We start from the raw sequence: 72,089 nt of genomic DNA on the forward strand, positions 1-72,089 counted from the left end.
GAAATCCTTGGTCACAGTAAAACAAGAAAACAAGTAATTCGTGCTCCAAGTTTGAAGATTATTTCTCCTAAAAGCCACCACATGCACCAGGCTGACAATGCAGAGTATATGTTTTCAACAAAAATACAGAAATGTTTCTATCAAGGGAGAGCACCGCCAATGTGTACTCACTATTCACATCCTTTATTTTCCATCTAAATATTTTAAAATCCTCTCAGGCACCTCAGTGTGAACACACTTCTCTGGCTGTGAGACTTTAAACCAATATTCAACAAATGCTCGCTTACATTTTCAGCTACAAAGTCAAACCTGGAAACATTTAGGCGGTGGAATTGAAGCACACCTTTGACTATCGGAAGAGATGGATATTGCACTTCACCAAAATAAAAAAAAACATCCATTTTAGGTCCACACTGAAAGTCTCAGAGCTCAGATTTAATATAATGACTGCATATCTTCTGGTATTCTCCTCACTTTTATTTGGATCAGAAAACCTTGGGCACAGAAAATCAAGTTTCAATAATATTCCTAAACTATTTGCAGTTGGTAAGTCCCAGTAACACAAATAATTTTACACCCTGACAAATACAATTAGCATTTTCTTGCTTTAAATTAGGAAAGATTACATTCCAGATAATAACATAACCCATTATCATTTTTTAAACAGTTGTCATCCAGTGATTATAATGCAAAATGGTTTGGTTTTAAAATAATGATAAAATGGGTTACAAATGGGTTCTTCAACATCTTCCAAATCCATGCAAAAAATAAGAAACGTTTTACTTTTAAAGAACTTTATTTACATGTCCATAAAGCAAAGTCAAAGTCCATGGTTTAATCATGTAAATCCCTGTTTATGTGCCATAACAAAGACAATAAAACACATTTAATATTGAAGGTGAAGATGATTGGAGGCCACATCCCCAAACCCCAAAAAGTCTGATTTGTCCTCTTCAATGTGGATTTTCTGTCGATAAACATCTCATAAGTCACTTTTAAAGTAACACTGACAGCAGAGTACAGTCATTTTGCATCATTTGGACCAAAGCAACATGTCCGCACTGGGAGCTCTACAGCACAGAACATAATAGTGGTTATCCAGCAGGAGTTTAGCAATGCTCCAACATATTCAGTCTCTGTCATCTTATGTTTATCTCTTCATTCAAAGTGGTCCGATCATTTGAAGAAAAACAAAAGTTTAAAAAAATATTTCTTTTGCTAATTTCATCATCACTACAGAGGTTTTATTTTGTAAAAAAACCAAACAAAAACAAAACAAAAAAAGGAACAAAAATTTAAGTTCTTTGGAGGAATCCCACAGTCCCACAGCTACAGTGAGCCATGTAGAGCAATGTTTTTCTTTTCAGAGGGATGTCACTTGATGTTCCTGTCTGTCTTTCACAAAACAAAAGTTCAGTGTCTCTTGCTTTGATGCCATATTTTGCCCTTTACAGTCATTGGTGCAGATAGGCTTAGGTCCCGCCCCTGATATATTAGTAGCTGTTCAGTAGATGACTTCATACACTGTTGCCTTCTTGTCTCCCGAGCCAGTGACAATAAACTGGTCATCAGGAGAAATGTCACAACTGAGGACCGATGAAGACTCCTTTGACTGAGCACAAGCAGAAAGATATGAGCACACAAAAGAAGATTCATTATTATTTCAACAAACAAACAAAATGGATACACAATACAACAAAAAGAGCACACAATATACAACTTATCTGCTTCCTACCTGGAATATACTGGAGCCGTATGGGGTCCGCCATGCATTCAAGAGGTTATCTTTGCCCGTGCTCACAAACCATTTACCTACAGGACAAAACACACAGCTATTAAGCGATAAAGCTGCAGGAGCTGTGATACAAAGACAGAGAGGAAACACAACAAGAGAGAAAAGTGTGTCTGAATAATGAGAGGAGAGACATTTGTTCTGCTCTTTGTGATTAAATACCCCTGGGAACGTGATACAACAGAACAGGATGTGTGTACGTACCACAGTAGGCGAACTTTAGAGAGAGGACACAGCTCTCGTGGAGGTGCAGCTGGTACTTGTCAGGTTTGGAGACATGAAGGACTTCCACATTACTGCTCTCCATTCCCACAGCCAGCCACTCACCCGTGGGACAGTAGCCCAGGGAGAAGATCTGCACAAGCAAAGCAGGCCAAAAGGGGGCGTGAGATAAGAATAACAACAAAGACAACCACAACAGGAAAAGAAGAAGGGAGAGTCAATGATCAAGTGAAGAGATAGAAGTGAAAACAAAAACGCAATAGTGGAGGAAGGAGCAGAGGGGATAGTGGTGATGACAGAGGGAGGTGCGCTTAACAGGGCTAGAGGAAATATCAAGATTAAAAGAGAGGGAAAGAATGAAAAAAAGATATAAAGAAGCGGACGGGTCGGTACAAGGTGAACTATGTAAAGCACTATTTCTAGACAATTTAAGTGTAAAAAATGCATTAGTTTTGCTGCTGGTTGGTGAGTGCACACCTGTGAGGTGAAGTCGTGCTGCTGGAGCTGGCGTCCCTCTCGGAGGTCCCAGCAGCGGACAGTGTTGTCCAGTCCGCCCGTCCACAGTTTGGTGCCGTCATTAGAGATATCAATGCAGCTCGCTCCATCTGTGTGGCCCTGGAACTGTCTGTGGGAAGAGACATAGAAATACTTTTGGTGACACACAAATATCTCCACATGCTTGACTTTGTTATTCCCTCCTTTCTTATCTAAAATCCTCCCCTGACTTTTCCCTTTGTCTTTTTGCTGCTTATTAAATGCATCTCTAACCTGCCACCATTCTACCTCCCTTTTTAGTAGAGCCAGAACCAGTATCTTTTCTATAAATAGTTTGAGTTTGTCCTCTCCTGTCTCACCTGACGAGAGTCTGGTTGTGCAGGTCCCAGACCACGATGTTGCCGTCACTGCAGCAGGAGAAGCACACTTTGTTGTCAGGGGAGATGGCCAGAGCGTAGCAGGCAGGAGCAGATGACGTAAGCTCCGCCTTGATGCGAGGAGTGGGTGTGGCCAGATCCCAGATGGACAGTGTACTGGCCTCACCACCAACTATTAAAGTTCGCCCGTCAGAAAGAAGTTTGCAGGATCTGATGTAGTTATCCCGATTCTGAATGGATAAAATAAAAAGATAAAAAAGGGACATTTTCCTATTGATGATGATATACAGTTCACTGTGGAGGCTTGTAATGGTGACAAGGAGGGAAATGTTTCAGCAGACCCAATGTCATAAATAAAGAAGTTACAAGCTTTGGCAGGAGGACAACAACATTAAGGTTATTTGTCATATTAAGTATGCGAATAACTGCACCTTCTTCTGGGCATAAAGCATTTATTACAGGACATCAGGACCCAGCCTTCCCATTTCAGCCACAAATGTCAATCTAACTCACCAAGCAGTCGAGCTGTGCCATGGGGCTCTTGCTGCCCGGTTGGCTGATGTCCCACACCTTGACGCAGCCCTTGCCTCCAGTGTAGACATGGCGGGTGGAGGTGCTGATGGTGACCGCACACACCACCTCTCCGTGACTCAGGGTGTGGATCTGCCGCGCATGTCGAGGGATCCCCGGACCCAGCAGGGCGTCAGGGGGGAAGGGCACAGGCTGCATCTGCCCATCCGCACTCACATGGAACGAGTATGCTCTGGAAAGGTACAAAGAATATGTAATTTTTTTTATTTTTTAAACATTTTATACTTTACCGCGCATGCATTTTATAGCATTAAAAGAAACAAAAGAGATTTTCAACCATTATAACCATCATTCTCCCGAGTGTTGTAGTCTGAATTTATTTACAGCTGTGCTCATTAATAAGATAACCAACAGAGGAGATAACATACGGTTTTCCAGAGGCAGACTGCAGGCTGGCAGGAAGCCCAGGGACTCTCATGTGTGGGTGTGGGGACTCATAGCCCACCTGCAAAACATTGAAATAAGCAATCAGACCATCAACCAAGAATATCTTGTATTAGACCTATGTGAGAAAAAAGTTATGAAGGATCAGGAGTAAAGTTTTTACTAAAAAGGCTAATTGAAACTGTATTAGTGCAGAAAACTGTACAATACTGTAGAAAAAAAGCACAGAGCCAAGGTCACTGATTCAGAGTAAATGATGTTACTGGCGCTTCCACAGACACACTCACTGGAGCTGCATGCTTGTATATGCTGAGCTATTGCACATGACAGTAACACTGAGAAGACAAAGTCCTCTAACATACCACAGGGGAGCGGCCATAGCCTGCGGCAGCAGCTGCTGCTGCTGCTGCTCCGTTCATCTGGGGGGAGACCAGGTGAAGCCCTGCGCCGTAGCCCGCCGCCCCGGGCAGATCTCCATTCACCCCTGGAGGAGGCAGGCCAAATGCCCCAGGGGGGTACGCTCCCTGAACCGCCAGAGGGTTCCTCAGGCCAAGAGCTGCAGCAAGGTGACAAAGAGAAAGCACAATGTGAATCATTTAAATGAACAAATTAAAGCAGAAAAGTGAAGAGTGGACTCTGCAAGTCTGCTTTTCCCCAGAAAAATAACCTATATGGTATAACTTGCACATACCAAACCGTCTCCAAATATAAATGCTTCCAGAATGACATGTTATTGTGACTGACTAACTCAAAAAGCTGAAGCAAACAGAAAACACGGCACACTCCCAGTGCAACCTGGACCAACACTGACCCCTGCTGGTCAAAGTGCGGTCCTGCAGTGAGAGCAATGTGCACTCTTGTGAATCTCTATTTGCACTGTCTTATGTGTATGCCCGGCTGTATACGCCACACAGTTCTAACAGGTGATGTGAGGAGTATACAGTGGAATAAATGGAGGCTCATTATGAAACAGCTCACAGTCACAGTCCATCACCTCTCCTAATCTTTCCATTTAAAACGTGAGGCGCGCTGAATATTTTTGCCCACAGCTGCTTATTATGTCCAGATGGTGGTCGGCATTGGGAGCTGGCTGACACCCATAACAACTACTGTGGCCCAGTGCTGATACAATCTCTTCATGTTACAAAGCCACTGAATAACTGTCGTCCCAGCAAACACACATTCAGAGTTATAATTGATCCCCTGTGGGCTGTGAAAACCTCAGCCTGGGGTACAACGTTTCAGACATGGTGGACATAATAGCATATGAAAATACCATTACTGCTTTTTCTATTCGAGTCACAAAGTTTGGCTATCATTTCAAACTTACCAAGGGGGTCAACTCCAGGTTTACCCGGGACCGGCCTGAACTGAGGTGGTCCACTTGGCCCGGGGGTGTTCGACTCTTGAGACATGGGTGTTCCTGGCTTCATACCTGGGGTGCTAGACTTCTCCCTCTGCCAAAGCAAAGACACATTAGCACAAAAGGGAGGTAAATCAAGTGTGAACAGAAAATAAACAGTCTGTCTTTAGGAGTAGATGGATGTGGCCAAGGCAATCAGCAGTGAGGGATGGAGCAAGCCACAGGAGAAGAAGAATGGCAACTAAAAGCACAGGAACAAAACAGGAATGACAATGACAGGGTCCCAATGGGGCATCAAGACACCAGAGGAAGATTTTATGTGTGTGGAATGTTAAATAAACCCCAGTTGAATGGGGCCAAAGGATGAAATATGTTAAAGTATTGAAAGCTGCATGTTAAATAAAATATTTGTTTACCTGTGGGGGTTCTTTGCCGCGTGATGGGGAGGTGGCACTGCTGGAAGAAGCGAGAGATGTGGGGCTGGCTTGCGGAGGGCCTTCTTTACGAGACGGTGGCATTTTGTCCAATCCATTCTCCCTGGATGAATATGACTGCACACTGCGAGGAGATGAGGGGTCCTGAAATTACAAAAACATTTTCAATATAATATAGTTGTAAGATTCAAAAATATGTCTCATAACCCATGCACAAATTCTACTAATTATACTCATGTGAATAGGTTTGGATTTTCTGTAGGGGGCACTATAGTGCAAGCATGCCATCATTACTTTTAACTGCTGCTGCCAACCATCCAAGCTCTTCCTATTGATTCCTAGCTTGCAGCAGAACACATAAAAGCTAGAAGTTTCTGGCAGCAAAGTTTTCCCATAAAGACCCACCCAACAAGGAAATTTAAACCTTTCATCACAACGGCACAATTGCCATAATCCATGGCACAACTGACACTTTTACTATATTCTCCTATGGCAGCCAAAATGTCAACACAAAATAACTTCGAAAAGTATTTACAAGTTAAAATGATTTCAGCAGTTCTTCTCCCATCATGCATGCAGTCATATTGTTTTGTATTTTCACAAGTGTAGGTCACTAGGGCTGTAGTTGAAAATATCTTGGTTGATTAAAGATATGTCTTGCTGATCAATTAGTCGACTAAAATGGGGGTGTGGCAAAAACTCTCAAAAGACTATGTATCTGACCCAAAGTGCACCAAGGACTTTAGCCCTATTGTGCATGCTGGATATAAGGCTCTTATTACTCAGACGGTCCTGCTGGGTGTGTTTATGATTTATGCAGGTGAAAGCCATCAGGTGAGTCCTGCTCACCTCATCCACAACCAAATTATCATCACTTTTATCTGCATCGCTGCCCTGAAAAGACAAAAGAAAACAGAACAGACATTACCCATCTGACTCTGATGTATGCAAAAATATACATTCTCATGGATCTTGTTTGTGGATAGTTTTTATTTTATTTGATCAAAGTTGGCCCTACCAAAACAATCTCCTCCCGAATACTATTACATAACAATACATACAATTTGGATCAAATTTTCAGTAGTTAATTCTAAGTATACCATTAGAGTTACCAAGAGGACACAAATCTTCAGAAGATCCTTACTTTGTTTTGAGTGAAACATCAAATATGTGTTACTCACATAGTCCGTCATGAACTCCTTCTCGTCAGCTTTCCTCTTCTTGCCATTGCTGAGGTAGTCCGAAGGCCGACCCTTATCCCCATTGGACAGAGAGCTCTGTGCAAAGAAAAAGGCCAAGTCAGGCAAGTAGTAAATGGTGGGTGCTGTGAGAAGGGGGAAAGGAGAGAGGTAAAGGAGTAAAGAAGGAGGGATGAGGGCAGAGGAGGGAGGGGGGTGATAATGAGGTGAGAGCGACTGCATAAATCATGTCATAGCACTGGTGATGAATGTGATGAAATATGAGGCACAATCGATTGCCCGACTCACTGAGGAGAGAGAACTAGAAGGGCAATTCATGAGGGGGGATCCTGGGATACATTCTAAACTGCTGTTTTTACGAATATAATGGCTTTAACGAATGTTATGTATTTACATTATTATGACAACAAAATTAAAACTGTACTTACTGGCCCTGCTTCACGGTCTTCTCATTTCAGGAGGCAGTTTCCAAGCAAACGGGTACCAAGGCGCAGACACACATACAGAGACACAGAGACACACACACACACACACAGAGACACACAGAGAGACACACACAGAGACATGATTAGCTGCCATCAGTCTACCTCACTCGAACACTGATGAGTCAGTGGAACAAACTCCTAGAGGAGTGTTATTATCAGAAACACTACATTGCTCTGCCAAAAAACCTAGTGCAAAGCCAATCAAAGAAAACACCAGGTCAAAATTGTCAATTTACTTTCCCCACATCAGAAAGACTTTTGGACTGATCACTTATCCACTTCGTTCAAAGTTTATGCTTCTATAATAAATATTTTTAGAAAAAATGTTTTATTATGATTTGTGTCATACCTCTGTGGTGCTCTGCTGCAGCAGCAGCGGCTGCAGCTGCCTCCAGGTGTGCTCGCTCATCTTTGGCAGCAAGCTGTGCCCCCAGGGCTCCAGACAGAGCCAGCAGGCCAGAGCCCCCGCCCAGAGCCAGGCCGGGGTGGGGCAGGCCTGAGGGGTGTGGGCCCACAGGCAAACCCCCTGCATGTTGGGAGAGGTGCTGCGCCTGGAGCTGCTGCTGTGCACACAAACAACAAACAACAAACAGACAGAGAGACAGAGAGACAGAGAGACAGAGAGAGAGAGAGAGAGAGACAGAGAGAGACAGAGAGAGACAGAGAGACAGTTCTGGGTGACTTTTTAAATGACTGAAGCAAAGTATCAAGGTGTTGAAAAGAAGTAGGAAATCCTAAAAGGTGCAGGACAAAAGGCTCACTAGAGTCAAACCAACTCTCTAAAATCTGGTTTGGCTCCCCAAAATATTTACTTTTTAAATGCAAAAAAATATTTTAACAGGATGAATACTGTCTAAAGAAAAAAGGAGGAACGGGAGAAAAAAAATATGGGAGGTAAGGTACACACGCTATGAGGCAGAGGGGGGAGCCCACGTACCCCTATCGAAGCATTTAACTCCCCCATGGTCACCTGTTTGGCGCGCTCCATAGCCTGGACCACCTGCTGTTGATGCTGTGGGGAAAAATAAAGTCAGAATTTTTCAATATTTAGGCTCATCAACATTTTCATGGTCATCATATAAATATTTTTATATTGTATGGAGTATTTATATATTGAGTGGAATCACTAAAAGATTGAATGGTGGAATGGTGTAAGCATATTTTGGTGATAAAGGGGGAAAGAAATCACTGTCATTTGCAGGTATGTGGCTTTGTGTCTTTGATGCATGTCCTGTACATGAGGTGTGTGTTGGACAGGTCTGTGCCCGTGGTGTGTGTGAGTCTGTGACCATGGTGAGTTTCGTACCTCCTGCGACAGGAATGGGATGAGCTGTGCACAGATCACGTTGAGCCGTTTGGCGATCTCCGTCTGAAACAAAGAGCGGTGCTGTCACTGGTGATGAATAAACACAAACACAGATTCTGCTCAGACTGGAGCAGCACAGGTAACACACACAACTGGCTGTGGCCTGCTTCTCCCAGGGCCAGTACGGTAAATATTTCAGCTGCTTACATCTGGTCCATGCAAATGGAAACTCTGCCAGGGAGCGGGGCTAAAATATTCATGGGCAGCATCTGCTGTGGCCACAGCCAGCCCACACAGAGCGTGTGTATGTGAAAGAGAAAACAAGAGTCGCCATCCTCAGCCTGGAAAATGTGTGTGTGTGTGTCAGAAGGGTGAGTCTAGGTTAGTGCGTGTGATAGGACAGTACTGTGTGTGTCAGGGTGCTGTGTGTATGGTAGGGCTGTGCGTATGGTGGGGTTGGGATCCTGCTGTGAGTGTCTGTCTGCCTCAGACTGCTCCAATACCCAGCCAAACCTTCTATGCCATTTTATTAAGGCTCTTTCTATTCTTCCAGATCCTTTTCCATCAAACAGAAAAATATATCAGTCTTTCCATCCCTCCATCTCTCCATATTTGCTCAGCCATTGTAACACGTTCTGCCATGAGAAAATACACAAACATGTAGGATCCATGGAGGCACTCCTGAGCCGGTAATAATATGCACGCAGAGATCATGACAACATCATTACAGCCGCGGGCTGTTTGTCTTGCTGACAGCTCGACTCTGCTGTGTGTGTGCACGCTCACATAGACACTCTCACAGCTCTGCTCTAAAGTGATTTATTGATGCCTTTTTCTCACTCTTCCTCTTCTATAGTCTTCTCTCTCTCTTGCTCTCTCCTCCCCTCTCACCTGGACCTCTCCTCCTCTTTCACCCGCTTTCCATTTGCAGCTAAGCATCATGACCCCCCCCTCACTTTCCTCCAGCCTGGAATCCCTCTGCAACCTCCACCCCAGGGACACACAATGATTTCTTGTTAGAGAACTCCAACTACTAAATGACATCTTCAAGAGAGGCAGCAAGAGAGAAAGCAAGAGAGGAGTTAGGAGAAAGGGCAAGAGAGCAAGAAGATGGGGTGAGAGAGACCAAGGGAGAGAAGAGAGAGACAGAGAGAGAGAACGTAAAAGTAAAGGGCAGTGGGTGAGGACAAGGGCAGATTGGCTTCAGAAAATGACAGTCAATGAGCACAGACCATTTGAGGGGGAGCAGATAGGAGGAGGAACCAAGAGACACAGGAGAATGAGTGTAAGGTGTAAACTGAGCGTTTATATGATTTAACATAGAATTCAACTTATATCTGGGGTTTGGAAAGGTGCTCTGTATGAGCGGTCAGTCATGTTTCATACATACAAGTAGTAATAAAGAAGTAGGTAAGAGTGTAAAACAATAATAGTAAAATACTCACCTGTTTGTGCATTTCGATGTTAAGGCCATATGACATCTCATAATACTGCAAAAGAGAAAGAGAAGAGTTAAACTATGCATAATGAAAATGTATAAACGATTATTTAAAATCTCACAATCCTCACTTATAATCTCACTGTTCTATTAAACTCTCCAGCTGTTCTTTTCTAAATGCTCTCAAAGCAGCAGCATTTGCCTCTATGATGAGCCAGAGGCATGTGTCCAGAATGAGGTAGAGAAGGTGACACACTCCGCTAAAACCAGCTCCAATGTAAAGCATCATTTGACCCAGGCTTTTATGCTTTCTAATGTAAGTCATTTGACCCAGGCTTTTATGTGAGAGTGCAGAGAGCAGCAGAACACAGAGGAGGAAGAGCCTCAGAGACAGGTGAGGCTAGCCTCTCAGATGGACCAAAGGGGAGCATTTTAAAGTCAGATTGCAGGAAAAGTGACAGGCTGACATTTGCTTTTCAGCGTGGCTGCTTGTGGAGAGGAGATTGGCAGTTGGGCAGTGGAGCTGGCTGGCAGGATGGAGAGGGGATGGCAGATAGCACAGTGGAAGTGTGTAGGTGTGTGTATCTATGTGCTTTGTGTGTGCTCACTCCTCTTTCTGTGTGCCTCCATAAAAGACGCCTTTGCTGGCAGCTGGCAGCTTTGCTTTGCAGTTGGCGTGCCAAGTTTTGCCTGTTGCCTAGCAACATCCAAACTCCCCCAAATCAGCCGCCAGCAAAGGAGACCTGGCCTGCGCCGATGCCAGCTTGCCCCTTCCCTCCAGCTCTAAAACTTCAATCCCCCACAAGTCCAACTCTGTGCCAGCATCACCACACCACTCTGTGCTGGCTCTGCTCTGCACAGACACACACTCTACTGGGCCACAGGAGCTCCTCAATACAGTTACATCAACAAGAGCCCAAAACAAACCATTTTCTTACACCTGTCAGATTTACAGTCATTGGCTGTTTACAACCAAGCAGTTTAATCGCAATTTAGAGATTCAAAGTGCAGCGCATTTCTATCATAAAACAGATGTTCAAACAGGTTTATCTTAGACACTTCAATGCTTCTAAGAAAGCCTGTACAAAATATGGTTCATTCTAAAGTGTGTCAATGAGTGGGCAAAGTCTAGTCCGGCAACTATCTCCAGGAACAGAGACGGCCAGATACACTGCACTGAACAGAAATTGGTCTGCATATAGAGGTCTAGAACAGCACATTCAGTCAACAGCCATGAAAAGCCCTTGATTTCTACAAACTAATTTAATCCAAACTAGTTTGCAGCGTATGATATTTAATTCACAGTTTGGGCTGAATACGTCAGCCCAGCAGGATGTGCTCTCTCAAACATGAAAAGAAAGGCAAACAAACAGACAGAAGGCTGCACGCCCATGTAAACGCTGTTTATTCTGCTCCCTCTAATATCTGTGTGCCCGTGTGTGTGGTCTGCTGCCTGGGTTTTGGTGGGTGTTGTTTGGCAGCTGTAAGCAGATGAAAGGGATTCAGAGGCTTGGCAACACACTTGTTGAGAGTGAATGCTGTGACTGTGTGTATCTCACCATAACATAGTGTCTCTGGATCTCAGTCTTCTCTGTGGCCAATTTCTCACATTCCAGCTTTAAACTGCAAAAGAGGAAGAGAAACAGTTACCATTGGCATGCCACTGCAAACACAAATGCATAATAATATTACAGTGTGCAGCATGAGCACTAATAGCTCTGCTCCTCGCACAGAGCCGAGGGGGGAGAGGGGGAACTTGGTGCTGACAGCCCATTATCACCTCAGAGCAGAGCAGAAATAGACAAAGTCACGCTCACAGCCTGAAATGCAGCCAACACTGTGAGCGGGCACATCCAAAGTGCCTCTGCTCTTGCATGGGCACACGCTGGACAATTTTAAACCCACCTCTGTGTCCTCCACTCCTTAGTGTGGCCTCCCTAACTATTAATCAGCCATTTCACCTTGTGAGAAAAAAAGCTTCACAGTTTAAGTTACACAGCAGAATTAATTTATCCCAAAAGGCAATGATTAAAAAGATGGCTAATCCTGAATTATTATTCCAACATCTTTTTGATTACTGGCATTGACCACATAGTCTTTGAGGGACTCTTTTGTACTTCTAATGGAAGCACCCCACTTCCCACAGCATCCTAAATTGGCAGGATTAACAAACACACACCTCCATACAGGGTTTCTCAAAGCTCATAGTCCCTTGCTTGTTATCTCGACTGCTCCCCCCTCCCCCGGTGAGGAGGAATATTTGACCAGAACTTGTTTGTGGCTAGCCGTAGATTGATTGAGGAATGGTGGTGGGGAGGGGGGGGCGTGTGGTCATTTGGTGGAGGAAAATTAGAATAAGATTAATACTGCAACATTAGCCTCGACCGCAACAGGTAATAACAGCCCCCTCCTGCTCCTCCACACACACAAACCAATAATTGACTCATTTATCATTGCCAGTCGGTTGAAGAGGAGAGAGAAGAGAGGGAGAGGGGTGGGTTATGGCCCCTGCCTTATAGATTTTATTACAGTGGAATTGCCTCTTGGGGCCAAGTCACTCACTGCTGGGGTGAGGACTAATGTGACCATCGCCACGGAAGGTTTGTCAAGCAGCCATCACATAACCGGGGAAAAATAATAAAAATATGAACACAAAAATAACTATTGACAGCACAGAGTAATGAAAATGATTGCTGTTTGATTTTTGCATGTAAACCGCTTCTGGCTCCAAACGAGACACTTTTACCAGCCATATAATTGACTGATTTTGTTTTGATTGATGAATTGCGTGCATGTACTGCCAAACCTGTAACATGACAATCACAATTATTCAGAGAAAATTGCAAGAAAAGACCCAGGAAAGAAGAACAAGGATAATTTAGGTATTTTTATTCCTAAATGTCAAGCATCAGTAACAAGTCAATGTTGTTATATATGGTAATTTTCTTTTCCTGGTAATTCTCTTTAAATGACAAGGGAATTTTTCAGACAAGTTTACTTTTTTCATTGCCCATTCTTGTACCAAATTATTGATATCCAACATATCTACAAAGTATCATTATCCTTTAATTGCTCTCCAGTAACTTTGTATGAGGTACCAGACATATTTACTCACTCATTAAAAGAAGAAAAGAACACCTACTGTTGTTTGAAATAACAAAATTTAGTTTGCAGTCTCAAAGAGGCTCCTTTTTCTTGGTAGCCAGAACACTATGTCTTGCTAGGACAAGAGGGCTATGAAGTGTAAAAACTGACAAATTATTACATAATTACTGCAATGGAAAAGTCTCAACATACTTGTGGTTTATTAAATAGGTGAAACTGATATAAGAATGACCGTTTTTGTGGACCATTTGCCACGCTATACACGTTGCACAACATCACTACATAGTTGCTTCGAAGATGGACACTTCTTGTGCTTACAGCAAAGACCCCAAGGTCGCACTCAGAAAGCAATAACCGCTCCCTGCAAAATGGACTTCAAGGAATGAAATTACTGTGTGTGTGTGCCATTATGTGACTGTAGGAGCATAAAAGAGTTGGAGGGGGAGACGAGGGAGGGAGTGGGGAAGAGAGCGGCGAGCAGGAAGTGGGTATTTCATGTCGAAATGATTGCCTGTAATAATTAGTCTTTGGCTCGGCACCATTTACTGAGAGAAATGGAGGGGAGGGGGAGCGACTCAGAGGAGAAAACAAGAGTGAGTGGCAAAAAGGAGAGAGAGGGAAGATGAGATGCAGAGAGTGTGTGTGCGCGCAACCATGGGCTCGCTTCCTCCAATCTTTCACTGGCGCTGACAGGAGATAAGATGATCAGCCCAATGCGCTACAAATCTGCAGTCTGCCAGCCCTGAGACAGCTCTGTCAGTGCAGCACTAGCACACAGCAATGCTTAGGTGTGGGGACATACATATACACAGAACCAGGCTGCACTTTGGCATGCTAATGAGATGCACATGAATGCACACACTTACATGAGTCTACAGACAGTGAAGCAGCTAATTAAGACTCCACACTTTGCATATGTGCAGTGTTGTACCTGGGCAAGCTTTGAGAAGTAAGAAAATAGCAATGACTTTCACAGTTCAATTTACTTCATTAGTGCTGTTGCCGAGTTGGTACAGTCAAAGGAAAATAGCTGTAAGATTGCAGTGAGGAGGATAAAAGTGTGTTGAATTTTAAGGAACTCACTAAAAATGTTGGGTTTCATTAAAGTCACATTTGTTTTAATATCATCTAAAGCACAATGTGTTTATTTATACTTTATAACTCACATGTTAAGAATTCTGTTAGCTAGAGGCTATATGGGAAAGTAACAAATATAGTGTACATCCTGAACCAATACAGGGCAATGAAGCCAAAAAAATGCACCACTTTTTTTTTTCTTGAACTGAATAAATATGGTGTTCCATCCCAATTTCAAGAACATAAACACACATTTTTAAAAATAATTTATTCCTCCAAAGTCTGAACTCTGCTCCAAACAAGATGCTTTTAATGCCACAGGACCGGCTGTTAACTTGTCCATTAAAAAGCCCCAAGCAAATGTAACAACCATTTAATTTAAACCAACGCTTCTTGATTCAATCATATTCAAATTGATTATTTGCACATCTCTATCCTGAACAGTTACACAAGCCCGTTTTGAAATCAGATCTTCATATTGAAAAATTAGGAGTATGCAAAATAAAAAGGGTTTCAAGTCCAATAGCAGGCCAGTTATAATTTGACATATTATGTATTATTCATTATTTTCTTTTACAATAGACCAGACAAAATGCATTTCATACTCAAAATACTTTAGTCTCTGCAGAGTGACCATGCATTAGAGGACAAGAGCTGCTCACAGATGCATACAGGACATGAGAACCCTTCAGCAGCCTCATTCAGAGACAGATGGAGCCTCGTAGAGAGAGTGCCAGCATTGGAGCCTTTACAGTGTCAGGACCGTTTAGCCCCCAACCTCCAGGTACGCCACTGTTCACTTTACATCTCATTAACTATTGATCAGCCCTTCCCTCTTCCCTCCGCTCCACTGGAAAAAAAAAAAAAAAAAAAAAAAAACTAACTGCATCTTCGGTCTGCAAACACACACAAGAAAACACACAGGGGACTCACCCAACTGGCCTGTGTACTCTTTCATCAGCTCTCAAGGGCGGAGAAGGCAGCGCAGACCAAACAAAGCCAGGATTCAGTCACTAAATAGCAGAGTGTCCACAGGGTGCTCTGCTGCCACTTACCACACATACAAGACACAAGGGAGAGGCTGGCTCACACACACACACACACAAACACACAAACACAGCTAACCACAAAGTCAAGTGCCGCCAGAAAACAAATAGAAACTAAGGGTAGCTAGTTGTCATTGGCAATTACCTAAATCATTTAATTATAGGTGTGCCAAACAAACCAAATTATGTGCATGCCGAAATACTTGTTATGTAAATACACTTTTGGGTAATGGGGTACCTTAGGGATGTCACACTATCATATTCTGTTGTTGGAGCTAAGATATGTTCAGTGACAAAGTGAAACATTCCAGGCCAAGTAATAACAGCTTCCATAAAAAAGTCCAACCAAACCTTGCCAGTTCTACCAAAATATACCATCTTGAAGAAAACAGCTTGCTAAATATGACAAGTATATATAGTATTGAGTTTTTCCCTTAATATTGAAATAGACAGCATTACGACCAATTCTGTATGTTCGGTCAATTAATTAAAACCACATTAATTGTATTTTGAGTGACTCCCGACTGCAATCTCAACAGTTTGGCTTCCCTGAGAGAGCCACTCCTGTTGTGCTGCGGTGTAGTTAGCCACAGACGAGAGGCAGAGCTCTTGAGCGTTGAGTGGCAGTGTACAAGAGGCTCAAAACCTATTTGACTCGGCAGACCACACACACACACACGTTATGTTTCCATGCTTTGTGGGAACATTAAATTGACTTGCATTCACTCCCTGGAGGCTGGAGCTTAACGATAATTACTAGTTGTCTAACTTTAACACAAATGAACCCATACCTTAACTTAAAACCGTAATGTTGAGCTAATATTGAAGTATTTACTTACGGGGGATCTGTTTTTTGGGTCCGCACAAAAGCAAAGGTCCCCATAAAGTGACTATATACAAATTTAGGTCCCCATAATGTGATGGATACTCACCCACACATACTGCACACATACAACCGCCTGCACTCACCACAAAGCTGTATATGTTTGTAAGAATTACAATAATGACAGTTCTGTCAGCAGCTCCCTCTGTCTCTCTTCACTGATTACAGGCTAGGTACACGGGTAACACACACATTCAACCAACTACCCTAACAACGCAATTTAAATCATGTCTACTGAGATGATGAATTTTATAAAACTTTTTGTACACTCACCTGCACAAAATTATCAGACCACTTTTGGGGTATTAATGAAGTGAAGCCTATATTCACATGGGATTTAATTAAATGTTTTAGTCTGGAATAGTACCACCAAGATTAGTGGTCAATGTTTATATTCACTTCAAAATTGAGACAAATAGTAAACAGAAACATAACAATACCTAAGTATTCACACAGGACACAAGGTTTTCCTAAAATAAATAACCAGCCACATAGCATGACTGGGGTAGGCATTAAACAATGTAGGTGAAGCGTGCCCCATAGTAGATACTGGGTTCAAATATGAACTGAACAGTCAACTCTCTGGGTCACTACCCCTGAATCCTGTATCACCAATAATAATAATAATAATAATAATAATAATAGTTATAATGACAGTTAATACAATTTTAAACACCTATTTATATTAATTAACCCCCAGAGTCTTTGTGGCATATACTTGTTGCTCTATATACCAGTCACATATGGCACATAACACCCACAGAATTAGTAAGGAACTCCTCCACACATGCACACATGCACACACATGCACACATGCACGCGCACACACAGTTGCAGCTCATGAGCACTAATCCCTTCCCTCCATCTCATTCCTGGCATCTAATCCAACATCTATCAGAACCAGCCACCTCCTCAGCAGTCAAAATACACTGCTAATCCAGGCTATATCCAGACATTATTGTGTGCAGATAATTGGGGAGGCCGGTACTCATGTCTTGAATCTGCCACACTATGGTCCATCCATTGGCTCTCCTGGCTTTGGGGGTACAAGAGGCTCTGATTAGGTGAGGTGTGTGGATACAAGAGTTTGACCTGTCTGCTGCTGGACTAAACAAAGACACTTCTAATCCTGGTGATTGGGAGCTGTCTGGACCTGTACCAACTGGTTAAATTCACTTATTTTGGGGATTCCCATGGTGTTTGGTTGCCTATACTTCAACTCATTAAGAATAACTATGAATAAAGATGACCTATAATCAAATATCCAATGTTTTGTAGGAGGCAAAGTTTTAATATGCTTCACCAGTTCCCTTTTTAAAACAACACACAAACACTGATAACATTATTTTATAAATTGTTGAGGAATGGGATCATGGCAACAAAGTGTCTGGGGTGAGAACAACTGCCTCAAAGAGTAAGTGGTAGAAGATGAGACATTTATAAGCTTAAAAATGAGAAGAATCTGACATTTTGCAGTAGGAAATGTACAACTCTATATTCTTTCTCACAGTGTATTAGCAACAAATACCACGACTGCTTGTGTAGAAATAAGAGCACCAACTCATTTCAATGTGCAAGTTGAGAGTCACATGTCTAGTAAACAACTGACACCACAATTTCCTCCACATTGCTGTTTGTCCATGTTTCCTAGTTATAATAATAGATTTGGGATATTTTTTCTTGGTGCACCTTGGGGCTGTGCGTCAAGGTTAGACTGGCCTAGAAACATGAGCCAGAGTTGCTCACACAGCACTGAGAAACTGCAACCACAAGCTCGCCATTGTCCCCAATCACTTCCCTACATTGGCCTTTCATTCATTCATTGTTTATTCTTCTTGAAATAGTTCATTGTGGTGTGGAGAGGGCACCAGTCCAGGTGTTTTGTAACATGAGGTGTGCCACTGAACTGCTGCCAGAAGAGCAGATAAAACTGTCCTGATCACAAGAGCTGTGAACGGCTCATGTTCCCTTATAGTTCTGTTACGATCAATCTCAGTAAATCAAAAGGTATGTGTTTTTTACATTTAATAATTGATCAAAATAGGTATACCAAGCAATACAGATACTTAATACTAATGCTGTAAGAGCAACAATGCACAGTTCTAAAAGGGAAGTTAGGCTGTGCAATTAATCAAATCAAAGGCCAAAATTAAGTCTATACTAATCATCAATGATGAATTTTTAATTCAGAGGTCCAAGGACAATCCTGTGTCAGTAAAAGCACGTGGTTTGGAGTGCAGACTTTTGTATTGTTAAATTTCAGAAATTTATATTGAGAACTAGTTTTATTTATTTGCAATAAGAATTATGATCAATCAGTATGAGGGAAAATCGGTTTCTGTGTGTTATTATTACTCCAGACTCCTCTCCTCCCACAAATAAAGACATGCATGTGTGCAAGGCATGCAACTGAAGAAAGGTTTTCTGTCCATGTCCTGTAACTAACTAGGCTGATGTGTACCCAACCTGAGGCACCATGGTTACCAAGATGCACACATGAACCTGCGGCCCATCTTGACCACCACGCAGAACGCCTTCATCACGCATGAGTCTCTAACAAAATCTCGTAAAATATGCATATTGGATTTGAGCACAAGTGCAACCTGCAAATACAATCATCCTTCTGTTTGCATGCGTTTGAAAAGCCAACAGACTGAATTAGATAAAAGGTGGTCATAAAAGTCTAATACATGGGATTATTCTGCAGTGTTTGTTCAAAGCTTGGCCAAACAGAATAAAAGAGGACACACACAGTAGCCCAGAGGTTCGAGGGGATGTGGACTGAGAAGGGCTTATAAAAGAAGTTTGAAGTTGGATGGCGGCGAGGGAGGGGAGACTGCAGCCAGCTAAAATCAAAGCCGAATGAGAGCAGAGCATCCACGGGAGGGGGCAGAGGACCCTGTGAAGGTGTGCCAAGAGATGAAGAGGAGGGGAGCAGAGAGTGGGAAAGGCTGGGACTCCAGATCCAACACAAATCCCACATTCAAAGACTTTGAGGCCACTCATTCCTGCACATGAGGAATGCAGAGGAGGAGCCTGCATACGCACTACGCACTCATTTGTGGAGGCTGCTGGCCAAAGACAACATTTGCAGAGTACCTGCTGGATGTGGGCCAAGAGAGTTAGTCAAAACATTGCATATGTTTGGCTCACATTATCACAGGCAGAAATTTGGAGGCTGTGTGAATAAGTGGACATCAGCACAAAGGAAAACCTGGAGCGGATTTAAAGAACCGATGGAAAAATACATAACACCTTTATGCACAACCACTGAGCCAATCAACAGCCTGATTCAACAAAGGCCCCTACACTGTGATAATACGAACATCAATTAGAGTGTCACACCTGTGGTACTGGGTCTGAAGGAATTGGAACTCCTCCTTGATGCGGTCCAGTGTCTCTGGGTAGGTGAGTTTCAGGGACTGAGGTGTACCTGATGCTGCGGCCGCTGCAGCAGCTGCTGCCACTACAGAGGCTGAAGACCCCGGGGGTGGCTGTAGAGGTGCCTGAGGAGAGAGGAAAACAATCAATCAAACGTACTAAAGTAGTTGTTCAGTAAAACATCAGGCCCAATTTATAAATGCAAGGAGAACATATTTATAATTCCAGCACTTGAAATTGCCTACAAGTTAGTTTTCAGCGCCATAAAAAAGTGATAAAAATACCATATAGTAATAAAACTGAATGAAATGAAGTAGTAAGTATTCAAAAAATTTGTTGTCTGTGGGCCCCTCCCTAACACTGTGCTTAGTCGCCCCTCTCTGCAGGGTCCAGAGCAATTAGGAGGCTACAACCATAGGGGTAATGCTGCAGGACAGGCTCACAAAGGGGGCTGAGAGCAGGGCTGGTGGGGCAGTCAGGAGCTGTACGTCTCCCTGTCTATTTGGCTCAGTGTCAAAATAACAGGCTGAAGAATCTGCCGGGGCCTGGGAGCTGCTTCAAGGGCCAGCAGCCTGTGGTCAACAGAGACACTGAAGTTCAGTGACAGGCATTAATGAGCGTCTCTGCGGAGAATGCTCTGTTAGCAGGTTAATCTGATACAAATATCCAACCTGTGAGGCTTGCCCACTGCTATAAACTGTCTCGCCAATGTCAGTTAGGCACAGTTTTTCCTCCCACAGACAGTAATGGAAAATGAAAGAGGCATTTGTTTTCTTGTTGTGCGCATTCTTTACCTGTAGTCTCGGAGCGCTGTCTGGCTCCCCAGTGATTGATAATAATGTAGCCTGCTTCCTTGGGCTATTTGCAGGCATTTGCATTTAAAGAAAAAGACGTGTGTGCGTTTTTGTATTCCAGTGTGCAGCCTCAAATCACGCAGTGAAGGCTTAAACCAGACTGAAAGGAAACTTGGTCCATCCCCCCTTTACACTTATGCAATTCTAGATTCTGTGCACAATAAATATTATGACCAACAATTACAGTAGATTTAAATAAAACTGTAAAGAATTTGAGAAAAGAAGGTTTAAATTATGACTAATATTTAAAATCAATGAAAACTGAATTGATACCATTACTATGATATTAAGAAATATGGCTGAAATTGTCTTGCAAACCACTTTCATTTTTGGATTGAAAATGGTGAAGCCACAATAATACACTAGTTACTAAATACTGGAGGTGTGAGATGAAAAGCTGATTATAAAAATAGAAAGGAATAGAAAATGGCACTTGTTTAATTGAATGTTAAAAAGATTTGTGGCTGTTTTACAGTCCATTCACTATTTGTGTAATACTTGAACATCAGACACGGCATTTGAAGATCATCACCAGGATGATGATATATATACGTATACACATATACACATATACACACATACACACACACATATACATCTCAGGTGTTGCTTGTTGTAATTCATACAATTGTAATGTAACTGTGTATATACCCAATTGTTGTCTTGTTATTGTGTCGATGATGTATTCTCCAGTAAAGAGCCATCTTAATAAACCCATTCACTACAACTGTAATAATTAATTTGGTTTAAGAAAGGAGTGCACTTCTCCGTGTTCTACACTGATGTCTGTCACACACTAATGGCGCTTAATTAGACACTTATAATCACAACAAGTCGGGCTCCAAGGAGAGTGGCAGCACTACTGTTCAGCTGAGGGATAGAGGCGATGCGATGAGACAGGGAAATAAGGACTAAGAAAGGCAAAAGACCATAGGAGCGTGCTGTGGCCTCATTGTTCCTCTTTCTAACAAGCTGCTCTCAATCTGTCGGCCAGATCCCCCTCCTGGAGCACACACCAACATCACATGCGCGCACACACACACGCGCACACACAGACACACACGCGCACACCACAATGCTCCCACAAACCTCTGATTAAACACACAGCCCCTCTCTCCTCACACACCAATTACTCTTCACAGCAGAGGAAAAGAGCACCAAGGCCATTTTATACAAGATAGAACATGGAAGAAAGGGAAGATTCTCCATCACTTTAGTTTTTCTAAATTACATCCTTCTTTCTTAAACCACAGTGTTATCTATGGAGTCTCAGGTGAGAAGAGAGGTAGTGCCCACTGCCCAGAATACAAAATGAGAATAAAAATAGGTTTGAATGAATGCCATGAACAGGGATATTGCACTCTTCAAATGAAAAAGGAAATCAATTGTGGTTCAGTAGGTTAATGATATGAGAAAGGCGAACAGGCAACAGTGTGATGATAAATATGTCTGACACTTCAGTTCATTTTTACATCTAATACAAAAGTAAGTCAACGGGACAACAGCACACTCCCTGTGACTAATTCACAAAAACATCATACCACTTTATAACTGCAGTAACAAAACCACACCAGGCCTGTCACGGTAATTAATATAATCGACTTATCATTCAGTATATAAAAGCTGGAACAACATATTTTTGGGCTCAATATTTATTGTGTGTGCTTTTTCTTTGCACTACTGGGAAATCTTGGGTAATTTTCTGCCTATATGATAAGATTTAGGACGTAAAAGGTTGAATTAATAACTTCGTTGACTCATTACAGATGCAACCTAAGTACTTAAAAAAAAATAATTGCAGAATGAAACACTTAATTGCAACTCATATTTTTTATTGTACCTTTAGAATAGTTTATTTGTAAGTAAGTAAATCTTTAATTTATATAGTCTTCATTTGGTTGAAATCTGCTCTAGGGTTATTGTGTCAGTGCATAAATTTGTTTTTTAAACATCTATATTTACTTCCGCAATATATTGTACTTCAAAATTTGTTATCACGACAGTCCTAAACCACACCACTCATATCCTGCTGCTAGCCAAGCTGCTCAGTGACCAAACAGCTGATCAGTCTTTAATGGCAAAGGCCAACCATCAGTCTGACCCTATGACCCTCAGCAATGGATCCAGTTCCACCGAATCACCCGATAATCCCAGTCATGTCTTTGCTCCAAACAGAGACAAGGCATCTGCCCTTGAACAAAGCTTACATAGACGGAAATCTCTTTTACACAATTACACACAAGATCTTTTTGAAGTCAATCTGTGTGTGTGGTAATATGAAGAGAAGACTGAGATGGGCCCATGTGGACAGGACAAGCTTTACTCTGATATGATTAAGGATCATCTGATTACTCAACTGTTTAGACAAATCAGAGGAGGTGTTGGGATCATTGCCATTGCACAATGCAGGCAGGGAAAGCCTAAGCTAAAGTTAGTAAAGAAGTATCCCAGTAGAAAGAGGGAAGCCTGTCACATTCGATGTCCAGGCACGCGCACACACTAATCTGCTTTAACCCATGAAAGCCTAAGTCTATTGCAATGATTAAATGAGGACCTGATGATGAAGGGATGAGAGTGGAAACACAATGAGTTGTCTATGGGGATTTTAAGCACATGCCTTCAGTGAGAGGCAGGGAGCAAAAATCCAATCAGGAACTTCACACATATTGTGTACACATACAAACATCTCAGCAACCCACGCAAGCGTGTGTAGGCCAGCCACAATAATTACTATATCAACTTATCATTCAATACCAACATCATCGATTTAACAATATATTTTGGAGCTCAATATTTATTGTGTGTACATTTTCTTTGCATGGATGTTAATATTTTTGTAAAATGTTTAAGTTTTAGTAATACAATATGATTTGAGCTGTAGAGAGTTCAAGAAAGTAACTTCAGTGGCATAAAGTGCCAGTGGCATAAAGTAGTTTCAATATTACCATTTATTGCAATATATCATGCTTCAAAATGTGTTATTGTGACAGGCCTAGTTATATGGTACACTGGTTTACACTTACCAAGAAGACACAATACCACATATTTTAGGTGGTATCTCTTGATTGATAAAACAGTACAATCCCCTTAAAACCTTGCAGTAATCAAAAAGGGTTTTAACACACAGTCCCATGACCTCACATCCTCCCTCACTTGCTTGTTGAATCACACAGCCTCAGGAGCATACTTGCCCCCACAGGTCTGCTCTAGCTCTAAAAGGATGTGTGCACTCCAGACTTCCTCAAGTATTTACAAGTACATATGCACTTTATGCTGTTCATGAGGGAAACAGCAGTACCAATGAGAAACCACAGGATGCTGCTGCCCACACTGATGGATAATTTGCTAATGGCTGTAGCTGTTTAATGTCGCTTTACAAAATCCCTTCATTCAGTCTTCCTCTTCATGAAATGTCTCTGAGAAAAGTTGTTCTGGATAATCACTGATAAATTCCATTTGGAGGGGACACAGGGACACTGGCTAGCATCCTGGTCTTTCACAGGATAATGCAACATAAGTTACATTGCAAATTTCATGAATGTAGTTTGGATGGTTGTCAATATGTGCATTCTTCAGTTACAGTGAGGTGAACTGTGCATTCTCCCACCATGGCCCTCAAGTGTGGAATATATTACAGCCCTTGCAACTTTCAGGTCAAGCAGAAAACAATAAACAAAAGAAGAGTAAGAATCGGTTTGCACCAGTCTATTGTCTATGAGATGTTTACTCTTTGCTAAAAGTGTCATACATTACAGCTTCAGGTAGAGGAGGGCATATTTTAGAAATAATGATAATAATGTGAAGGTTTGTGAAGGTTATTAAGATATGAACATTTTGAATATGTAATAAAAAGATTACAAAAAATATACAGATCAACGTACATGGACAGATTTTTGTACATTTCTGTTTGACATAATATCAGGATAATAAAAAGATTTTCATTTTTGTCAATATCGCCCACCCTTAACTTCAAGCAAAAAGTGGTTACCATTATTGAACATTTGCACAAATGCAATGTAGAACATATAATTTTGTGTGTTGTTTACAGCCAGAGGACCCCCCACCGTTTCCAGAGCTGGATGTTAACACTGCTGTTTCCAGCTTTAAATTTGTCCGTCCTTCAGAAGAGAAGATGCCATCTTTGCTGCCTGCTCGATGTAGCATTGCCCATTAGACTGGCCACTAATTACACTGCTTATACCCAGAGCCTCACATCACAGTAAACACCCACCCAGCTCTGCCTCGTTCCCTCTCATCTTGCTACCTCCGGGAAGGCACATACTATTTACAGCACCTTTAACAAGGCCTAGACAGAAGCGCTAATGACATTGTTAGCCAAATTAACGTAGATACCTTTAAGGATCATAACGGCTAATAAGCTTTCTTTTTTGTATAGGTGAAGTTGGCATCACTCAAAATATTTCTAAATGTTTCCTGGAGCTAAATTTTGGTTTTTACTCAAAGTAAATATTTTCTCCATTATTTTCCAATACATAGTCACCTCCAATCACACAGTATTAGACAGTTGGAAGAGGACTGCTGATGTGGCAAGGTGATTTGCATTGTTCCAGAGGCATGCGGTGAGGAATAATGACACAGCTCTGTCGCCCCTGCTGCTAATCTCCCAGTGATTCCTGCACTTAGAGGGGAGGGGTCTGCCAGGCACCTGTTTTCATTAGCAACCACACATCTTTCTTTACCGCCTCATTCCTCTCTCCCTCTCCTCTTTCTCTCACCCTCTCTCTCTATCCCTCTCCTCTCTTCCAACCCACAAGCCTCGTTATTCAAATTTCCCCGCTGTCACCCCACATTAGCAGCGTGCCACAGTTTGCCTGTCAGCTGGCTTAATTGCTGGAGGTGCTTTCCTTTTATTAGGTAAATCCCACATACACACATACACCCTACTGTTAGCTTGTTCTCTCCATCACCATGCACATCTGCTAAACCAGAATTTCCTTCAGCCTATTCACTCTCCATGTGCTCAGCTGATCAATGGTCATTCACAAAACAATGACCAATGTTGATAATGTGGCCGTGGGTGGAAAAGCATGCATTAGTATTTACAAAAATGAAAAAAGCAGAAAATTAACTTCATGAAGAGATTTTGCATGCTGTCAGTGTGGGTTTTTAGACAAGCTTGAATATCTGAGTACATGTGCTGTGCAGCTGTACAATGGATTTCTAAAACAAAATCTACTTTGAAAATATTTTGGCCATTTGTGGTCATGTTGATGGTTGATAATTGGCCATTTCAATACGTTTTCCCTTGTAAACATCTATTATCTTTTTTGTCCTGGATGAATGCGGATCATAAAATGTGGGTCACACGCCTGTATAAAATATGGGTCATCCCCTTTACAACACCTCTGTATCCAGTGATGACAGCTCCCTGCCAGTGTAGCATTTCAGAGATGTAGCAGCTCGCCTTAGCTGAGTGGCACTGGCAGGAGGTGCAAACAAGAGCATGGTGCTGTGTGGAGATGTGGTCCAGGGTTAAAACAGGGCCACCGCACACCACATTCCAGTCCGGACCGCCACCGTCTGCCCCCCTACGCCCCAGGACGCCTGACCATACATTAAGATGTGGTTTGGAGCTCGCACAGGGAACACAGGCTAGATGAGAGGGATTGGGTTTACAGTGCAAAACCTCAAAGCCACAGTCTGCCTCCTCTTGCCCTGCTGCCTCCTTGCACTCCACTACATACACTGAAAAACATGTGGAAAGAACAAGCTATCACAGGGAAGTATAGAATGGAAATCTGGCTCAATTGTAATGGAATCTGAGTATGCAGCCAACAGTCTATAAAACCTTTAATTTCTGTGAGGAATTGATTAAAATGCCATCTACTTCACACTAATCTGGTTTCTTTGTGCGACATGAATGTCAAAACACCATCAGGGGTGGAGGGTGGGAGAGAAGGGGTGCCAGAGGGATGGAGATGAGGGTTAGGCAAATGAGGAGGTCTTAATTGATACTTCATACAGCTGGAGGATCAGTGTTTATGTATTTTGAACAGCTCAAAAGAATCTCCGCAAAAACAAATGAAAAGAACATTTAAATGCTTTATATTAATAGTATATAAGGACGGGTAAACAGAGAAGTTATACTTCTACTGGCCAATTGCTGCATGCTGCTAATATTAGATTAAATAACTATGAGAGCCACTTGTCTTCAGATGGGCATTGAGTGAAAGTGTCAACAAGCTCGTCTCACTTTTCTGCTCTCAGTCTGAAAATAAACGTGAGAAATACACTCTTTATCAAATGGGTCAACTTCACAATCGCTTAAATGAAGATACGATGATCATATGGCTACGGTGGCCATCAAGGACTGGAGAATTGCGCACAAAACACAAAAGGAAAGTTGTAAGAGAGGCTAAACTGTAACTGTGTCTGAACTAAAAACGATTACAACATAAGTTAGACAAAGAAAAGTGAAGTGATATATTGTTACATTGTTTACAGGAGCGGTCTTTTTTCTTTCTACAAATGTACTTGCCTAAAATGATGTGCGTAAAATGGCATTCATTTACTTGTGACAAATAATAAGAGCAGTTAACTACTTACCGGTGGTCGGTTTTGAGGAAACATTTTAGCAGCCGATGTGTGTGCCTCCCTGTGTGTTTTTTTTTTGTCCTTCTTCTTGCCCTCCTTTGCTTCGTCGAGAAATGCGAGCTGTGGAATCACTATTGTTGCCTTCAGAGAGGCATTTGGCCTGTTTTCAAAGGTAAAGCCAAAGCTAGTCTCGACTCGCTCATTCCTTGCTTCAAGACTCCTTTGTCCTGGGTTGTATCTCCAAGCGCACACCGCACCACACTACAGCGCACCGCGTAGTTGTAGGCGAGGTTGGGGAAACCAGCCGGGTAGAGGAGGCGAAGCTAGCTTGTTTCCTCCGCTTTTACCGCGCCCAAGTCCGTATAACTTGGCGCTTTCAGCAGATCGGGTAGCCCTGTCCTGTCCGTGTGGGTTGTGTGGAAAGAACAGGCCAGAGCAGAAGGAGACAGTTTTCTTGAGGCTTCGAAGACGGACACAGCAGCGGCACATTGAACGCACTCTCTTTTGTCTTGCGCGCTGGCCTGCACTCTTTTCACACAGCACTCCCCAGTCCCTCACTGCCTCTCACTCCCCCCGCTCTGATCCGAATGGGACATAACATATGAGTAACCTTAAAGGAGGAGGGGGATCTTAAGAGGGTTACTGCTTTTACACCATGTATTTCTAAAACATCCCGGAAAAAAGTACATAAAATATGGTGCATGTTTTTTTTTGCACTAATTGCCTTGTGCTCACAGCAATTTAAAGACAGTTCCTTTGTAGTCTAAGATAATTGTGTTGTATTTGTTTATCTTAAACATATATAATAATAGGCTCATATAATGTTATGAAAGGCAGAATAATGTAGAAAAGAAACGTAATAAGAAATGTTCAGTGATTGAATGAAATCTCCACGTGGGGCTCGGCTTAGGCACAGTAAACAGTGGTAAAATGAGCCAATCGGTATAGAGAGGGCCCACGTGGGGTGCGCTGACCGGTTGCTGATTGGTGGAGATTGGTAGCACAATGGTGCACACGTCAATCAAGCAGACTACAAGCACTCTACGAGGTTAACCCTTTCCTCGGAGCTTGGAGTTATTGCCAGGAGTTGTGTGGTGGTAGTGGCTGTATCAAGATTCAGTGGTTTTCCGTCTTTTTACCACACAAACCGGCAATGCATTAACAGAATGTACATTTCTGCAACTGCTCAGTGTTATAGTAGAAGGTCGTTTAGGCCTCTATTCGGTCCTTCTTGGTTAGAGGTAAAAAGTGAATGGTGGCCAAAGGGATAGGAAGGCTGATGTTAGGTTATTTTGCAGCTAAGAACAGTGATGTTACCTAGGCTGGAGAATTATTGAAAAAGCTAGGAAAATGGTGGAAAAATTGGTATTCTGGTGGCACGACCCCTTTAGCAGGGCTCATAATTAGAGAGAGAGATATTGAAAAAGCAATTTCTGACAGTGGAAATCACAACCTGCCAGAGGTGGAGTTGGAAAATATAGATGGGTGTGTGCGTAATGTGTATAGGCCCGATGTGTGTGAGAGAAAGAGCCGGGGAGAGGGAGAGAGGGGAAGGGGGAGGTAGGGGGTAGGGAAGGAGGAGGAAGAGAATAAAGGATGAAGGACAGCGGGGGGGATGCTGAGAAAGACGAGCCAGTAGGAGGGTTAGAGATTGAACGTGCACATGGTGATGAAAAAAGTATGTGCGTGGGCTCGCGCGTGCGTGTGTTCGCCAGACAAGCGAGGCAATGGAAACGTGAAAGGAGAGAGCAAGTGGAGTGAGAGAGAGAGAGGGAGAGAGAACGATTTTATTGCCATTTTTCTATGAATTTTAATGCAAGGCGCATGGGCTCTCTCTCTCTCCCGATTCTGGGATCACATTTATTAGAAAAAGTCACGAGGAATGCAGTACTTTGCAGTCTGCTGCTGGTGCAGAGAGCACGAGCAAGGAGATGTGGATGGAGAGGCCCCTCCGCCCCCCTCTCCGGGCAGTGGTTTACAGATGCTTGGGGCTGTTTTGCTGAATGAGTTAATAGCACAATATTTATTTATTTATTTATTTATTTATTTATTTATTTATTTATTTATTTAAAGATGCCCTTCTATTGTGCACAAGCATAAAGTCCAATAAGAGCTGCTATTACAGTACTTTGCCAGGATCAATAATGTCTCAGGAGGATCTAGGCAGATGCAGAGTGAAATTCCACCAAGCTCTGGAAGTCATAGCAAAACCAATAAACAATCTCCTTTAGCATAAGAATGGAGCCCCTTTCTCCCCTCATCTGCTTGGTATTTTACTATTCACATCACTCCAGCATGTTGCCAATGGAACAGAACAATACCATTCAGATGCGAAAAGTGGGGTGTAAAACATCTCGAGCAATCAGCTTTTGGAGACGCTCCATTGAATGAAAGAGCTGTTGGGGGCCATCCAGCCCAGCAATATTACAGAGATCATACCTCGAAATATTCACCTGGGGATGGTTTTCTGGAGAAACGCTGGAGTTGGAAAGAAGTTGAATGCTTTACAGCTGTGTTTAAGTCATGTTTTGTTGACATGTGAAATCTGTGCAACTCACCAGCAGTAAATTGCAATGAGCCCAATGAGGATTTAATGTAATAATTTATACAGGAGGATAAGCAGACTGTCACTTCGAGCGCTACTGCGCATGTGTCCTGCAGAGAGAACCGCTGTCCTGTAGTACTCCATGGTCTGGGATCATGGCAGTGTCTCGTAGGATTTCAGCAGATTTCAGGCTCTCCGGAGGGGCTAGGGTAGTTGTATCAGTCAGGTATGAATGTATGTCCGGCTATTGAAGTTTGAGCCATGTCTTCTCATCATTTACATACTCACCTGCATTCAACGCGTATGGGCCTTTAAGACGTATCATTTAAAACGTATCTCACTAATGTTAGTAATTTAGCATAAGCTATTTTATCACACGGTGATAAACTGTTTTAGTGCGCTGACAATAGCGCTAGATAGTGGTGTAACTTCATCTTGACCGCACAGATAGCGGCGCTTTCTGCTGCATATCCGCTGTGCTGACTATAAATAGTCAGTTAACTATGTATATGACTATACATAGTTAACAAAGTGGGGATCATTGAATGCACTAAAAGTCCATAATACATCATAGCACAGTAAGACCACATCAGAAGACAGTAAAATAGATAAAACAGAAAAAAATAGGTATATAATTAAAAAAATAAGAGGTTCTTTCTAATCTAAGTCTGGGTGTCCAACTAAAACTCATATGGAGTCAAGTGGACAACTTCCTTGTAAAGTTTTGGTGTCTCCTCTTTACATGTCCCCAGTGAGAGAGGGTTGGGGCCACCAATGGCTCCTTGGCCCAGCATGAGCTTGAGTGACAGGAAGACAAGGCCACTGTATTGTATACCCCCCACCCCCTTCATACTCATTCACTCAGCCCCCCACAAATCCCACCCCTTCCCCCCTCATCAGACAAGCTGGGAGCCGGCACTGTGATTTATTGGTCTCTGCTCCTCTGAGACCCCCACCACCCCCCTCCCACCACTACTACATCTACACTCTCCACGACCACTGACACTCCCCCTTTACCACCTCTCCCACCCCCTCATGCCCCAGGGGGACCAAGGGTAATGACCCACATCAGCAGCAGCCGTGCACGCTCACAAGCACACGCACGGGACACAGACACACTCTTCCGCCTGTTGCAGAACAGTACAAATAAATAGCCCCAGAGAGTGACACCCACATTAAAGAGATGCTGACACATTAAGCCTGACATGAGGAGCTGAGGAGGTCTGCTGTAGCACTACTTTTCTACATATAGTTTCCTAAAGGATTAAACCTGTCCATCTCATTTGGCCTAATCACAAAGATTGGACACACTGAAGCTGTTGACACATCGGATGCACAGTCTGAGGTAGTTATAATGACAAACTCCTTGGTGATGGTGAGCTTCATGGCATGATGCAGCTGAGAAAACAGGATGATCAATGAGAGATAGAAATTGGGTTGCCAGACAGGAAGGAAGTATGAGAAAATTCATTCTCAGCTGAATTTGCCAAATTATTATCATTACTGCAAAACACAATTTACAATTTACAAGAAATCCCAACTAATGGGAAGCTTTGTGTTGGCCTGAAGCCCCAATAAATTATCAGAGTTGCATCAGGAAGTGCATCTGTCATAAAAGCCATGTGTTAATCTGAGGGGCAACGCTGAGATATGACTTACATAGTGGCACATGGAGTATGTAACAATGTAACCCTGTTACAGCAGTGGGACATAACCAAAACACAATCTGTTTCCTTCAGATAGAATGGAATATCCATAAACTCAATCCAGGTTTTAGGTCTGTCATATGTAGAATATTCAATCCACTCTTAATTCTTAATGCCTCAATAGGCCCTTTAAAACAGTGTCCTTAGACCACTGCTAAAGATAAGTTTATGTATGCCAGTGGAATATTTAGACAAGGTCAATGTGTAATTTCAGAGCCTGATTTTGGATTCAGACAGTCTATCCACTCAGAAGGGAAAGAGGAGAGGTTAAATCTGAGCATTGACTTGCAAATGCTCCTGACAGCTCTCAGTGTGCGCTGTCACTCAGTCCTCAGAGTCCCCACAGCCCAGAGCCACTGCTCCTGCAGTCTGCAGCCACAGGTTCCAGTCTTCACAAGAGCCGGAAAATCATACATCATACATAACAGCTCTGTGTTAAAGCCCCAGTAACTTTTTAGCCAAAAAATAAAATCATGTTGTTGTTTTTTTCATTTTGGTTGTGTTTATTGCAATGAAAAATGTGAAATAAAATCAATCAATCAATCAATAAATAAATCTTGTGTTCTTACTGTGAGTGGGCTTGCAGCTCCACAAACCTGACTCTTATTTGGCCTGAAGCAGGGTTTCCTCCTGCTTGTTTCCATAGAAAAGTTGGCCATATTCTTCCACATTATCACATAAAACTCATATATCTTCAAAGAGTACGGTTTTAACCTTATTTTTCCATGGCTTCATGCAGGTGATGTGACACCTCCAGAAAATTACATACTGTGCCTTCAATGTGTGTTTTAATTAGTCAAAAACAGCAAGATTGCAGTAGCCTCCTTATTGGAGGCAAGGTCACAGAAGCTTTGCTCTGGATCAAAATGACTTGCCTTGCAGTCACAAGACTTTGGTTTCTAGTATGTAGCAGCAGTAGCAGTAGTAGTAGTAGTAGTAGTAATAGTAGTAGTAGTAGTAAATAAGTAATAGTAGTAGACTATTGCATGTGTAATGGTTTGTACACTTTCTGTGTGGCTTTTAATTGCAGTTCCAAGGAATTCATTTCAATTTGAGTGGGTTCACCGCTCTTAGAATGCCGACATAAGACTGCCATCTGCTGGTAAAACAACTCCATTAAATGTTGGGCTTTTTAAAAGTAAAGTGGAAATGGTACTGTCTTGATCCTGTCCTAATTTTGAATGTAACATCTTATAAAAGTTTAAAAAATTGAATAATTTCGCACACAAGAACGTTTCGGGCCTATTATTTATTTTTAGACTTGAAGTCTACCAAGTTACAAAAACTGACAAAACCAGTTACAAAACTTGCTCCAGTGGAGCAAAACGTATACATTGTTTATTATTATTCAATAAACACGCATCACTTAATCAATTTACATTTCTCAATAGCAATTTAACATAAAGACAATATGGAGATTCAATCCCGACCACGCGATGTCGCAATTGTGCTTTTATAATTGTCTGGCGTATAGCTTTTTGAATACCCTGCCTTAGAGATGTGAAAAAAACACTCGCTTCATGACGGAACCTCGGTGGTCACTGGTTGTCTGTCTTTAAAAATAAAAAAATGGCCTATATTGCCTTGCTTTACACATTACATAAAAATAAATATCTTACCGAGCACTAACTGCTGCAGTGTCCCAGGACACTGCACCGAGGAGACCCAGGGGCAGTTTGATCGGTCTGTCACAGAGCTCCTGGATGAAGACTTGTGTGCTTGTTGGTGTTGTTCCACAATGGGATTCTTTCCCCATCAGGCATAAATCTCCAGGCCCAGGCTGTGACTGGGAAAAGGGGGAAAGATGTGGACATGTTGGCGGAGGTGAGGGAAATGCGTGTGTAAATATGAAATGTATAAATCCCTCCTCAGGGCCATGCGCTGGTGGCAGTGGTGAAGATGGCCAGTAGCCAGGTAAACTGCTTCTGCTGTGCCTCTGTGCTGCCTGAATGTGCCCTTCTCCTCATTGGCCCCTATACTGGCCCCTGAGCACAGAGACACTGTCCAAGACTAGTCCAAGACCTTCAGAGACCTCCTGGACTGTGACCACCTCCTCTCTCACGTGTTCCTTACAGCTTTTTCCAGGTCGTCGGCACTCACTCAAATGTCTACCCTGTTTACCCCGATCTAAATTAGCCAAATAGATAAGTCCGTGGCCCAAAGTAATAACATCTCCGTAGATATAACCAGAAAAGTTATACAGACAGTAAAACACTGTTTATGTCCAAAATGTAAAATAGTCTACATTGAGCAAGATATTCATCACAGGAGTTAAATCTCTCCAGAGGTATCATGAAGGGCTGTGGTGAATGAAGTGATGATGAATCTTAATGATAACAAAGAAAACACTTGAAACAAAACAGCGACCATAACACGCTCGTGAGTAATAGGCCTATCGTTTAACGTGCAGTGACGGTGTTTTATGTGCCTCTGGACCCACGGGACTTCAGTTGGCACAGTTTATTTCATTATAAACATGTGTTATTTATTCTGTGTACACCTCTGCATTTTGCAGTAGACAGAATCATATTTGTAACATTGTATATATTCATCTACAATAATTTAGAGAATAAATGAAAGTGTTGGGGGCTATAATGATAATTCTCTCCACATCTGGTGTTGGTAAGCTACTATTGTAGCCACAGCTGCCCTCGAGTAGACTGATGGAAGTGAGGCTGCCAATCTGTGCCATTAGCCCTCCCAGTCACAACCAATCATTCACACATCATGTATTCCCAGCAGTCTCTTATCCCAACCAGTCCTGCTTAATGTCAGAGATCAGACAATATTTAACAAGCAACAGTTTGCCTCTGTTTTCAAGGGGATGGCAAAACTCGGTCCACTGTGACCTTTAGACAAAGGTAAAAATTATCACAATGGCTATCAATATATTGCAAAAACTACTACAGCTTACAACAAATAAATTGACATGTAAACAGTTTTCCATAACTTTATTTAAATGTCTTTGGATAACAATCACACACACAACAACCAATAAGGGTAGACTTCGCAATACATATAGTCTAACAAATCTTTAGCACAGAGCCACGTCACCAGGTCTGAAGGACAGACTATACAAGGCCTTGGTCTGGCTTCAGTAACACTCCGATGACTTAGATGTACACTGAGGCAAGGGGGGCTCACACGCCACCACACCACAAGCACTTCCAGCTGCTTTGTGTTAGAAATGTGTTTTCAATGTGGGGAAGACTCCAGGGACCAAAGTTCATTATGGGATAACCATGACCCCGCCCCACTAAAGCATGCCACCTTTCCCCAGTCTCAGCTCTGCTCATGAGCCTCACAATCATTACCAGGTGAGACTGGTCCCCCTTTAGGTCCGGGCAGGGCTGTGGTGTTCACTGACGTCTGCTCCCAGCTCCGCTGCAGCACTGTACAGGAAACACTCAGCACAAATGAGCCCCGAGTATCAGCACAGGAAGAGGCAGTGCTTTGAAGTGGGGCTGGGTCAGTATCTTCGGCTTTGGCTGTGTTAGTCTTAATCATTACAAGAGTCCCTTAAAAGATCTGCCAAGGCATCTGGCTTATGTTTGGAATATGAGAGCATTTTTGTGGTAGGTACTACCAACAGAAAAAGCACCAAAGTAACACATTCAGGCCTAATCATGCACACACTTAATGTAAAATAAAACATATAAAACATATTATAGCATAGGCTCACATCCTTCAGGAACATGGAGCAAGTCTCATGCCTTTAACAGTATTTCTGGCTCATAGTGGCAAGCATCCATGATTGCACATGAAAGTAGTGCAGAAAATTCCAACTAAAAGCAGATGTTTCAAATAAATTAGTTTTTTAAGCCGATTTCTTCCATTTTAAAATAGGCGTAAAAAAAGAACGTCTAAAGAAAAGCAAATATAATTATAATATTAGTGGTATGCTTTTGTATTCATTTTTAAAGTAAGTTAAGCTATACACGCACGTGATAAACGGGTCCACAGGGAAACAAAGCTGACAGAATATGTCTGGAAAATGTGTGCTTCTATGAAAACTGTAAAAAATAATCAATAGCAAGATATATCCTCACAACACACACAGTACAGTCAACATAATACCTTCCAAACAGCTTTCAAACAAAACCCATCAGTACTAAAAAAGAAAACCCTATAAAGCACTGAACCTGACTGACATTTCATATCTCACATCCTGTATCTCGACATGTATTTGATTACTGCAAATGTAGAGATGTATCAAACCCTCCTAATGACAGCACATACACCTTAAGACAATTTGAAGCTTATAATCATTTGAAGCCTTTCCACTGGGGACATACAGCAGAAAATGGGCATTATTATTGTCTCTGTGATGCACTAAAATAAAAACAGTAAAAACAAAAATGTAAAGCTACATTCACCAAACAGGTATTGATAATACTTAACAAACTGAATGTTTTACTGTTTCTGATAACATGACTTGAGAAATGTAAGAGTAAACTGTCTACCAGCATTAACTCAGGGAGAGGCTCTGAGCAGGGATGGTGGTTGTGCATCTTTGAGCCATGATAACTCTTATTCTTAAATAATCAATACAACCAGCAGAAGCCAGGCCAGTCAATGGATTCCCAACCAAATTAAGCTTATTGATATTTTACTTTGTGTTTTCTGAATAAAATGCTTTCTTTGGAGGGAAGAAGGAAACATTTCTGTGTAGTCTGGATATCCTCGTCTCTCAGTCCAGTGGTTTGAGATGGGTGAGTGGTTCACATAAAGAACCAGACCAAAGAGCTGAAGTCAGCCTGAGAACGCTGAGCTTGTCCACCATGTCCACAGGATCCTCCAGGCCCTCACACTGCGTGTTGTGTGGTCTGCTCCTTCTGCCCTAGACAGGACCAGAGTTCTGGTGATAGTTGTAATGGTTGCTGTGCTCCGAGTCTGCGATCTGCAGGCTGGGTTTCCTCTCTGCTTCCTCGCTCTCCACTGTGGTCTGGGTGCACCGACGTGGAGGGCGTTTCTTGAAGAAGTCTGACACAAAGTGCACCTGCAGAGGAGTTAATGAGGAGAGTGCTAGTCATTGGGCAGTTGTGAACATGTAAGGGATACAGAGGAGGTGAGGGCTGGAAACTGTGATTACATATGTCTGTGCAGGCCTGTGCACAGCTGTTAACCAACACACTTCTGAAGGGAACACACAGTTTGCAGCCAGTCTGCTATGGGCAGTAAAAAAGATGCCCAGGAGGGGTTGTAATTTCACCAAGGACTGCAAGGCCAACGGCACAGACTCACAATTAATCATAGACACCCAAATGGTTGGCCACTCAAGAATTGGCTGGTGCTGACAGAGGTGGAATCAAAACAGGGAAGTGGTCCAACTAAACAGACGCCCAGCTGCATCAGAAGACCCGACCTTTCCTAAGAGTCTGCCAGAGCTGTGTGTGGTTCTAAGGCTGAAACAATTCCTTGGACTAACCACAACTATTTAAATAATTAACAACAGTGATTGAAATAATCGTCACTCAATTAAGTCATGAAATAATGGTTATGTGCATTAAACACAGACTCCAAAACATGCTATGTACTGAGTGAAGAGGTTTGTAGGGTTTTGATGAAACCCCCTTTTCTCTGCAAGCATACTCAAAATATGTTCAAGCTGCATCTCTCTAACTATAGCTCAAACTCAGAGGCCTGTTGAAATCTAATGACTAATTGAGTAATTGAAAAAAAAAAATAAAATAGTGCCATTTGACTAAACTTTAGTAACATTCACAACTTATTTTCTAATTGTATAAAATGCTTTAATCAGATATAAGTTTAAGATTACACTAAACACTGAACAATACAATGTTTATTATTGATTGATTTAGTATTTTTTTCTTCAGCTTTGGGTACCTACATTGAGCACAGCCACCAGCGCTCCTTGCAGCAGTCCCACCAGCACATCGCTCCAGTGGTGCTTGTAATCAGAAACGCGAGTGTAGCCCACATACACGGCAAAGGCCACCAGGAAGAACTGGATGGTTGGTCGGAGAAGTCTGGCCCACTTAGCAGCAAGTCTGGCCTGCACATAAAGCTATAGGGGGAAGAAAGCAGTAAAATAAATCAGGGTGGTAGAAGAAAGACTCAAGAGGTTTTTAAATCAACACTATACATGCAAAAGTGCCCTTTGGTCTCACAGTGTGGTAACAAAAAATAAAGTTACAATACACAAGCCAACATACATTTGGATGGAACTCAAAACCTTTTATTTACAGTATTTAGTACATGCAACTAAACAGCTTTTCAGACAGCTTTAATGTCTCCCTCCATCTTAGTCTCAGACCTGGCTTTTAACATAGAGGAACACAGCCAAAATACAGCTGTAAATCAGACTGCAGACAGAAAAGACAAGAAAACAAGGCATTTTTTTTTTCATTTCTTACATTTCTTCCTTTAAGTTTGAAGGCATAAAATTAGCTTGTTCATAGCGAGCTTTGGGTTGTACATAAGTTAAATTGAGACCTATTAAGGCTGCTTCATGTCACTAAATATTTACTTTGACATCGCATAAAGACTTTGCTAATATTTCCTCTACAATAAAATTACAGTATTGTAATTTCAACTCACCGCCAAGAAGAGCATGCAGTACATGCCAAATGATGAATGCCCAGAGTAAAATGACAAACTGCAGAAACAAGCAAACAAATTATTGTAGTAGTATTGGTGACATTGTAGTATTACTGTAATTTTTATGTCAGTTAGGAAAACTTTAAAAATTCAAATGAACAATCATCTACTAAAATATATTTAATAATTACCTGGACTCTGTGACATCCTGTGGCCTCCCGGTGCAGTTTGCTGCTTCAATGTAGCTGATACAGACTCTGGGTGCACACACGCTCATGAAGTTTGGCCTTGGGCGGCCGATAGTGTACTTGGCCAAGTCTGTGAGCGACTGACTTACAGCTCCTCCAAACAGAAAGGTCCCCACAACCTTGTAAAGAGCAGCTACATACTGGTTGAAACTGGAATTTGAGTATATCTTCTTGCTGTAGACTAAATAGGCTTCACCAGATGAGATCTAAGAAGAGGTGAGAATTGTATTGAAATGTATTATACAATGAAACAATCGAGCATAACTACACTACATAAAACAGGGATTACTATAAAATCAAATTTAACTGGCTTCTTGACTGTAGGAGTGGACCAGCACCACCAACAAGTTTGAAATCCTTGTCAAATAAAGTTGCCATTTTGCCATCAAGACTGATGAAAAATGTGGACTTGCTGATTAAACAGCTCAAAATGTATAAATAGATACTTTTTAATCAGCACATTGCATTAAGTCTGTGGAGTCTGATTTGCATATACCATAGAACACACGTTATTCAGCTACACTAATGCTGTTCACAGAGAACAACACACGTGACAGGCAGGATCATTTATACACATTATACACTAATAAATGGATAATTGTTTATGTTGTCATGGCATCTAGTTGTACTCCACTGAAGGCTTGCTGTCACTGTTATATTGACTCTTTTGTCCACTAACAGATGTAGGTAGGGAGTAGGGAAATTCTGGAAACAGGTCATTTTAACATATTCTGTTGGTACAGAATTGGACCCGTCATAGTAACCAACAATAACAGGTGGCTTAATAAATAATCTGAATTATTCCCTTTTCCTTTTTTTTTTAGTTCTGGTTTAGTCCTGGTTTAGTCCTGGACTGGATTAGTCCTGGTTTTAGTCTTGGTGTTAGTTCTGGTTTAGAGGCGCACAGGAGGAAGCGCGGTTTACGCAGCGTACGCGAGAAAACACGATGCACACGCGGCGCACGGGAGCACGTCGGTGTCCGCGCAGTGTCTACGGAAGGAAACGTGGTCCGCGCGTTCTCAGGGTAATGACGATGATGAAGGTGTGTGTTTGTGTGTGTTTGTGTGTGTGTTTGTGTGTGTTTTTGTGCGTGTCCCCTCATGTGGCAGGTCACTATAGGACAGTAGTGCAGACATCATGAGCCTATGCAGGTTGTTTTCACCAGTGACATTTAAGTTGTAGGCGATTTTATATGTGTTATTTTCTTTTATATTTCACGTCGGGAGAAGAATTTCCAAGACACGAATGTGTTTTTACCTGTGCACTGCTGCCTCTGTTCTACTGGCTCTTCCACCTCGTCCATTGTGCGACTGACGTTTACATCGCTCTTACTGCGCGCGTTCTGTGTGGGTTTCCGGCAATGAGTGGAATTACCGAAATAAAAAAATATATAAATGTGTTTTTTGTGTGTGTGTTGTTGTTCCAACAACACATAAAAACAGGTTTTATAATAAAGCAACTCGCATACAGAAACAGTAAAGTTAGAGATTAAAAATGAGATTAACGCGATTAAAAAACAACGCGCTAAATATGACTGTAATTAATTAATCGCAATTAACGCGATAATTTGACACCCCTAGTTATAATGTTGTTTTCTCATCAAAAACATACCTGGAGTTATGTTTTGTTTCATTCACAAATGTTTAACATAAAAAACTTGCCTCTGGAATTGCCAAAAACACAACCCTGGGAATCTTTTGAGAGGGTTACATTAATATATGGCTAAAAGCTCACAAGAGTCAATTTTGCGTAATAGAGGACCTTTATGTAGCGGTGTTGAGTGGCGCTTACTATGATGACTGTGCAGGAGATGGTGACAGCAGCCAGCATGCCATGTGTGATGGTGTCAGGTTTGAGGGGGTATTGGATGCTCTCGTCGTCACAGTAGATACGTCTATGGTAAGGCTTGGATACAATTGTCATGATGATGAAGGGGAGAGCCGCTGTAAAACACAAAATTTTACATAAAGTTAATAATGAATTAGAAGATTTGCATTCTGTACTGGCAGTCTAAATTTGCCATTTAAATTATACTTATGTACAAATGATAAGACATAGCTACAGAAATGGACCTCAACACACAGCTAAATTCATGAATGAAGTTTATGAAGTTCATGTATAAAAAAAAATATAAATAAAATCCCTCAATATTTGCAGTCAATGTTCACCCAAGGGAAAAGTATGCATAATCTCATCTGTGGGGCATCTGTGTTCAACATCCCACATGTAAGAACGAAGTAAGATGTAGGCCTAGTGAAATATTATTGTCTGATCTGTTAATCAGACAATAAGTTAAACATATTGATCCTATATATTTTATGACTACAGCATACATATTTTAAAGTATTTTATAAATTGACCGAACCATACACAAATGAAACAAAATAAAGAAGAATGAAGATAGAATCAATGTAGGCTTCTTATCCTGCCACGTTTCACACTACAGTGAAAATAACTTATATAAATATGTTTTAATTTCTGTTTTGAGACATGACATCATGTCCTGATTTGAGATAGATTTTTAGTGGTGGCCAGGAACTGTCAAACTATGAATGCCAACACTATAATGACGAAACAACCCACAAGGCGAAAAATGTAGGTGGTTAAATGTTGGGGCAGAAATGCACAGCAGGGGATAACAAAATAAACTGCAGAGAAGTGTATTTATACATAGAAGGGTACAAGCACACTAAATCACACATAAGCAAGAGACATAAGAGTCTAGACTTTTATGTGGCCTAGAATAAACTAATAGATTTAGGTCTTACTATGTACTTGAGAACACCACACATCTGACAGATGTGGAAGCTTTGCTAAACAAATAACCACACAAGGTTATCTGGGGCAGAATATGTCCACAACATCAAAAATACCTTAACAGCTTCTAACTGTAAGTTAGAAGCCATTTGGGTATGTTTAGATCCCTGAAGTGATACTCTTAATCAGTATTAAGCAATTTATGCTTCCTCAAAAGAATATTAATCCAGTATATATAAATGTGCAACCACATATTTATTACTGGATTGTACTATTTATTACTGGCTTCTACAAATTCAGCTTCAATCACTATGACCACGGCTATTACAACTAAGTGAGTATGTAACTAACTGAGACTCAACTAAGACAAAACCCTGTGCTAAACCTGGAATAGACCAGGGCTACACCAGAAATAGAAGAGGACCAAACCAAGTCTATACCAGGATTAAACTGGGCTCAAACCAGGGCCACGTACAAATGTGAACGCACCCTAAGAGCACAGTCAAACCCAGTACATTCTGATTCAGAATGGTCAGAAAAAAACTTTAAATCCATGGGAATGCAATGAAATAGGAAATCAGCCATCCTCAGTGGCCAGTGATTTTGTATTTTTTACTTTTAGTTGTATAGAAACCTATAAAAATGCACTTCCTCTCCACCCTGCTTCTTCTTTGGTTCCTTGAGTGTCTTGGGCCCACTTCAGTGCCACGCAGTCACATAAAAATGTCAGGAAAGCAGCACTCTGGACTCACCACTGGTATTATGTTTCTGTGTAAATGATTGGTGCGCCGCTCCCATTCTCTTAGAGCTGGAGCTGACATAATTTCAGATGAGTTTCCACCAAAGACTGACTGATGAGAGAGCAGGAATCTACACCACTGAAGACCGAGACAGAAGGAAAATATACAAGAGGATGTGGATCAAGATTCAGAGGAATTCTTACCCCACCCAGGTGAACGGCACTGTAAAACTTAAGCAAAACCAAGCCTAAAGAGGCTGAAACATGTTAAAGGTGCACTGCGTAACTTTACTGGTGTAGAGTCTGTCCAATGCTTTTCTCCATGAAAATGTTATTGCATTGTCTGGTATATTTCACAGTCTGGTATTATACCATTCTATCCTCATAGAGACCAAACAGTGACAGGTCAGATCTGTGGACCTGTGCAGAATCCAAAGCAAAGGAGAAATTCAATTTGTCAACTGGACAAAGTTCAGTTCTGGTCAGAATGCTGGTAGACATTTCCTTATATCTGACTGCAGGGAGGAGCTACCTACACTGAAACTACTCTGAAACTAACACACTGTTTACAGTTTCTGTTTGTTAGCTGGGTCTATTGAAATGCACTGTGTCCCCACGCAGTGCATTTCAGTCATATTAGCATAATCATTCAGGCCCCTAATGGGTGCTATCACGACTCTGGAGCTGACCTGGCTATCCCTATTGTTTTATTTGTTTTGATTTAGGTCTGAGTATGGAGTTATTGTTCAAGGATGGTTTCTCTTTCTTAACTAAAATAGCCTCTATAACTCTCCTCCCCAAACCAATTATTTTCTTTGGCTAAGATCTGTACCTCACTATCCTCAAAGGAAATGACCAGTGGCTTTTAGGTGGAGATGTACGGCAGACTGAGGTCCACCGCTGCTCTCTCGTCTGTGTTAGTACATCCTCTTATGAAGTGGCTGTTTTGTTTCTCCAATATTGCACTCACTGGAGTCTTCACTACACTGAATGGAGTAGACCACATTGCTTTGTTTGTGGCTCTGTGTTTGGTCCTTTGGGTGGACAAGTTTCTGCCTTAAAGTGTTTGTAGGTTTGAAAAAGACTGGGACATGCACATGTCAAGAAAGAAATCCCTCTCTGTTCGTGGATATCCAAAATGGGCTTTCAAAGAGAGCTAAAAAACAGGACAACAGAGAATCAGAACTCAGGAGAAAGGGTGTAACTATTCCTTACATGGCTGGTGTTTCTGAAAAACTACAGAGAATTGACTACATGAAATGACAGTCTGCCAAAAATGTAATGAAATCCACTCACAAGCCCAGCTACAACTCCTCTTTCAAGGTAAAATAAAACCCCACTCCTCCAATGCCCACTTTAGCTTAAACAAACAATTTAGGTTCATCTTATCAGTTTGTAAACCACAGCAGCTGATCACCAGGTGCCTCAGCGTGGCATCTTCACATGATGAACTGTTGAGCGCCACATGACCACAAACAGTTGAATCAGTTATTACTGCACTTTTCCACACAATTAGTGCTGCATGTGTTTTTTCCTTTCAGTCTCTCCAGAGAAACACACTGGTATGGACATGGTGCTTAAATGACATGTTTTGTATTTGTGGTGACACACACACACGCACACACACAACAGCTGCACACAAACACTCAACCTAAGCAATTGTCTGTCATCGTCTCACAAAAAAGAGGAAACATCTCAGCAAAGGCTCCAATCACATTGCAGCTCTAAGTTAACATATAGCACCAATACCTGTAGATTCATTCTAAAAAGTTCTCTTGTTCAGGGTTGAATGACCAAAACCTTTTAAACAGTAAAAGTTAGACATGTGTTTAGCTCTTAGTAGAGTTTAGTGCTTTATAGTGATGGACAGGAACCTATGGGCTCTGAAGCGCTGTTATGCTACACAGTTATTTAAATATCTCCAGAATCCTAATGTATTCACCGTGAGCCCAGATGAAATTTACAATGTCAATGTAATTTAAAAACATAATATTCTCAGAAAGTTTGTATTGCCCAATGTGAAAACAAACCATCCATTTTGGCTGTGTGGTGGCTGGATCTACAATTACTACAGAGAGAGAGACATGGGGGACTGATCTGTTTCCACTCCACATATGACATCAGCCAACTCAAACTGGGCTGCAACGTGGAGCATTTAGTACAATAACAGCTCAATGTTTGGAACCAAAACAAACAAACTGGAAAAGAAAACAGCACTAAAGGAAACATTGATGGAAGACATAATAGCAGAACAAACCATTCCATAAGATTAAGTATGTTTGTGGACATAGAGTGCCATGGTAAATGTTGCTTTCAATTCCCACTGAGGAAGTTCAATAAGGCATGACAATAGATAAAAACACTGTATTCTGTTATGGCATATGCCGCATATCAACATAACAGCTAGAACATGTGTGGAAAACATCAAAATAACCTTTACAAAAGTCTGCTAATCTGAAGAACAGAAATCAGAAATTAATTGGTTTAAAACAAAGCAATTAATAAAACAAAATTTGTGAAAGATGACACATTCTTACAGATTAAACTAAATTAGCAGTAATTAAACTATGAAAGAAGAACTAAGAATATGATGTGGTGTATCGTTGTTTGAGGACTGTATATGAGGACAAACAAAAAGAGTCTCTTGCAGCAGACAGCTTATATGTTACAGAGCAGAGGCAGAAATAACCCCTGAGCAGACAAACTGGGTCTACAGAAGACCACGAGACAAGCCCGCAGTCCGCACTGACTCTGCTCCAACACTCACATACACAACACTGTTTGACTCAAGCTAAACTCAGAGTCTGTCAAGAATCAGGATGCAGAGAGTACAAACTTATACAATACTTAAAAGAAACATGCTAGTTATGGGGATTGTGGCCTTAAAGAGGAAGTATTATGATATAGAGTATTCATTTCTAACACATAACATATTTAGATCAAAATGATACCTTTTATTATTTTTATTGTCTATATTTGCCAAAAAATAATGTATTCAAGTGTTTTTTAACTTTTGTTATTGATTCAGTTTTGTTTTGACCTTCTGAGTGCCACCACAACAAAATCAAACTACTACTACACATCAATTCAGGTTTGTGAAGTCGTAGCATCTAGCGTTACGTACCATGCTTTTATATATTTATAAAAAGATAATGTAGGTTGACAATGATGTAGGTTTGTGGGCTGAATCTTGGACAGTTCTTACTGCTAACCATAAGGAGGATTTGAATAGTGCCCAGGAGAGATTGCAAGACAACTACAACATGCATGAATGACTTACACAATCTCTACAGGCATGTTTATGATGAGGAAACAACATGGTAGAAAGCTCCAGTAGCTGTTCAGTAGTTACTTGCAGGATAAATAACAATGACATAACACAATTAGATCAAATTTGCATTAAGTTAACCGTGTTTTTGGGGGAAAATTGCCAGTCTCTACGATAGTATCGGTTAATATCTGTAAAAGTATCGATATCAGAGCTTAAAAAAATTGATCGGAGCATCTCTGGTAGACTATAACCAGAGTAGAGAATAAGTAAGATGTCACAGAATTCTAATGCATCCATTTCCATCCAGCAAGAAAGTCCTTACTGTTTTTGACTGTAAATGGCAAATGTATATGAGCCATCCATTATAGGCTTATTGCTCAGAGATACTCCACTGACAGAGACAGCAGTGTATACGGAGCTTCCTCATTCCTTCCACAGTTACTCCCATTTCCCACAGTTTTCCATTACAGTCTGCTCTTCCCAAACAAAGTCATTCATTCAGCTTCTGCCTGCCATTCTCTTCATCCTCCTACACACTTTTTCTTTTGTAAATATAGATGCCTTAATGTGTGCTGCTTTATTTAGCCAACACATGCAATTATACAGAAGCCTACGTACCACAATCACACACTAGGCCTGAAAGCATTCACTCTGTTTGGATGTCTTGTCTTTGTGTTTGGTCGCTTTCAAACAGCGTCTATTTGCAACTGAAAAATTTAAGGATGTAATGATATGCAAATCTCACAGTACAATTTTGTCATGACATTCATTTCATGGTAAGATATTTATTGTGATATTGTAGAGATGCTAACATTATTGAAGAAATGATATTTTTTCCTTTTAAAGCCTTGACAAGCCTTTGGTGCCAGATTACAGTCATAGCTTGAAAAATTAAGATGGAAAAGTTTTTTTTATTACAGTTATTTCGTCATACTGTCTGTACTGAAATTGAACAAAGAATCTTTGTATTTTCGTCTGTTTTGTAGCTGTTGTGCTTATAATTTGATATATTGCGACAGTCCATGATATTACTGTAAGCCTTTCCCCGTTATCACAATAGTTTGGTTGTTGTTAAATCCCTAGAAAAACTCCTTGCCTCCTATCAAGTCCATTATTGAAGCACACTGGTAGATCCCTTGATAGTTTTAGAGGACAACACCTACATAGTCTTTAACCCTACTGCACCTGTGCATGTAATAATTGTGCTGGATGGTAAAAACACACAGGGTGCATATTTGTGTAGCGTGCCGTGCCGTGTGAATGCCTGTGAATGTGTGATGTAAGGAGCATGTCGTGGCCCAAAGCTGCCCTGGTCCCTCTCAAATTTTCCTGTGGGGTCACATTTGGAACAGCTCAGCCAACTTCTAATTTCTTCCACTTTCTGACATGTTTTCCAACTCCCAGAAAGTCACTTTTTTACATGTTATTTAATTTTAAGCACTCCCAGTGCTACTTGTATGGCTGCAAATATGACTAATATAGGATCATTTTGTCATCATTTCCTAAGAGCTTTTATTGGTGAGAAAAATTAGCAAATCTTCAAAATGTAGCAGTTATTATTGTATTTTGTGCAAACTAAATAAAATAAAAAAAAGTATATATTATTAAATTATTATTTATAGTTATTTGTAGACACATTGAGTTCTGAGCTCGTCCAGGATGCTTCAGTGGCAAGGATGGGTCAAATCTAGACAAATACCTTACACATATCATAACTTATATTATCAATATTAATGGTGTCTTGTTGCCTGGCAAATCCAGAATGATATCTCTCTGTAGATTGATATCAGTGTGGTCCTGGCGCCCTCCGTTGCGCCTCAAGCCTGATCAAATGTGAACCACGTGAAATGAAGGAACTCACTGGTCACATATAATAGTGTTAAAAGTCCGATGTGCATGAGACTATGATACCCATCATGCACCTGTTTTGTAGTTCTGGCATGCTTGAGTACGCCCCAATAAGTTCCGCTCTTCAAGTCATTAATTCTGCAGAAAATGTTTTTCAGTTCCCTGTGATATTTTTCCCTTTTTTGATAGGACAAACAATGTGTGATTGGCAAATCCATCTGTCAATTAAAACTCCCAGTTTTCAGATAGGCTTAACATCTTCGTAAAGTGTTTAAGAAGTGTGCAACCTGGCTCTCAGGCAAGAGATCTTATAAAAAGTGGGGACACAACCAAATTCAGACAATGGCACAGTTGCCTCTGACACCTCTAGTGCAATGTAAAAGTTGAAAAGAATTTGAAATAAATGTCACATCCAACTATTGGTCTGAGGTATGAGAGGTGCCTGGGGCATGTGCCAATCTGCTATGTTAAACATTAAATCCATTCTTTTAACTAGAGCAGATATTTTGTCTATTTAGCATATATCCAGCACAGGCCAATATTTTGTTTTGGATGATCTATCTAAAAAATACACACAAAGCTTTATTTGAACACAAACAAAGAGATAACTGCACAGAACAGTTATAATTACATAATTTCAGGAAAATAATATTGACCCAAAAATATCAGCAGGGCTTATCGACCACTGGTTGCTCTGGATTCTAAACAACTCTGGATTATAAACAACCACTATCTGCATCACACATGAAAAACCCATATCAATACATTATTAAAAACATTTCTTTCCAGAGGCCACCATGTTTCAACTCCTGCTGCCTTCAAATGTCCACAGCGCAGAGGACAGGATAATATTATAACATTTATCCCCAATCAACAATATACTAATTTTAAGGGACGTAAAAACAGTGACCCCTCCCAATAAGAATGACAGTCTCAGCCCAAGCCACACTGACTCATGTGGAAGGTATGTGCTGAGCCTACAAGCGCCACTGGCCTCTGGAATTCTAATTCACAAAGAAACGCCCAACTTCACCACTCACACCAAATCTGCACCCGCGACCCATTCTTTATTTCTAATCCCTCTGTTTTAGTGTGTCCATCATTCACGCGTTCTTAGGTCCAAGTGAGGCAGAAAGAGAAGGTGAGGGGCTGATTGGATGAAAAGAAATTTTCTTTTTTTTTTTTTAAACATATGCACCTCTAAAATATTATTCCTTGTTTTCAACTTCTTTTATTGATATATCTTAAATTCATTCAGCTCTGCTTTACTGCTCTACTTGAAACCAGGAGGTCTCTTTTGTTTTTGACAACTCTTGATCTGGCTTTTCTGATCATGTGAGAGCTCAAATTAGAGTTTGTTGTTGTGTGTTTTCTACATTAAGACTTGGATGTAGGAGTGGGCGATATGCCAGGATACTTAAATTCTCCTATTAACAGGTAACTACAAAAATCTGCTACTTCTGGGAGTTCTTTCATCACTGCAGTTGGTTTAATTCACCTGTTGCTCACCAATAGGAGCAGTGGATGAGGATAAATGTCAGTGTTTGAGCACAAAGCTGTATTAAACAGAGGCACTGACTCACAACAATAATATCAAACACAGCATATTGTTATTGATCAGATAACATTTTTATTACTGTATTTCCAAGCCCTACCCTACCTGACACTTAAATCTTGGGTATTGCACATCTGCTGCATTCTCTCCTTAAACTCTTAATTAACCAATTAGAAGCCATGGACATACGGTTTTATTTTTGACTTGTTATTGCGTTATTTATTTAGATTGGAACAATTTGTTTTCACAGATAATAATATATTTTGAAACAATTAGTATTGCAATAAACAGAAATGTTGGATTCAAGGCCAAGGCGTGAGAATCACAGTTTACACATTCAAATGTACCCTTTTATTATTAAGAGCACATTTTCAAAGAAACACTGGCAGCTATAATGCACAGTTTGAATCAAATCTTATTCTTTGTTGAGAGATGTAAGTTTGTTAAGGATGAGATAGTTTATGAGACTGCATGTCCTGTGAGACTTCAGTTGTGCAAGCCGTTTCCAGGATAAAGCTCTCTGGAGGGAAACTATCCTATTAAACATGTTCATGGCCTTTGTGAGAACACCAGACAAACAGTCTTCCCAGATCTGGCACAACAGAGCATGCTCCCTGGAGACTCTGCAGCACTGCTCACATCGCAAACCATCTGAGCAGATTATTACTACCATAGACAATGCTATTAAGATGTTAAAATATTGTGGCTTGTCAAAAAAAGCTAAAGAGTTGTCTAAAATAGCATGGAGACCACATTAATCTATTTTTTAATGTTGTCATGTTTAAGTTTAATCACTAAAGATTGTCCTGTCACATTTAAACAACATATGATGATGATTTGAAGTTTTTCTATAATGTGTTTATACAACCCTTAAGAGAACTTAATGATCTCAGCTTGAAAAATATTAGAATGAAGGTGGGATTTAATGACCTCTAGTGGTAGACAATGCAAAATAAGCTTCCTATGAACTATGAAGTTCTTACATTCAAATGTACACCCCTTACAATTATCAAGACATGCACAAACTAACTGTGGAGAAACCATGACATTTTACACTTTATAAACTGAATCTAAAAGTTTATTTAATTTTTATGCTAAATTATCCCTAAAATCTGAAACATGGGTATGACGCTTGTGATAGGGTGAATAGAACAGAGTGTGTAAAGCTATATTGCTAACAACTCAACTCATTACTATTCATATTTCCTTAAGAGGACCAATGACAGTGATTTCTAACTCTGATTCAGCCTTTTAATACAAATTCAACTAAAGCACAGAAAGGTTAACATTTACCTTAAAGATGCACAGTCAACTGCCAACACCAACTGTTATATATTTACTATTAAATGAAGAAGACATTTTTGAGGAAATAAAACTAGAAAAACTGCATCTTAACCATCTATAACACTTAATGGTTAATGATTTTAAATAGTTCATAACATTATGCCAACAGGAAGTCTATTTTCCTGTCCTTAAATGTAATGACAGGCTTGGATGTGGTGTGATTGCATGTCTGTGTTGACCTCACATAAGCCTGGTTGACCTGATAATAATGTGTGGGCAAACGTGGGTGGCACACAGGAAGGGTGAGGCCAGGAGAGAGATGGTGCCATAGGGGCAATAACCCAGAGACAAAAGCCCAGTCTGATCCCTGACTTGTGAGAGGCTGATGGAGAGGCTTATCCACTTCAGCACTATGTGAACGAGACAACCCACACAATGCAGGGCCAAGCGCTTTTGAACAAACGCCACTGCAACTTACTTTTGTAACAGTTTAGACAAGAGGCTTTACGTTGGTAGGAGTGTTTCATAATAGATAGTTCTTGATATTTAAAGACATATGTAGAACAATGTCTCATCGCACTTGCTCTTGCTCTGACCCTGGTTCCAAACAATTAGCTCCAAGGCATTTTAAGATGGGTCAGGTGCAGATAGAAAAAAACTAGGAAAATCATTTACTTTTAAAGAAAACTATAGAAGTTCCATATTTATGGCCAAAGACAGGCTTAATCCCCATTTTCTTGATTTTGTAGGTTCCGGAAACTATCTGAGAAATTATAATGAAGGAAGGTAATAATGAGGGATGTTTTGTCCTCTTCCCCAACTCAGGCCAACAGCCCCAAAACATTCCTGCAACTTATTTACAAAGTGAGCCTTGGACACAGACTGAGCAATAGTCCATAAATGTAGAAGACTGTATCTCATTGTAACTGAAAACTGAATTGTATTTGCTGTAGAAATACGTAAGCTACTATCGTTCAAAGACAGATCCATAGGCAAGAAGAAGCAATATCTAAGTAGGCCCATGACTAAAATATTTTCTTAAGTTCAAAATCTGATGGAATAAAATGAGTAGTCAGTTGTTTGTGAAGTTCTCAATTACGTTATGGGGAGCCAACATGACATTTGCCATTGGCACGATTTTACGCACGAATAAACATGGCACAGGGAGCGAAGTGCTGTCACTAATGTCATTTGGTGGAGAAACATGTCACACCTTAAAAACACGACATATGGCTATCAACTCTGCAGAGTGCTGAATACTGTACAGTGAGTGCGAAATGTACCCTACTACATTTGCCACAACTTACCCACTAAAACGCACAGGACGTCCACCACCACGTACAGCTTTCTCTTTCTCAACTCCTTCATCTTCTTTGCGTTAGTAGACCCTTCAAAGTTAAAAAGAAATCTTCAGAAACTTCTTGTTGTGACTTCCATTGACGCTCTCTTGTTTTGGAATAAAAAAAGGTGCAGGCTAAGCAAACAAGTTGATAACCTGCCTTACGAGTTTTTCTTCCGGGATTCTCCACTCGGATACCTGTGGTGACATCGAGGACAGCGTAGACAGCTCACTTTTCAAGACCCATTAGGCAAAAAAAATAAAAAATAAATAAATACATTTTACGCACACACGGACAGTTTCAGATCATAACTGGATGGTCTTCCGATTCCAGAGCGCTGAGAAACTCGGCCCCTCTTCTCACAGTGCCATGGTCCCTCCTCTAGCGTGGAGCTTCAGGCGTTAAATCCCTGCCTACTTTTCCTGTCAAAAACGTCACATTCTCGGGATAAAAAACAGGACGATCTTTAAGCAAATTGCCATATAGTTTACTGTTATTACATCTGGATCATGTTAACTGCAACACTCTTAACGATGGGAATGACTTTTTAAACTAGAGGATACGCCTTTAATTAATTAGGCAGAACACTAATTAGCTTAGGGTAGACAGGTTATTATTATTTAGTACACCAACCTAACATACTGAATAGAGCGCACGATCATAATACACTGACAATGGGGTGTACTTTCTTCTCTCTGTTCGTAAAGCCTGTTATGAACACAATTACCACGGGACTAAAATGAAACAACGTTGCAAAACAATCAACTTGATATCGTCGACTTTGCAACTCACTTTTCAAAACCAATGCAGCTCTAGAGACCTCTAGTGGCAACATTACACATTAGCTTAAATTGCAAAGAAGTATACCATTATAATAACATTATAATACTGCAAAGTACAAGGGTTTAGATTTTGGAAAAAAATAAATAAATAAAAAAAATCATGTCATGCTTTTGGCAAAGGTAATTGCGATTGCCCTGTGCCATAGTCATTTAAAATTTCCTTCATTGTAAACCATCTAAAACGACTTAATAGAAATGGGACAGCTGACTTTCTGTTGAACTGATCCTGATATAGATCCTGCCTCTTCATTGTTGCATTTCATCATATTTATGCTTAAAAGCTGGCTGCATTTCAGAACCCTGTACGTTTCACCCAGACTTTGAACAATCACAGCTAATTACAGGGATATGTGCAGGGATAAGGATGAAAACAAGAGTTTTCAGACCACTCAAGCCTCAAATGCAGGACAATACAGAATTTTTCAAAAATGCATGAATTAGATCAGATTCTCAGATTTTCATATATAATTTAAATAGATAGAGAAATAGATGTCTGGAGCAGCTTACAGATGTATTGTTAGTAGGCCTATGGACAATGACCTGAGATAGTGTATTGGTGGTGTAAATTACATTACAATTATTATTTTGTTATGTAAAAAAAAATACAATTTATGTCTCAATGTAGTTAATTTATTGTATTTCTTTTCTTTCTTTCTTTCTTCTTTTTTCTTTTTTTTTTTTTTTTTACAAAATATAATAGGGATAACTGACATATGCCAAAGAACATCTCACTTGTGTGAACAAGAAAATTAAACAAAAAACATTTCCTTATAATTAACTAATACTAAGAGTTTATGTAAACAGTCCAGCTCAATAAAACTTGTTTATAGCTGGGATCACAGAAAGAGGCAGAACCTCCGAAACGTTCACAAGCAAAAAATGTTTGGTTATGGATGTTGTTTTTTGATATACATTGTACGCTTGTTAGACATACAGTATTTAATTGCAAAATCCTTATCCTCATAGAACCTGAGAAATGGTTGAAAATATTTGCTTTTAATGTTTCCCAATAAATATGTGTCAGAAAATGTTAACAGTGCAGATTCAAAAGGGTTGATTATGGAGTTGATGGCCACGGGGGCCAGTAGTAAGACTTCCAGTGACCAGGTTTTCTTCAACTGAAACTGCCTCAACACCTGATCGATCAATTGAGCAATGTTTAAAACAAGAAGTACATAGAACTTTTGTTCAATGAGTGTACCACCACCAGTATCTCAAGTTCACAGCAGTTTACATTTCCTGCTCATTTCTCTATTTATAATAATCATTAGCAATGCACAACAATCAGATAAAAGATAACATCTAGACAATCTTGATAGACTCTGGTATATAAACCATAGTCAAGATTCATCATATGGTTTGCAACTGAAGCTTTTCTGGTCCATCCTTGTGCCGGTCTGGCTCCAAAAAAAAAACCAAAAAAAAAAACAGACCTTTGGCTTTAATGAACACAAATGTTGTGAACAGTATCGCAGACAAGTGTCAGACAGTACCAACCAAAATATGTCCATAATCATCTTTTAAAATTAATGTACTAGTAGTTCAAGTTTTAATGTCCATCCTTTAAAATGTGTTGGACAAACTGCACACATGGTGTGTTTCTGCCCTTTCACTGTGAGAGAAAGTGGTGATGCTGGACGGCATGCATATTCAACAGGTTGCCAAAGTCGTGGTGGGACAGGGCCGCAGCAGACAAGGGCTGAGGGCTGAATTCTACCTGGAAAGAAGCTCTAGCCCCTCCCTCCTCAGGAGTACCACAGAGAAAGGCTTCAGTTCCGTGCATGTGGAGCTGGTACAAACAGGGGCATGTTGGGTCACCATGACAGGACGGAGGGCTTCCACTGCCCCACTGGAAGGAGGAGGATTGATACTGTGGCAGGACAGGGAACAGGCAGCAGCTGTTTGAAAGAGGACCTTGTGGAAGGTCCACAGGTGAGACAAGGTCTGGATTCCCAAACTGCTTCGGAGGATGACCGTCACTGCATAACTCCATCAGCCCAATGCTCAGGTCACCATCTAAACAGAGACAACATGTATTAGAATATCAGGTAAATATTTACTTTGTACTATTTCACATTAGAGTAATGATCAACATTAACAATGACTATATTATTAGGGATCATTGCATATGCTTTTGTTCTAATTAATTTAAATGTTATTCATTTTTATGTTGCTGTCTATTGTTTACCTGCAGGCCCAGCCTGCTTTCAGTGGCCTGTGTGGACCATTTCATGGCTTTAAAAGAAAGCGAGGAGTTCTTCTGCGACGTGGCCGCCTCTCCTCCTCTGGATGCATTTCAAAAGCATGCATGGACACATACACACACACGCACAAAACATATGTAAGTCAAACACAAGAATCTATGAAATGTAAAACAGAAATTACAAAACAAATTTGTATAAAAATCCCAAAAATTAATAAAATATGACATATTTCAATCATACACACATATTGAAACAGTACACACAACTACAAAAATAAATTAACTCAACTTGAAACAACAGATGAAAACTGATCTGATGATGACATGATGAACACTGTAGATGCATGTATGGATAGAGCAAACCCACAACCTGTAACATACTTTATCACTCTCTCTAATATAAACTAGTTTAATTTCTCTCTGCAATATTAACTATATATTGCACTATATATCGACAACAGAAAAAAAAAAAAACACCAACTTTATTGTGAAGACATTTCAATGACATCCCATTCAGTCTGACTTTAAAATCAACCATTACTCACTATAACTTCTAATTAAAATGTAATTTAAGTACATATCAGCCAAATGTTTTACCTTATATAGCCTTAATAGCAAACATATAGCAATCATTTGTTCGAAATATGGACCTCATTGGTTTGCTATGCGAGTCTTAGGGGTGGACAATAGATAGCTAGGAAAGTAGATGAAGTGGCCTCATGTTTATGCAGTGATCATTAACTCTTTCCCCCATGAAGACTATATTTGACGACCCTCCCTTTTTCCCTTAATGTCGTCTTTTGACACCTCCGCTGTATCACTAAAGATGTGATTTGACTACCATTACAAATGGCTCGGTTTTTCGCATGTAATCAGAGGCTGTGATAGGTACTAATATATGTATGGGTTGTTCCAAGTAGGCGTCCAAGGGGGAAAGAGTTAAAAGTGCAACAAATTACACTGTATCTGAGAAAATATTGTTTAGTTTGCTATTCATTTGACAAAAGGTAAAACAATTTGAAAAGTACATTTAAATTTGTAGGCGTTGCCATAGCTACAGATTTTAAGACAGTGGAAAATACTGCTTATGTTTGAGTGACTATCTTTGAGAGAATGGAATAATATATGCCCATGGGCCTAAGTGAAAAACCTTGCATGCCAAAACTGTGTTGAACTGTTAAAGGAGATAATGGTGGATGCTGTGTGTGAGGGATTACTGGTGAGTGGTGGGAGGGAGCTGTGCCTGAGCAGTGGAGTAGTTTTGGTTTGGATTTACCTACAACAGTTTTGAGTTTCTGTGTATAACTCTTTGTTTTTGAATTGTTTGTCCACACGTTTTTTGTATTAATTGTATTTTGTGTTATACATTATATACATATTGATAAAGATTTAAATAAAAAAATACTGTTTATCTTGCCTAACCATCCAGCCCCTCCTACTTTTTGTTCCAACGCAGAAGGATCTAGAACCAGACCATGAACTGTGTTAAACAACTGTCCTTGGGACGTGCCAATCACAGCCGCCAATTTGAAGCACATCTCTCAAACGTCAAAGACATCTGCTCTCAAATATTTTAGTTTTATTCTGAACTAAACTTCTTTTACCTCAGACACAGAAGGCTTTAGTGCTTTGCTTGTGGATTCATCAGAAATTCATTCTGTTCAGTCCTCAGAGCTGGATTTTTTATTATTATTTTTTACTTGTAAATCTACAAGTTTGTTTTGACATGTTTTTGATTGGTTAATCTGACTGTTGATCACCCCCATATGAAATTAGGTAGACAGGCTATGGTTGATAATTTGGTTGATAATTATTGGCCACAAAAGCAGGACAGATATTAGAGCCTGAAAAAAATCTCTATTCTTGGCACTTATTCTTTGTGTGATCTGTTATTTATAGCCTACAGTCTATCTGTGTTCTGAGCATACTCCATGGTCAACACAGTCCAGCAGGTCATGTGGCACAGTGACGCTAGGACACTGTATGTCGCTACACATCCCTAAATAAAATAAAACCAAAAAAATCTGTAATATCATACAGCATTTATCTTATGGTTTACCGTGTTTGTCCCGGCCCATCTGGGAAGGTACCAGTGACTTGAGTTGCCCAGAGCCTAAAGAGCTGTCAGACAAGTCACTGTTTCTGGTCTCCAGCTCCACGACCTCCCCTTCGTTATCACCATCCTCCCTTTAACAGAAAACAAGGATGACACAAATTGCAAATACAATCGACTAGTCAGTACCAATTCAATGTCTTCTGTGGGTGGGGCAAATAGACGTTGAGTGGCACACAGGATAGTGCAACTGAATATTTAAGTCAACAATAATACAGTCATAACTGAAACCAAATCAGAATAGCATCATTGCAAAGATGATTATACAAGGTGTGGTGGAGGGCATGATTTCATGACTGAGATCCTCTGCATAAAATATAGTGAAAATTTCAGTGTGACTTGTCAGGTCAAGTACAGCTATGGGCTTGTGATTCTCCCAGAAAAAGTTCAAGGCGCTACACTAGGCAGAAAACTCTTGGCAACATCCATCACATTGAACTTGTTCATGAGGGACATATTCATAAGGCTACAGCGGTGTGCAAGGCTTTAGTTTTAAGGTATTTGGATAAAAGTTGGTTTAGGCTGGCAGACCAGAGAACAAGGTCAGACGGGATATACAGAGTACGGGTGCAATCCCAAGATGTCTGAAAACATCAGCAAGGCCAAGACAATTTGAGCAACAATGCTGTATAGTAAGCAAGGTGTTTGCAGCTAATGCTAACCCATTAACTTCAAAAATTAAACAGCTGCAGTTCTTTCATATATTGTATTGGAATGGTGAATTTGGTTTAGTTTCTCGCTGACATACCTAAATATATGGTACTGGGGCCACAACCCTTGAATTTTAAATCAGTGTGTGTGTGTGTGTGTGTATGGAGGGGGGGTCACCCCTATCTTCCTACAGCTCAATGGTCCTACAGCTCTATGTTCCCTCATTTCTAAGATTTTGTTTTTCCCACTGAAAATTTTGAAAATTAGGTCCTATGTTCCCACAGTAGCATGTTCCCTCATTTCTAAGATTTTTCTTATTTACAAAGGAAAGCAGTCACAGCACTTACAGATTGCCTGTTCCTAGCACAAAACGTTGAAAAGTACTAGAGGCTTGAATAAATGAAGTAAACTGAATAAAGTAGTAAAAAAAAATTGCTTATTGAGACTGTTTGAGTGTGTACTGTTCATTAAAGAATTACAGAAAGTGCTGTGTCTAACTTGCACTAGCCTGGAGGTGAGTTTAATTTCGGTACAAGAGTTCATCACTCAACCCTATGTCGGAGTAGCGGTGTTGGAAGGGGTCAGCCCTATGTTCCCAGATTTAGCTAAAAGCTGCATTACAACTGTACTCAACTGCTACTGAATAATAGATTGGGTGTAACTGACTACCAAATTGGGAGAAATGGGAATAAATTCTGCTGCAAGTTGATGATAAAGAAAATGTGTGAACATAGGGCCTAATTTTGGAAAGGAAAAAAAATGAGGGAACATAGGGCTGTGGGAACATAGCACCGACACTTACATAGCCTGCAGGCTGTACTTCTTGCGGCTGAGTCGAGTGGCCTGCTGTGTAAAATACTCATGCCGATCAGACTTCTTCCACATGTAGTAATAATGAACACACTCCCCTACAGAGCGTGTGCGTACCTTCACAGAAAAAAGAAAGGGAAAAAAAAACCCATAAATTAAACATTGTTATTTACTGACTTAATAAATCATATTATCATCAATCATATAAAATAGACCCACTTTATTGGCCTGGATCAGATGGAAGTTTTTCCCATAAGCTCGGTAGCCATGTTCAAAGTTTCTACACTCCTCGTCACTCCAGCCAGAGAACTCTTCTTTAGAAACAAAAAGGAAAGCCCAACAACAAAATGTTAATCTAATCTTTGTAGGTATGTGCTTTATCAGCAAAATGCTTCTGTAAAGAGAAACTGCTTACCACTTATTACTTTCACATTGAAACGTAATCGTCTTAGTGCCTCTTCTGCATTGAAGTTGCATTTTACAAGTTCATATAGGGCCTGTGATTTTAGAGGAATCCGAATTAACAGAAATCTGTCAAAAATAACTACCAATAATGAATGCATGCATTATAAGTTACCTGTTCATTGTCCCGCACACACTCCCTTGGAGTGTCCGTCTCCTCTTCGCCATGTTGCTTTTGGGTTTTTAACAAGAATTCCTCTACTTCTTTCACTGGCAGAATACCTGGAGTCCAAAGCAACTGGTCTTCACAGTTCAATTCTGATCCAAACAGAAGAGTAATATAAGTGAACTATAAAAAATACAAAGGCAAATGATTGACATTTGATATTTACCTCTTTCTGCATAGGTATATGAGCAGAGTGGCGGAATTTTCGCTTGATACATTGAGCCAACCATAATTGCCTGTAAATATATATATGTATTTAAGAAAACCTACCAAAAGCTTTGTTTATTTAAGTTTACAGTCAAAGTGGTGAACAGAGAAAGTGTGAACTGTGCTAAACCTTATGTTCTTCATTGGAAGGAATAGAATCATCATCAGACTCCTCATCGGTGTCATCATCCTCTAGAATGCCTTTCGCATCACCTTCAAAAATTATACAAAATAAACAGATAATTAACAAAAAATATAAAGTTCAATGAAAATTTTAGTGGCCTATAGGGTCTTGGAACCTATATCACAAATCATTAAGTATCTTTACATTGTCTTTAAGAGGTAACTAATGCTTTCTGACATCACTCAAAGCATGACATAGACTGACCAACAGGTAGAGTGGGTGGGCCTTGGATTCAAGCTTAAGGCTGCATACTATACACAATTACATTTTTACTGTAATATTGCCCAACCCTAGCTTATTAATAACATACACCGTCTGTGTTTTGATTGAATTCTTTGTAATGTCCACTTGTTGTTGTGTTACCCTGTGGAAGGCTGTGTTGATCCGAGGTGTTTGAAGTGACTGAGGGGTCATCCCCTGACAGCTCCTCTTCCTCCTCCTCCGGAACAAAGCCCTGCAGCAGTGGCACCAAGCACAGTGTGAATCTAACCACAGGTGAAAGGGACATTTGAATGGAGCATGTGGCTCACCTTGTGAAGAGCTGTGTGTGGCAGGCTGGCAGCCAGGTGACACGACTCTTTCTCTGTGTATCTGTACAGAGCCAGTAGCTGCTCCAGCGGCTCACTGGCCTGTAATCAAAGAAAAGGCAATGTAACGTATGAGGATCAAAAACAGCTGCAACTAGAGCAACTAGAGTTCCAAGTGTGTGAAAAACAAGGGAATATAATACAAAATTATATTGTGCAGTACACACATTCTAGAATGCCTGTGCTTATACAGTTTGATAATATATACTCATGTTCCTACAGTGGGGGCCTGGGCTGCCATCTCCATGGGTGAGGGGAGTCCTCCTTTAAGGACTCGCTGATCTTTGGCTGCTGTCTTTCATGTCTGTGCCTCTGATGGTCATGGGGCCAGCCTCAGGAGCCTCCCACTCTCCTGAGAACACACATAATACATATTTAACATATAGGGGCATTCATAAAGTAAAACACAGAGAGCGCATTCGCCTGTCTCTGCTCTGCACGTGCACACATGTTAACACAAACAACAAGGAGGATGAACGTGAGGCCGCTGATCTCAGCTCATCTTATTACAGATCAGCTGACCAGTGACTTTGAACCGACCGCCTATTTCAACTTGTGACACCAGCTGCTGTTGGAATTAAGTGAAACTGAAACCCCAAACAAATATTTATAAGGTTTTCTTAAAGAATAAGACAGCAGGGAGTGTACTATTCACTTTTATTGCTAGTAGTCACAGCTGCATCATTACAAGTAGCTACTACCTAAACTTTTGTGAGGAGAACTTAGAGACACACATCACCGTCATTGTTTGTGGACAGAATAACTTTTTAGAAAGAGGAGAAGCCCAAATGTTAAAAGTTGTCCGTGGAGTCGCGGGACTGTTTGTCTGACCAGGGGCGCTTTCCTGTGACTTGGTGCTGAACGCCTCTTCCTCTCCACGGCTCACAACGAGAAGGAAATAACTCCTTCTGTGAGCTTCCCCCACACTCTCGGAGTTTGAAGAAACGTGCCCAACTTTGCAGTCACTTCAGTACTTGTCAGTTTGACACATGTGAAATACTTCAGCACCACTGTACTCGAGCCCCGAGCTGCCTATTGTTTTCTGTGCGCGATAGTATCAAGGCAGAGGGAATGGCTCTTTAAAGCGAAGAACGCGGAGAGGCGATCCGCCGGGGAGCTTCCATTACTCCCTCTCCGACTCCGTCTTAAACCGCCCGCAGCTCTCTTATAAAGGACATCATCACACCGGTAAAACCACGGACACTTGAATAAACATTATAGGGTATGCTCCATGTTACATTTAGCCCTGTTTGACCACATTTGTGTGATTAAAGCCTCGTTTTCGCTCACTTACCTCCGCCATTCCGTTTCTGCGTGAGCTGGCTATTGCCCGGATGTTGTAGGTCTACTCTTCTGCTGTGCAGCTCAGACCCAGCCGTCCACAAAAGTGTGCAGCGTAAATACATTCACATATTTTTATTTACATATCATGTTTTAATCTCTCCTTAAATATGCAATGTTTATTTTTCAAGAAAAAAAGTAGATAAATAACGAAAATAAATTAGAACTTAATCAACATTAGATTTTAGCCTACCTTTCTCCAGCTACTAACTAGCGTTTTCTTTTTATAGGCTATCCAATATTTGTCTGTAACACAAGACGATATGATGGGCTATTTCTTCAGTCACAAACTTTTAGAAAAGGGACTGGGCCTTTGGAATTAATAAGGCAACTGATTGGGGGTGGGGTGGGGGGTGGTGGTGGGGGTGGGGGTGGGGGGAGGGGGGGGCTAACCATAGAGACCTAATGCCTTATTACACAATTAAAATGTAGCCTATATAACATACTAAGCAGAAGAAACATTTCCTCCTAAACACAGCGGGAATCTCCTCCTCAATGTTAATATAAGGCTTTTGCCACTCAGACCATGTGACCAGGGACCAAAGGCAGCCTTCACAGCTTCCTGGTAAAGTGTCACAAATTACCATAACCCTACCATCTTAATTTAAACGTTTTGATGTGAGACTGACCTCACACTCTCAGGTTCAAAGACAGAATAAAGGTGAGGTGAGACCATGGACTGCAGGTGACAGTCAAACCTCTGCTAAATGCATCTATTTGAATTAATGACAACAGTATGGAAGAGGTTAGTTCAGTATTTATTTAGTAACATTCAAGTTACTTCCCTCATTGATTATTTAATCTTGACTGTAGGCATCCTTGTTGGCTATTTCTTGGAATGGCAACCACAGCACTACAGCCTATATTCAAATGAGTCCAAGTCGTTTGTTCATCTTAAATGTCTGTCCTGTAATTTTACAAATTAGCTTGAAAAAAGGCTACAATATGATTTATGGGTATAAATATAAGCTTTAATGAAAATTTTAATTTTCAACCAAAGTTTTGTTGACTCAGTTCATATTGTCTGGTTTCATATGTCAGGAATTCTGTAACTAAACTGTATGTTATGTCCTGTTTTAAAGATTGACTGTGTAACTTTTCTGAAGGGTCTGCAAACTGATGTTATTGCACTGTCATTAAACCTCTGTTTCTGTGGAGACAAGCAAGTGCTGCCACCGGGTCAAGTTATAGATCAGATCTGTAGAGAGGCAAGGAGAATGCATGTTTTAGCAATTAAAGACATCTAATTGAACGCTGAAACATTCTCCTGGGAAATTCCAAACAAAGCATCTACATGGAAACAAGCATATGACCAGCAGAAAGACACGCAGTTCTCCTTTTAAGAAAAACAGTTTGTGTTTCTCTGTTATGAGACTACAGAATGTCTTTATTTCTGTTGCTTCTTTATATTCATTCATTATTTTATGAGGATATGTGTTCAAACATATTTGACCACCAGGGGGTGATACTGTTCTGTGAGTGTGAGGGGGGACAGTTCATAGTGCTTCCCAAATATATTAGAAGAGGATCATTTAATATAGCCTACTTGATGTGTATAAAAGCATTATATTATTAAAAGAAAACTTATATTTAGTCTGTCAAAAGGAAACAAAAGCCCCTATATGTATGCTTTCATGTTAACCAATACAACATTTAAACCCCTGAAAAGCTTTAAATTGAACTTATTGCATTGTTCTTCTGAAATTATTTGCATTAACTTTGAGAATGCAGATTTTAATTGGACCATTCCAGTCAATTTGCACTGCGCTCTCACTGGTATCTGACTCCCACTCCCACATTAAACAGGAAGTTTGTGTGTGAGCGAGCCACTGGCTGCAGACCATTACAAAGCTGATGAGCAGATAGTGTGGCTGGAGTTGTGCCCTGTATGCTCCCATAGCTGTCATAGATTAACTGGGATTTAGGGCCATCCATTCAGATTCACTACTAAAACAACACATGGCAAAACAGCAACACACAAGAGATCATGCATCCACTTCCCCTCTGAATTTACCCCCACCCCCCCAAAAAAAAAACAAGCTAAACTGTTTTAAAATGATTTGCAGATTGATTTTAAGATGTTAAACAGAAAAGGAAAAAATATTTATGGTGTTGTCATACTTGGTAAGGTGAAGTCCTAAAACATATTAAGGCTTGTAATAAAAACTCAGCACTCACAAGATCTCTTCAGTATGTACAATGCCAAGTGTGTAATGTAATCAAATGTACTGAATTTAAGATAGGCTATTAGGAGGTAAAAATCAATTTATGCTTATTGGAATAATAAAAATACAATGTAAGAATGAACAACGATGTGGCCAATATAACCTAGGGTGAGTTTTCTTGATCATGTCCATGATGCCATAGCCATAGCAAACAGGAGTAACAAATAATTCAGGCATATTCCAGTGTAGTGGGTAATATCATGATCACCTGAGAGACTTGTATTTCCGTGTATTGTGTTGCTTTTGTATGCAGCTTTTTGGTGATGTTTGGGCAGTCCAGGCACAGTACAGGATCTGAATCATAGTACAAACTGTTTCATGACAGATGAATGTTCCTGAAAATTGACTTTGAGAGATAAACATAGAAATATATACTATATATATATATATATATATATATATATATACATGTGCAGTAAATGAGGGGCTCTTTTAATGCTTTTAAAGGCTGCATCTAAAACCATGTGTCTGTGATATACATTAAACTGTACTATATGGACCCATTCATAGTTTAATTATTAAATTTCCTGTAATTTGTTCTGGAAGGTACACTGGTAGCTGGTCATAAACGGTGTTCATGGTACAGGAAAATCACTCTAGTTTGTTATATTGTAGTCTCTCATTAGTGACTTTTAGCATGGAAGTAGAATAAAGAATACTTGGTGGAAACAGCAGGGCACTTCCTGTGAGATGTTTACATAAAGAGTGGAGAGAGAGTCAGTGCAGTGTACCCAGTCCTGTTTTAGTCCATGCTTCCTACGCCCATGTCCTTGTGTTCCTCTGATCCTGGGCACCACCGCACCTTTTCCTCAAATTCAAAAGTTCTGGCCCTATTTGCCCCAGAGGTAGCTCTGGATTTAACTTCTTTTGAAAGAAATAATTTGTTTTCCAAAGGTGTTACTTTCAGGTGGCCAAGCTGAAAACAGGCCAAATTATGTTTCTTTCATAAAAGCAAAACAAATATCTATTTTAGGCCAAGGAAAAGATCAAAAAAGCAATCAGTGAGCCCTAAAATGCTGCACTCTGATTGACACAACTGTTGCTCTGTTGGTAGGATTTCCCTGAAAAATGTTTTTTTTTCAAATATGCACAAGAAGGTGAGTGTGAATGGGAGCTGTAAGTGGTGTCATTAAGTCAGCGACGCCCAGACACACGGCTCTTTGACTGCAGGACCACTGCTGCGCACACATGTGCCTCAGAAACACCTCACAACTGGCCCACTGTTCAGACCGCACTCATCTACACACACATGTACTGACCGCTTTACCTCTGCATGGTCACATGACTCAACTGGACATGGCAGTTTAAAATATTACATCACTACTTAACGGACATTTCCTTTCAACACCGTGTACACAAGGACAGTGCAAAAATCATTAAATAGATTGAGTCTCACACATTAGAGATAATGAGTGTGTTGACCAAGATGTGATTTCAAAATAAGAATGCTGGCTGTTATGTTGATCCACGTGCTGTCAAATTCTCTGATATTTAACCATCCATTTTTACCAAATAGCATGGGTAAGATCATTACATAGACATTAAGCAGATGATTCACATCTTCTTGAACTGAAATCCAAGGCCAAATGATTTCCCAGGAAAAAGGTTGAATGCCTGTAGTTGTAGTCACTGTTTCCAAGGCAGTAGTGCCAAATGTCTCGATTTAGAGAGTGTTGTAGAGCTGGCCGAGCATGCAGGTTAACTTTTATCTTTTGGTTGGTGTCCACAAACAACAATCCATCTCATTGCAAAAACAAGCCCTCAGCTCTATTTAAACAGTTTCTATATGGTCTCTCCTACTTTTCTTGCTCATATTTGGGGTTTGACATTGTGTGGTAGAAACCTGCTGTACATCAACCTCAGAGGATATCTCAGAAATGCTTGGTAGAGCCAGACACAGCAAAGATAAGGCCTGAACATGTTCCCAGGTGAGATGGTAAAGATTGTATCCAGACCGGCTTTCACATAGTAGCTATGAAGTGACTTGTAAAGATGATGGATGTCGAAGACATGTGTTCACCTTCCTGTGTTAGGGGTTTGATTGTTTTGCTTGCATCTCAGGAGACCGCTGCTCAGAGGTCCAGGCTGGGGCAGGACTGCAGCAGTTACTTGAACTCTCTAGGGCAATTCTTGGTCTGAATTTATAGGTGCAAGTTTGAACAGTGGAAAAAATGATGTACGTAAGCACCCGATTTGTCTAGAAGTGTTTACACAGAAGGCATATACTGTGGACAGATCTGACGTAGCCTTTCACACCACATTGACCTCAGGTGCTCTGTCTACCTTTGTTCAATAAACGAAACAGTACTATTTACAAGAGAGTTTTCAGCAGAGAGACAGCATGTGTCCACTTTATTGGCTTTTTGAGCAGCAGTTGAAAGGGACCACTGTCTTCACATAAACACATGTGGGTGCAATAGACAGACACACACTGCTTATTAGAGCATATGTCTCACAGATGGACAGTATGGGCCTGGAAAATAGAGTTAACTCACTGATTTGCCTAATTACATATGCCATATCCTATAAAGCTGCAGCATAAATCTTACTGTAAGACCAAAATGTGGTATAATTAATTAATTGACATTTGACGTTGAATAGTAACAAAACTGAGTTATTATTTGTGAAATGTGGTGCAATACTTCAGATACATGCTTTTTAATGCACAGAAGGCCGGCATAAAGTACACAGGAAGTAAAATCACTTATCTGCCACTTTACCTCAGTCCGAGCGCTGCGTGGATGTATACAGACACACATGACGAACTACTCTAGCCTTTTTACTTTCAGAGTTTTCACAGCACTGCAACATTTAATTTTCAGATTACGGTAAATTTTTTAACAGCCATTTTTCATTCTTTTTAACCTCTTTTCTACAATAACAAATCAATGAGCTCTTCCCATAAGCCCTTGAGCCTCACGCTCTTACGTTCTCACATTCAGTAAAGATCCTATAATTACATAGGACCAAGGAAATGATAAAATAAAAAAATATATTTTATCGAGGAAGTATGTATTTATATCAAATGATTTTTTTTAGCTATTTAAATTAAATATGAATTTATTCTTATGAAATTGCATTTTCATTTTCAGGGTACTACATTTAGCGGACTATTTGTCACTATGTGTGGAGAACAAATTTTATGGATAATGTGGATAAGATGCTGCAGTTTATATTTACAACTTTACAGGAGGAGAGTAATAAATATTTACACTATTTCCTGAGTTTGTATGTTGCAGCTCTGTGTGTGTTACTCCTCTGCCCCTGATGCTCTGTTTTGTTAGCTGTTTTGTCATCGTTGCTGATGTTGAGTGGTTACTGACAGAGCAGCTCAGAGTCACAAAGACACCACACACTAGGAGCGCAGTGGCTACAAAATCTCACAAGAAGACACAAATTCGGGTCACGCCTCCCCGTATTCAGGGAGAAGCAAATCGCAGCTGAAATCAGACAAATTCTCCTGTAGTGTGTGGTGGCCTTTAGTGTACAACGTTGTCTCTCCACAGATTTGACTTGACTGGTGGTGTCACCAACTTGTTTCCATAGTTATAGTCTAGATAATTTTAATATCATCATAAGGTGAAATTTCCAAGCAAAGCTATACATTTCTGTGGACAAAGCAGGGCCCTACAGCTGAAAAATAACATAGGTGAACTTAAGTATAGGATTTAAGGATTTTACTTGTTTTTGCCAGATATCCCACTCAACCACGTGTTGTTGAGTTTACTCAGTGATGCAATGTAAAGATTTACTTTAATCCTATAATCACTTATCACTGTGGTCCTGTGAAATCAGATGCGAAATGTATGTTTAGTCTTTATTTTGCTCAGCTCACTTTTGGAGCCAGGAAGCTTTATGCAGGCCTTGCCCTGTGTCTGGCCTGTCCTGCTGCTGTTGCTGGTTGAGTGGTCACTGCAGTTGTTTCAGTGCAGATTTGCAGTGAGCCTCTCTTTGTGTTCATCCAAAGCCACTGTCACATGGAGCTGTTTACAGTGACTGATTTGCTCTCATTCACAAACATACAGCATTCAGAGCATTCAGTTCATATACTGAATTCACACAATGAGGTTTTACATCTGTGTTTTATAAATAATAAACCAATAAATAGAACACACATATATATATAAAGCACAGAGGCACTGATCCTGGTTGCTCAGGAGAGGCCCTGGACACTCGAGCAATAGAGGCCCAGATCTACCACACCAGACAAGACCCACGGTGTAGACTGTGCAAAGAGGCTCCTGAGACAGTCCAGCACATAACTGCAGGGTGTAAGATGCTGGCAGGGAAAGCATACATGGAGTGACATAACCAAGTGGCGGGCATAGTGTACAGAAACATCTGTGCAGAGTACGGGCTGGAGACCCCAGGATCAAGGTGGGAAACACCTCCAAAGGTTGTGGAGAATGACCGAGCCAAGATCCTGTGGGACTTCCAGATACAGACTGACAGAATGGTGATGGCGAACCAACCAGACATAGTGGTGGTGGATAAGAAACAGAGCAGAGCCGTGGTGGTGGACATCGCAATACCAAGTGATGGTAATATCAGGAAAAAGGAACACGAGAAGCTAGAGAAATACCAGGGGCTCAAGGAAGAGCTGGAGAGAGCCTGGAAAGTAAAGGCATCAGTGGTGCCTGTGGTGATCGGAGCACTCGGGGCTGTAACCCCCAAACTGGAAGAGTGGCTTCAACAGATACCGGGAAAAACAATGGACATCTCAGTCCAGAAATCATAAAATGCCATCAGAACATATTTAGAATTGCTCTTCAGAAGTAATGGGGCTCAGGATTAGCAAACTGATGGTTAGGATGTACTCTGTTTGATATATATATATATATATATATATATATATATATATATATATATATAGTAGACAACCATTCACTGTTGTATTCAAGAAACATTAAAAATTAAAAAGTTCAAACAGAGTACATCCTAACCATCAGTTTGCTAATCCTGAGCCCCATTACTTCTGAAGAGCAATTCTAAATATGTTCTGATGGCATTTTATGATGCTATGGTTTTTCCGTGGTGAGTGCTTTCTCAGGCTCTTGCTCCCTTTGTTTGATTGGCTGTTGGCGGCATGGGGCTCAAACTGGGGGTTTTCAGCACTCAGGGGTATTGTTAGTGAGGTGGTGTCGGAGGTGGTGGATGATATGTGTGACTCAAGGTCAGTTGAACATGTGTGTGTTTGCAATGTCAAACTAGCTTCTACATCTCCAGGGAAGTAAACTTATGACCTGGACTTATAGAAAAGCAGGAGACGTCTGGCCAAGAATCATAAAGGGTTTAAAATAGGATGCACTGGTTCTATAGAGATGTGTATGTGGAATATGTGGAAGTGACTCTTATTATGGCTGAGTAAATGTTGTTGGTCGTGCTGTGAAGGGTCCAGGGCAACAGTGCAACAGATACAGATCACATACTCATACACACATTCTTCAACCAGCTTTCCCAGACATCAAGCACAGCCGTTCTGAGAAAAAGTTGGTTGTGATTGTTTACATGACTGAGGTCCAAGTTATTTTTAGGATATTTGTGCTGGAATTGGCTCAGTGTTATTTAGAAGTGAAAGTTCTGATTTGAAAGAAAATATACAACATTAAAAAGAATTTGACTTTTGGGACTCGGGGCGACACTAGAGCTGATTGTGAGAATGGAATCGAAGGCACATAACTTCCAAAGATGAAGCCAATTTTGTGAAAGTGTCAAACACCATTGCAAATTGCGTTTTAACCAAATTTGAAATTATTCCTTGATTTAAGTACATTGCATACAGATAAACATCACTATGACTTACTACAGGATGCAGGAGGACAGAAAAACATACAGTATATGGATATAAGACTTGAGAAGAGTCTGTCTGTATGTATTAGTTACTTCTTTACTGTAACAAAGGTTTAAGAATTGAATGCTATTTATTTATCTGTGTTCGCTCTTTTTTTTCCCAATTTATCTTCTCTTTTGTTACAAATTGGGATCAGCACAGCATCTGAGTCACCAGTAACTACATCAGTAGCAATTATTTTCCAGATTCTATGCCACTTCCTTGTTGATAAACCATGTCTTCCTCCTGTCAGTGTGTTTGATAGTATCCAGGATGAGGACTTTGTCAGATCTAATCTTCTGACAAATCATGATGAAGTCCAAAATATACTTCAAAATTTACTCCTAGACAACATAGCTCCAGTGTTTATGTATTTCATCTGGAGATTTTGCAGATCATACTGAAAGACCAAAACAGCTATGGAAAACACAAAACTCTATTTAGCTTAGTATACATGCACATAGTAAGCCTGTTCTTTGATGTGTTCTATTCTAGTGGGGACAGTGATAAAGAGGTTATCAGACAGGGGCAGTAACGCAGGGCTCAGACATGTGGTCACCTTGTGGCACTCATATCTGAGAGTCCTGCTGATAAAGTCACAGCAGCAGCATACAGATCTATCAGGCTTGATCAGGACTGGACCTCCTCCACAGATGGTCCCTGTGTGGCCCGCACAGACAAACCTGTGATGAGCTTGGAGACATGTGGAGAATGTGGTTAAAATGTGTTGGGAAATACAAGAAAACTATATACAACCAATCAATCTCTAAAAGAGAGGGCACAGGTCACCCTGGATTTTATCTACCGCGTTTCAAAAGACTGTTTTGTGTTTTAATTTTTAATTACTAATTACTTAAGACACAAAGCATTGATCAACTGCATTTGTCTAAAAAAAATAGAAGAAAAGTCTGTTTTTAAAATGTTTGCTTATCATCCTTCTTCATTTTGGGGCTCTGACTAAACTCCCATAGTTTATCCTGAGTTCCTGGGGTTTGACACATTCTGACAGAACTGAGGGACACATCTGTGCAACACAATAATGTATTAGTCCTACAGAGCCTTTTTCCAGCTACTCAAAGTCACTTTACAATTTTGGGCATTATTCATTCACTCTATGCTTATAATGGCAAGATACTTCTGTATCCGCAGCAGTCTCATATACAAGTACTAAGCAGGTCTGTTTCTGCTTAGCTTTGGCGATCAGATCTGACATTCTCAACATGGTATGGCCAACCACAGTTAGGTTATAATTTTTCACACACTACTGTTGATGGGAAAAGCCAAGTTATCCACAGAATCACTTAAGACTCAATGCCCAAATTCAATGGCAGTTAAGTCTAGTATTTTTTGTAAACCACTGCATATTAGCTAAAGACTAGTTCCCATGTGTCAGTGAACCATCTGCACTGGGCACACATGTTAGCTTCAGAAGAGACTGCCCTGGAGACCCAGCTTTTCCACTGGCGTAGCTCTTTCCCACTGTCTCCACATTCTTTAGCATACAACTCAGAGGAAAGCTTTTATTTTTTGTGATGTTCTGACCTATAGTTACATTTCCTGTATTTTCAGGCCCAAACATCCAGGAAGTGTCCATTCAGTGGGCAATAACACACTACCAAGGCCTCTGGGTGTTTTCAGGCAGTTATAAATGGCATGTCCCAGTATCCGACATCAGCAGCAGCTCAGGGTAAAGTCAACAGCTCAGGATCATTCATTAGTGTGTTCTGGCGGCTCTGACATTGGCAACATGAAGTCACTGATACCAAGGGAACTCTGAGCGGGAAGGCAGAGCTGTCAGGCACTAACTTATGTATGCTCCGCCTGATCCTGTCTTCAGTCATTTTTTATCAACATCTGTAGGGAACACTTTGTCAGGAATTATATACCCAGGGTCCCTTCAAAAATACCAATAAGAAATGTGAATTGTGGGGAAATATTTAATTTGATCTATCTATCTATCTAATTAGAATATCATAATATTGCATAATATAACATTCTAATTAGAGACCAAACTTCAGGCCTTTGAGCTGGAGGTCAGTTTTCTACGGTGTTTTTTTCTGTGTATATTTTTCTAATCATGGTGTTAAAGTGTTAAAGTCTCTAGATGTTTCATTTTTATTTATTTATTTATTTTGGGCAAGTAAACATTTTACATTCTTTTACAATGGAACATATATCATCCATATTGATATCAGTGCAATCGTGCCAACAGAAGAAACAACACAACGACAACAACAACAAAAATTGCCCAAAAAAGTTTGAGAAGAAGAAAAACTTTAGTTAATCCCACCCCCATTTTTTGATGTCACACAATGAGCTTTCTTTTGCATTCTTCATACGTTTTACATTAAACCATATGAACTATTTACATGTGAGAACGATGAGTAACTGTTACAGCTAACCTAACTATCATCATATTGCAATAATAAAAATGATACTGACAATGCTCAGGAAATTAAAGATATCAGTTAGCTAAACATTAATCCGTAAAATAAGTTCAGTTACAGTAACACATTTGGATGCCCTTTGTGTCAATGGATGTTCATTACATTTTATTACATCTACAGTTTATGCATGACTCATTTTGGACTCTGATTTGACCAGAGGGCTGTAGGGGACATGCTTTAAACAAACATGAACTTTCTGTGTTTCTCATGTTTATCCTATCTGCCCCGGGCTGTTGCAGTCCTACAGTAAATTGTATGACGTGTGCTGCATTAAGTGGCTGGTGAGGATGTCATGGGAATGTGGGGCCAGAGTTTGGGACACAATGCCGACGCTGATGGAGCAGAGGCTAACCATACACTGTCTATGGGACTAACGGAGGTCTGCTGTGGGACGGATTAGCTCCACAGAAGAAGAGGTGTTATCTGCTCAGACACAGGCCTCAGCAGTTTGCACCAAAACCACACACCACATACAACGCTGCCAAAGAGCTTCTAATGTACATTTTCAAAAGGTTGTCTGCCCATGGTAAAGTCCCATTTAAATTAGTCTTAATGGGGTACCCAAATAGATTCTAATATCCTTATTATTTAGAACATTATTTAGAATATCTCATCATCATGGGTTGCTGTATTTCTAATGATTTGCATTGTCCAATAATATAACTACAGTGAGTTTACTGCAATTTATTTACCCGTTTGTTAAATGAATAGATCCTCAAAGGAAATCACTGGACAATATTTTGTGCTTTACTGTGACAGTTGATCAGACAGGCATTCTTTTGTCACAATTACAATGATTATTTTGTGTCAAATTAATATCTGATTTACATATAGGCCAGACAAGCATAAGCACCATTCAACAAGACAACATGTTTAAGTTTAAAGCGCAATGTGATTGACAGCTTATTAAAGCTTGGACCACCAGTTCAGGGGACATAATACAACATCATTGAAAAATAAATGAGTCACATCTGAGTTTCCAGCCAGGGGCAGGGCAAGTTTGCCAAGGAGAGGCAGAGAGACACAGATTTCGGCTGCCAACTAAACACCAACTGTGTGAATTAGTTTTAGCAATATGGTGAGGTAAATGGCAGAATGACGCCCTGAGTGCAAAATATGTTTAAACAAGTAATGGGGTTATTTGCCTGTGACAAATAGGGTACATGTTAGGCTTCGTGTT

General features: G+C 40.6%; 3 protein-coding genes across 10 annotated transcripts; all 3 read right to left on the reverse strand.

Annotated features, from left to right (window-relative positions):
* Positions 1 to 814: 814 nt before the first annotated feature.
* On the reverse strand, positions 815 to 27,545 carry tle2a (TLE family member 2, transcriptional corepressor a). Of its 6 annotated transcripts, none has more exons than XM_055165023.1 (20): positions 27,000 to 27,545; positions 19,543 to 19,703; positions 11,646 to 11,709; positions 10,094 to 10,138; positions 8,649 to 8,711; positions 8,313 to 8,354; positions 7,692 to 7,902; positions 7,286 to 7,302; positions 6,840 to 6,935; positions 6,508 to 6,552; positions 5,641 to 5,802; positions 5,192 to 5,318; positions 4,224 to 4,417; positions 3,846 to 3,922; positions 3,400 to 3,649; positions 2,869 to 3,116; positions 2,492 to 2,639; positions 1,997 to 2,147; positions 1,736 to 1,812; positions 815 to 1,612 (listed from the first exon to the last, which is right to left on the reverse strand). In XM_055165023.1, exons 1-20 carry the CDS (start codon positions 27,021 to 27,023, stop codon positions 1,505 to 1,507), a joined length of 2,310 nt encoding a protein of 769 aa, XP_055020998.1. In that variant the 5' UTR covers positions 27,024 to 27,545; the 3' UTR covers positions 815 to 1,504. The 6 variants fall into 6 exon arrangements, with proteins under 6 accessions (XP_055020998.1, XP_055020997.1, XP_055020996.1 ...); XM_055165022.1 differs by having other exon boundaries at positions 7,692 to 7,905; XM_055165021.1 differs by having other exon boundaries at positions 8,280 to 8,354.
* Positions 27,546 to 34,172: 6,627 nt separating this feature from the next.
* plpp2b (phospholipid phosphatase 2b) lies at positions 34,173 to 52,518 on the reverse strand. Of its 3 annotated transcripts, XM_020933165.2 has the most exons (8): positions 51,130 to 52,518; positions 51,001 to 51,038; positions 50,809 to 50,889; positions 39,839 to 39,990; positions 37,991 to 38,253; positions 37,800 to 37,857; positions 37,090 to 37,266; positions 34,173 to 36,237 (listed from the first exon to the last, which is right to left on the reverse strand). In XM_020933165.2, the coding sequence occupies exons 3-8, from the start codon at positions 50,867 to 50,869 to the stop codon at positions 36,079 to 36,081; spliced, it is 870 nt and encodes a 289-aa protein (XP_020788824.1). In that variant the 5' UTR covers positions 50,870 to 50,889; positions 51,001 to 51,038; positions 51,130 to 52,518; the 3' UTR covers positions 34,173 to 36,078. The 3 variants fall into 3 exon arrangements, with proteins under 3 accessions (XP_020788824.1, XP_055020757.1, XP_055020758.1); XM_055164782.1 differs by lacking the exon at positions 51,001 to 51,038 and having other exon boundaries at positions 50,809 to 50,947; positions 51,039 to 52,518; XM_055164783.1 differs by lacking the exons at positions 50,809 to 50,889; positions 51,001 to 51,038; positions 51,130 to 52,518 and adding an exon at positions 41,557 to 41,678.
* Positions 52,519 to 52,663: 145 nt separating this feature from the next.
* Positions 52,664 to 60,425, reverse strand: mier2 (mesoderm induction early response 1, family member 2). The gene is made up of 13 exons (XM_020933229.2): positions 60,361 to 60,425; positions 59,287 to 59,418; positions 59,010 to 59,108; positions 58,843 to 58,933; positions 58,426 to 58,508; positions 58,255 to 58,324; positions 58,038 to 58,180; positions 57,876 to 57,957; positions 57,680 to 57,774; positions 57,453 to 57,577; positions 55,946 to 56,073; positions 53,872 to 53,968; positions 52,664 to 53,699 (listed from the first exon to the last, which is right to left on the reverse strand). Exons 2-12 carry the CDS (start codon positions 59,311 to 59,313, stop codon positions 53,913 to 53,915), a joined length of 999 nt encoding a protein of 332 aa, XP_020788888.1. The 5' UTR covers positions 59,314 to 59,418; positions 60,361 to 60,425; the 3' UTR covers positions 52,664 to 53,699; positions 53,872 to 53,912.
* Between the last annotated feature and the right edge of the window lie 11,664 nt (positions 60,426 to 72,089).

Source organism: Boleophthalmus pectinirostris, unplaced genomic scaffold (assembly GCF_026225935.1).
Source record: "Boleophthalmus pectinirostris isolate CB_2022bp ecotype Guang Dong unplaced genomic scaffold, ASM2622593v1 HiC_scaffold_7, whole genome shotgun sequence".
Classification (NCBI taxonomy): Eukaryota; Metazoa; Chordata; class Actinopteri; order Gobiiformes; family Gobiidae; genus Boleophthalmus; species Boleophthalmus pectinirostris.

Excerpts from the sequence above, each read along its gene's own strand:
- tle2a (XM_055165018.1), bottom strand. The coding sequence starts at position 27,023 with ATGTTTCCTCAAAACCGACCACCG. Across the intron at positions 11,710-19,542 it reads CTTCAGACCCAGTACCACAG|TTTAAAGCTGGAATGTGAGA; the intron begins GTGTGACACTCT and ends CCTCTTTTGCAG. Across the intron at positions 3,117-3,399 it reads TGGCACAGCTCGACTGCTTG|AATCGGGATAACTACATCAG; the intron begins GTGAGTTAGATT and ends TTATCCATTCAG.
- plpp2b (XM_020933165.2), bottom strand. The coding sequence starts at position 50,869 with ATGAAGGAGTTGAGAAAGAGAAAGCTGTACGTGGTGGTGGACGTCCTG. Across the intron at positions 37,858-37,990 it reads CAGGATGTCACAGAGTCCAG|TTTGTCATTTTACTCTGGGC; the intron begins GTAATTATTAAA and ends TTGTTTCTGCAG. Across the intron at positions 36,238-37,089 it reads CGCTGGTGGCTGTGCTCAAT|GTGCACTTTGTGTCAGACTT; the intron begins GTAGGTACCCAA and ends ACTCCTCTGCAG.
- mier2 (XM_020933229.2), bottom strand. The coding sequence starts at position 59,313 with ATGGAGATGGCAGCCCAGGCCCCCACT. Across the intron at positions 59,109-59,286 it reads TGGCAGCCCAGGCCCCCACT|GCCAGTGAGCCGCTGGAGCA; the intron begins GTAGGAACATGA and ends CTTTGATTACAG. Across the intron at positions 58,509-58,842 it reads TCAACACAGCCTTCCACAGG|GTGATGCGAAAGGCATTCTA; the intron begins GTAACACAACAA and ends TAATTTTTGAAG.